This window comes from Prosopis cineraria, unplaced genomic scaffold (genome assembly GCF_029017545.1).
Source record: "Prosopis cineraria cultivar Desert tree isolate PC_DT_omini unplaced genomic scaffold, ASM2901754v1 PC1, whole genome shotgun sequence".
NCBI lineage: Eukaryota > Viridiplantae > Streptophyta > Magnoliopsida > Fabales > Fabaceae > Prosopis > Prosopis cineraria.
Genome location: NW_026555332.1, coordinates 2,783,165 through 2,855,253, shown reverse-complemented (window position 1 = coordinate 2,855,253; position 72,089 = coordinate 2,783,165). Strand labels below are relative to the sequence as shown.

The 72,089-nt window shown below is 30.8% G+C and overlaps 3 protein-coding genes across 5 annotated transcripts; 2 read left to right on the top strand and 1 right to left on the bottom strand.

The window, feature by feature from the left end:
• Positions 1–21,644: 21,644 nt before the first annotated feature.
• LOC129320663 (protein RNA-directed DNA methylation 3) lies at positions 21,645–30,667 on the top strand. The gene is made up of 21 exons (XM_054966213.1): positions 21,645–21,926; positions 22,555–22,811; positions 22,928–23,083; positions 23,187–23,345; positions 23,430–23,513; positions 24,147–24,214; positions 24,297–24,632; positions 24,774–24,825; positions 24,924–25,079; positions 25,172–25,315; positions 25,411–25,513; positions 25,599–25,748; positions 25,829–25,883; positions 25,972–26,030; positions 26,189–26,258; positions 26,715–26,751; positions 26,980–27,025; positions 27,114–27,739; positions 27,838–28,159; positions 28,228–29,412; positions 30,275–30,667. The coding sequence occupies exons 1-21, from the start codon at positions 21,740–21,742 to the stop codon at positions 30,328–30,330; spliced, it is 4,308 nt and encodes a 1,435-aa protein (XP_054822188.1). The 5' UTR covers positions 21,645–21,739; the 3' UTR covers positions 30,331–30,667.
• A 4,051-nt stretch (positions 30,668–34,718) lies between these two features.
• Positions 34,719–41,263, top strand: LOC129320579 (serine/threonine protein phosphatase 2A 57 kDa regulatory subunit B' beta isoform-like). Its single transcript, XM_054966106.1, has 3 exons — positions 34,719–34,754; positions 38,711–39,841; positions 40,767–41,263. Exons 1-3 carry the CDS (start codon positions 34,719–34,721, stop codon positions 41,103–41,105), a joined length of 1,506 nt encoding a protein of 501 aa, XP_054822081.1. The 3' UTR covers positions 41,106–41,263.
• A 2,312-nt stretch (positions 41,264–43,575) lies between these two features.
• Positions 43,576–49,492, bottom strand: LOC129311551 (probable pectate lyase 12). Of its 3 annotated transcripts, none has more exons than XM_054953895.1 (4): positions 49,147–49,486; positions 47,827–48,733; positions 47,422–47,627; positions 43,576–43,895 (listed from the first exon to the last, which is right to left on the bottom strand). In XM_054953895.1, exons 1-4 carry the CDS (start codon positions 49,278–49,280, stop codon positions 43,652–43,654), a joined length of 1,491 nt encoding a protein of 496 aa, XP_054809870.1. In that variant the 5' UTR covers positions 49,281–49,486; the 3' UTR covers positions 43,576–43,651. The 3 variants fall into 3 exon arrangements, with proteins under 3 accessions (XP_054809870.1, XP_054809877.1, XP_054809883.1); XM_054953902.1 differs by having other exon boundaries at positions 43,752–44,651; positions 49,147–49,492; XM_054953908.1 differs by having other exon boundaries at positions 43,752–44,078; positions 49,147–49,490.
• Between the last annotated feature and the right edge of the window lie 22,597 nt (positions 49,493–72,089).

The window sequence follows — 72,089 nt, the reverse complement described above, 5'->3', positions numbered from 1 at the left end:
TTTGACCTCTTAAAGGTTTGAGATATTCAAGAGAAACGTATCTTAAGTAGTTGTTTGTTAATTGTCTTATGATATGAAATGGGTTTATTTGCATGTATAATTGAAATTGTGAATGTGAAAACATGCTATAAAATATATGATAGTGCATTAACCTTAATTTGACCTGAATGTGGAGTTGAATTCAAGATGATTTTCAAATTATGAATATGTTTTAGGATGAGAAGTGTATAATATGTAACATGATGATTGTGTGTTAGTAAGGAATGGTTGATTGAGTAAAGTAGAGAAGGTGTATGGTAAGTTAACATTCTTTATGCTCACATATGTTAATTAACTAGGTGATTTGAAAACAATAAGTTTGATAATGCGAATCATGAACATGTAAAAATATGTGTGTGAGCATGAGACATTGCATGATTGTTTTAGCGGGAGTTCACTTTGGAAGAGGAGTATAAAATTCATATGATATTTATCGTTGCCTTTCAATGCATGAAGGTTAGCCTTGTCTCATTGTTCATCAAGGAACTAGAACCTAGCTATCTCTATATGTTTGTCGAGGAGATTAGCTTAGGGTATACGACACCCTAGAGATTTGAAAGTGGGGGAAGCCATAGTCCGAGAGTGAGTGCTATGATCTTTGATCGGGTCACGCCTTACAATTGGTGAGCTTAGATAGTCTAATTACATGGATGGAACCCTGATTGATATTACAGCCCATAGTTTTAGTCGGAAGATGTTAGGAGAGTATGAGGAGGAATTAATCATACATATGTGTATATCTGACGTGTTACATAATTGATAAGTTTGTGATAGTTGTGATAGTGAATATGTTGTTGCCCCATGGTTGTCTGGATTGTGGCAATGTACATTCGAGTTGTGGATTTGGTCATTGTCACATGTTTGTGAGTACTGTGACAATATACCATGTGATTTGAAGTGCGAAATATGAAAATGAGTTTAATTATGAAAATACAACTTGTGTTATTTATAATCACATATTTTTAAGTATTCAACTCCTTTTTGTGTGCTTTAATTAATTGATATACAACTGCATAGGATATGTGTACTTTGGTTATTGAGTGGTTGTACTAACCCCTCTATTTTAATATTTTACAAGCTTTAGCTCCAGAGTGAAAAGGAAAAAAGCTTTAGAGGTTTAGAAATTTAGGATTCCTACAATAAAGTCTATTAACTCCATTTATTTTTAATGTAATAGTTGGAATATTGCCAATTATGATGTATTTTGTTTATCCTTGCACTATGTTATTGCTTATAATCTTGAAATGTATTTTAGCCCCTAGGATGTTGTATGTAAGTTGTTAAAGTGTTAATAGGGTCGAAATACTAGCGCAAATGTAGGAATGTTAATTTGATCATAATTATGAATATGGATTGTAAAATACAATGCTAAAACCTCCCCTTTTATTTTTGGCATTAAAAGGGATCAATAAGTGAAAATTTGAAATAATTAGAATTATGTACGTGTGGTGTGTTGTATAAGTAGTCTTAAGTCATTTAAGTGTGTTATGAGTGTTAGGAATAGCTTTTGGCACATGTGTGATGTTTTAGACCCCCTTGAGTGGTGACGTGTGAAAACTTGTAAAAATGAGTTCAAGTATCCATCTTCCTTGTGTGGCTTAATTTGGAAGTAAAATTTATGCCAGGAGCTAGTTTATAAAAAGAGCTTTTTATAGATATCTAAATCACCTTATTTGAACGTCAGATGGAGAAACGGAGCACGTCAAAAGTTTCCTCGAGTTGTTGTCAAATGACAACAAAATTGATGTTTGATATATGTAACACATTGCGACACGTGACATAAAGAGGGGCAACCATAGTGCATGTGCACATGCCATAGTGCGTTGTCTTATTTTTCATTCCTTGATATTTTTTTAATTGATTTTAAGTTTTTCCACTCCTGTGAGGTATCCCATAGCTTCAAAATATTATTTTACTCTAATTTAAAGTTGGATAAACAATGTTTAAGTAAACTTGAATCATGAAAACTTTGAATCCTTTTTTTACAAATTACAAACTTGGTGATCAAAAAGGGACTTAGCCCATGATTATCTTGAATTTTATATTTAAATGTAATTAAGTAAGGAAGATTTTACAAAAGCCATCTTGGGCTTCTCTTCATAAGCTACTATAACATGCCTAGGAGAGAGAAATTTCATGAGACACCCCTTATGCCTTTAGCATCAGTGTGAGGACTAAAAGCCATTTGATGGGCCTGTCAATTTAATAAATAATTTTGCTTTAGAGAATAAATTAACTAACAAGTATAGATTCCATACTACTTGTCCGAGATAAATAACAAAAGAAACGAAATATATGTTTCCAGTGACAAAAAAAAAAGAGAGACAATTTCAAATGTTAAAATGACAAAGAAGAATTTACTCTATATAAGGGAATAAGAAGGTTTAGTAAGTTTGGGGTTGAAATAAGGAATAATTTTTTATAGGTTGTAAGTATTGGGGATTTTGTTCGGATCTTTCAGACATCTTATCCCAAGTTGGATTAACATTATATTTCTTATTTTAGTGCAATATATGGCTAACTAGTTTGCATATTAGGATATATCATTCACAATAGCATTCATATATTACTTCTCATTTTAAAATAGGAGTTCTTTAGTCTTTAAGTTGAAATTGCTTGTCCTAGACTCCTAGTTGACCTAAAGTTGTTTGAGACTTTGAGTGTGTTGCCCCTAATAGGTCCACTCATGCAAATGGATTCCCTGTAGATTTTTACTGGTTTTGTTTCATGGGTAAACAACTGACTGCTAAAACTAAAGATGTATTTAACACATAAATTAATGTTATTTTTATAAATGTTAGTTTTCTCAAATATTTAAATTGTTTTAATATCTTTTTTTATTTAAATTCTATTAAAGTTCACTAAAAATACACCAAATAATGGAAGGAAGCCGTCACCTACCAAAAAAATAAAAAAAATGGCCTACTGACTTAAATATTTCCAAAGGTGAGTAATTTTTATTCAATATTTTTTTCCATAATCATTTCATATATGTTTTTGTTTACACTTATCATTTAATTTTGATTTTTCTAGTGCCATCGATGGATAGGAAGCACAGAGTACATATATTTTATTATCGTTATATGTATGATAGTATGAGATTGTTCAATTACCAATGAGAATTTACACATGGTATGTAGTTCAATCTCAATGAAAATTTAGAGAGGGAGTATAGAGACTTTAGAATTTTGTCAGATCTAATGAAAAGATTATAAAAATTTGCAACTTTTGACAATGAGTACCCCTATATCAGGGAAGAAATAAATGATATTCAAAATAATTTGGCTGGTCAACTTTTTCAAGAGCTATTTACATAGTTCAAATTTTATAGTTTGTTCATTATAATTAGAATTTTAGCTACACTTATTACATAAGTTACATGGCTAATTAGAAATTCTACTTAGTATATTATTGTAGTTTGTTAGACTTTGATTGTAAATATTTAGCACTTGAATAGATTATGGTTTTGTTGTTTTACTGGTTTATATGCTTATGCTGCTGCTGTTGTTATTTGTTAGACACTCTAATTGTATACTTTAAGTTGTTGCTGTTGTAAAAATTTACAAGTTCAATTAGCTATAAAGAAAAATACTGATTAGCTATTTAAAAATAAATAAATAAAGAATGTCACTTTTATGAATAAAAGTGACTTTGTTTCTTTAGAAATCACGTGTCTTTATTAAAAGTGACATGGTTTTTATTATCCACGTCTCTCATAAAAGTAATGTATATGAATCAACTTTTTAAGTTACCTTGATCTATGTCTCCTATGATAGGTATGTGAAATGCCATAAAAAAATGACACGAAAAGCTTTGTTTGTAGTAGTGCTAGAAGAAGAATGATGAAGAAGTATGAGGGAGAGAAGATTGAAGACTCCTGTAACAATGAGGAAAAAAAATCTCATACCTAGCATCAATATAGCACTCCAGCAAGGTAAATGACAGTCAACCACAGTCAAACATCTAGAGTTGTTAGTCCAAGGCAAAATTATACTATTTTTTAAAATGTTGGGCAACATTGGACCTTTTTGAAAAGATTAGGAACAGATTTATACTTTAGCTCTTTAGAATTTAAATGTGTTATTTCTTAACTAGAAAATATGAATTTGCAATTATTTAAATAAATATTTACAATTTATTTTTCAAAAAAAAATATTGAGAATATAACTGTTATTAATTTCTTCTTCTAGAAGTCCTAAAAGAAGCCCTATAATTATATTGATTGAAGAATTCTTTGTTTTTCAAGGTAAAAATTAAAATTGGGTTAAAAAAATCAAACAATTTGAGTATTCAAGAGATTTGAATATACCTGACTTGAATAGCTACATTTAGTTATGCCAGTTTTTTTTTTGGGCATGTGTTCAAATATTTTTGGGTCTGACTTGAATGAATAAATCCTCCCTGCCCAAATTATCCACAGTACACAAAATACGTGTTCCATTGTTTCACTAATCCTTTCACCTCTTGGGCACCTGCAAGCATTATCCGACATTGATTTGTCGGACGCTCTATGTTCTTTCCTGCTCTATGCTTCTTACACTAAGTGCGCACTTGGTTTTCAATTAGTTAAAAATTAATTTATCAAAAATTTATTTAATAAAAATTAATTTAATGAAATTTTATTGTTGTGATGAAATTTGTATTTGGGTACTTTTTTAAAAAAATTAATTTAGTAAATTAAAAGTTGTTTGGATTATATATAATGAAAAATACTTTTGAATGTACAATTACAAAAAGAAAACACACATTAATTTATAACAATGTAATTTTTAAATAATATAAATTTAATATGTTAAATAATAATAATAATAATAAATATGAAGTTAGATATGTTGAAAAAAGATTATTATTATTTTACAACCTATTCTAAATTCACCACAAAAATTTGCCAATTAATTTTTATATCCAAAAGTAATTTTTTTCAACATTTCTTAGTCAGATTCATTAAAAAATTTGGTAATTCAAAGCATCTCTTCTTCATCCAAAATTATTTTTCTTTAACATATCAATCCACGAATGCATTCAAAAGCTACGTGAACCACCCATCATATGCCACGTGTGTTACATTGTTAATATTTCAAAAAATGCATTTCAAAAGCTTCCTCTTAGCAAGTTTCTAAGTTCGGGTTGTTAAATATACATTTAAAAAGTCAATTTGGTTAACCATAAAATTTTCAAACAACAATCAATATTTCAAAAGTGAAAATGTGCTTTCCAAAAGTCAAAAGTAGTGTATCCAAATAGGCTCTAAATCTGAATCTTACATTTTACCTTAACCATACATTTGGGCTACTCTTACATGGGCTAAATATCAACTAAATGCCAATCAAAATATTTATTGAGTACCATGTATTTAGTCGATGCCGGGACGAATCTTTTTTGTTATAGATACGAAAAAGTTATCATTAAAATTAATATATATAACAAATATTATACAGAGATATTTATAAATCATTTATGGATGAAATTTAGTGCTCAAATTCTCATAGAATGTGGACTAGTATTCCTAAGCTGTCCAGTCTTCTAGTTTGTTGGTGATAATTAACTGCCCCCATCTTTCAATTTCAACAAATACTTGGTGCATATAACTTTTCCAATCTGAACACTGAACTATGTTTCACAAAGGTGGGGTCAAGCCACCATATTAATCTTCCCAGTAATTTTCAATATATTAATTATTATTTATTCACATCTCAATCAAATCAAATTTCTTCCCCAGTTTGCACGACTCGTGCTTTTGAGTCCATTTCTATCCATTTGCAAATTCCGCCTCAGAGCAGGTAAGGGTTGGGATTTTTTAGGGCTGAACTCCCATACTATATGAATAAGAAAAATTACAAACCAAAATGTTCCACCTAAGCACCTAGCTAACTTTTGTAAATATCTGATTTGAAATGTGTTCCAACTAAACTTAGCCAAACTCTAAAATATCATGCCTACGTAAATTCCATCAAATGAGATAAAGATTATTATTATTACTGTACCATATAATTAAATTTAAAAGTTTCAATGTTTGATGATCTTTTGCAATTTTACCTTTAAATTATATAATTGAGAGCATCTAAAATTCTAAACTTTATTTATTTATTTATTTATATATTTTTTTACAAATGTACCTCTCAACATCTCAAAATGTTGCATGCCTCTAATCTCCTTAATCACAAGAACATTGACCATCAAATCATATAAGAAAAGATGGGGCCCATAACATGAAGGGTAACAAATATTACCTCATAATTAAAAGGGCGTATTGCAACTTTTTTAAATGTCAAGAGTAAAATTACATAAACATTTAGGATTATAATTTAAGGATAAAGTTGTCCTTGTCAACCTTTTTCAATTTTTGTGTGCGCTGTGTGTGTGTATTTTCCAATTTAATACCCGTCCTTTCTAGAACATTAAGTTTAACTTATTTGAAGAACATGTTTGAAATAGTTAGAATGCAATTGATTAGACCAACATTTAAGATAACAGTGGAGTAAACAAAAAAAAAACCAAATCAACTAGCTTTAGAAAAAGGGCAATCACAAAAAGTGTGATTTAGAGTTTCATCCCTATCACATCCAAAAACACAAGAATTGGTTACAGCATATGATGAGCTTTTAGAATATCATCTGTAGGAATAGCCTTATGAACTAACTTCCATATGAAGAGAAGGGTTTTGAATGGAAGATGTAGTTTCCACAAGAATGACCAAATGTAAGCATTTCAAAGAGGATTTGTAAACACAAGTGGTTGCTGGAGTAGGTTGTAACCAGCTTTGACAATGTAGGTTCCTTTCATCCAAACCATCTTATCTTTCAAATCACAGTAAGAGATGGGGGGGTTTTGAGAATGTCATCAACCATAATAGGATTATACAAATCTTTGAGTAACTTAGAGTTCCACTTAGCCTTTTGCCAAGGCTTAGATAAGCTGATGATAAGATTAGAAATGGTTTTTAACTATGAGTCTTTGATTAGTTAAGCATTAGAGGATGGCCACCATTTACAATGATTAAGAGGGATTTGATCTCCATTACCTACCTACCTTATTAAGTGAGACGTTATAAGATTAGCAGATTCCAAAATGCCTTTCCAATACCAACTGGCATTATAAGGCTTCTTTAAAGAACAACCATTTGTAAAATCAACATATTTGAGTTTTAGTGTATTATCTAGTAATAAATGAGGTTTAGATTGAGAGATTCATCAAATTTGTTTAGTTATTAATGCCAAATTTATTTTCATTGTGTTTTTCAAACTATGTCCACCTAAAGAAGTCAGCCTAAATAAGATCTCTTTTTCAGTGAGATAGATACTTTTCCTTCCTTCATTAATCCCCCAAAAGAAATCCACAAGCTTAGAATCTGTAAGATCATAAAAAGCTTTTTTGGAAGCTTGAGGCAAGAGAGGATGTAGATATTGGAAGCAGATAAGACTAATTTTATAAATGTAAGTCTTGAGGCTTGTGAGAGAAACTTAGTCTTTCAGGATGCAATTCTTTTGTCAATAGCTTTCAAAACTTGGCTATAGATTATATGTTTATCTTTGGCATCATCAATCCATATGCCTAAGTATCTCTTAAATGAAGGAGATAATTGAGCCCTTGTAAATTCAAAATTTCTTCTTGAGTCTCAAGAGGTATGTTTGGGCTAAGCAAAAGAGAAGACTTTTGGTAAATCACTTGCAATCCATACTAGGAATAAAAGGTATTGACAATACTTTTTATAGATTGAATGCCAGATCAAGTGTATTCAAAGAAAAAGGTAAGGCCATCTACATAAAGAAAGTAAGAGATTGGATAAGAAGACTTCCATACCCTAATTTCATGAAATGAGCCACTTTGTTCAGATTGAATAGGGAGATAGGAGAGAATATTGGTGGCTAGGATAAAGATGTAAGGAGATAGGGGATCTCCCTGTCTAATGCCATCATGGGAAAAAATAGGTTGAGTAAGCTGCCCATTAAAGATGATATCGTACTCCTTTGAAAAGATGTATTGAAGTAAGGGATTTATCTATTTATTAGGAAAATTCATTCTTTTTAGGATAGCATGGATAAAGTCCAAAGAAGGGTGATCAAAAGATTTAGAAAAATCTTGTTTAAGTGCACCTATATTCCTTCTTTTGCTTTTTGCCAAATGGATCTGATTAATTAAATCAGTTGCAACTAGAACATTATTAGATATCAACTTTCTTTTTGAATAGGCACTTTAAAAAGGAAAGATCAATCTTGAAAGAATAAGCTTGAGTCTGTTACTTAAGACTTTAGGGATAATATTATAGGAGACATTACACAAACTAATTGGCCTGAGATCCTTGAGGGTTGTAGGATTTTGCCCTTTTAGAATAAGAGTTATGTAAGACTTGTTTAAAATAGTAAGGATATGCTTAGAATGCCAAAAAGAGGAAACTATGGAAAACACCATCATCAATAATGTCCTAGAAAGTTTGGAAGAAGTTGGCATTGAAGCCATCCAAGCTGGGGGAGCTGTCTTTAGGAAGATTGAAGGTTACTACTTTGACCTTTGAAATTGTGAGGAGTGCCATTCGGATCTATTATTTCAAGGAGTTGATTCAAGAATGTCTAGATTGGTCATCGCCTATAATATCTCCATACTATTTGGTATAGAAGAACCAAAAATGAGGTTAATGAAATAATTCTAGGAAGAAGAGATGAGTTCTTTTTTATCTTCAACCCAAGAATCTGGAGCTAGATTTAGGCCCCTAATAAAGTTCTTGTTTTTCCTTTTATTCACTGTCATGTAAAAAAATTTATGTTCCATTCTCTTTTTGTTTTCCACTTAGCTCGCCGTTCCTAGAAGCTATTTGGGCAGTCATAAAGAAACTTTAGTGAGTGTTGTAAATGATGTAGCCCTTCATCTGCAACATCTTGACAATCACAAGTGGTATTAAAGTTTTGAATGTTCTTTTCAAGTTAATGGATTTGTGCTTCAAGATTTCTAATACTTGAATTACACCAAGAAATTAAGCTTGAAATAGTGATAGAGTTTAGTATGAAGCTTAAAGTTAGAAGATCCATGAAAAGGTTGATGCCAGCAACTTTGCACAATGTCTTTACATTCCTTGAAACATAACAAAAAATTCTCAAATCTCTAGAATTTTTTCTGAGGTGAGTGAAGAAGAGAATTGGAAAGCAAGATCGGGTTGTGATTAGAAGCCACTCTTGTTAGGTTAAGAATGTGGATGTAAGGGAAAATATCCAACCAATACTTAATTACAAAAAGATTTGTCAAGGTTTTTTAGAGTAAGATTTATTCCTTTGCAATTGTTAGACCAAGTGACCTTAGATCCAAATTGCTTGATATCAGTTAGGCGAGTAAGTGAGATATAATCTTTGAAGAGATTCATGGAGCTAGATTTGCTGTGCGAGCTTCTTTTGTCTTAATCATGTGAAATTTAATTTAAGTCTCCAATTAGAAAACACTGATCATTTATTGTAATAGATGTATTCACAATCCAGTTCATAAAAATTAAACTTTAGAATTTCATGTTATTTCATCACATTTTCCTTATATTCTAATCTGTTTTGGCTCAATGGCATATGTTTTTATTGCCTAAATTAGGAAAATATGTATTTTATTTTGGGTTTATATTCTTGACTTTGATTTAATATTTTTGGCCTAATTGTATGTTATTTTGGTTGAAATTTTAATTAGAAGTATTTCTAAGCTTTGTGGATGTTTTTGGAAGGCTTTTGGATGAAAAAATCAAGAACAAAATGAATAATTTTTGTTTGCTGCAAAAACAGTACAAAATTGCCAAAGTCGTGACTTTCGTTCGTAACTTTTGCCGCTGTCAGAAAAATGCTACATTTCATTTATCAGAAATTGGTTGGCTAAGACATATATATGCTGAGAGTTCGACTCAGAAAGCATTCTTCAGACTTTTAGACACATTTGGAGCTTAGGTGTGTTAGGGTTTGAGCATTAGAAGTGCTTGAAGCAAGGGAATGGAGTTTTGAAGATATTTGGAACTCCTTTTCTTTGGTTTTTCTATTCCTCTTCCCTTTCCTATCTTGTATTTTGAAATGAGTCCAATTATTTTGTATATTTATAGCCTGTGGATGATTATGAGTATCTAAACTCTTTGTTCTAGAATTATTTGGAACCCTTATATAGATTAACTTTAATACTTCTAAGTGATTGGCCACCATTTAGATGTTGGGTTCATTTAATTGATTCTTAAGAGGGTTAGGTTGAGTGTAGAACTTAGGTAATATTTTGCAAGAACTTAATATTTACATGTTGAATGGATGCTTTTGCTAGTAAGATAGAAATATACTTGCTAGCCTTACATAGTCACATTAAGGTTGGTGTTTAAAATTAAGTTTTATTAATTGTAACAAGAGATTAAGCAATTAATTTAACTAAACACTTGTTCATAACTTGAGAGAGCCTGTCCAAGTATTTTTAGAACCCAAGGTTAGCACTTATTTTCATTAAAAGCATTTATAAGAGGAGGTAATTTTGATGTCATAAAATGAAAGGGGGATAAATAATCCTAGGTCTTAATTTATGTTTGAAGTTTTTGAATCAATTACTTTTCTTTATTTTTTAATGTTAATTTCATTTGCAAAATCATTTTCACCTAACTATGTATCGCTTAACTTGATTGAATTTACTTAGTCTTTTATTTGATCATTATCTTTGAACAAATCCTCAAGGGAATGATACTTTACTTTTATTATGTTATTTGCTACAACCTGTGCACTTGCGGTAAGCAACAATAGACCTTAGGTTTACTTTTTCGGCTTTTTGCGCCATGAAAAATTTATATTAGTTTTTAAAACTCTGCATTTTAATGCCTGGCATTAGAACGTAACTCAATATTGAAGAATACAAAATGCTACTTGATGTGGATGAACTAGTTAGTAAATGCATTGAGATGAATGAGGTTCTCAAAAAGCCTACAATAATTCTTCACAAAGTAAAATGTTTACGCTCTATTTGATTATATAGGTGTAAAGCTAATATTCTATTAATTATATAAAATATATATTTTTGTAAAAATTGTTTCAAAATGTTTTTTAATCATTTTAATGAAAATCATTACAATTTTTACCTTTTGAATTATTTTTAACTTATAAAAATAATTTTTTTAATTTAGATATTAACTAAGTAGAATCATCATACATTTTAGAAGAATATAATTTTTGAAGGAAAAATGATAATTAGAGACTTTTTAATAAGATGATGCTAGTTAGGAATCCCATAATTTTAAAATACTAATAAATGGCCAAGGACCTTTACAACATTAAAAATACTATGACACTCTAAGCCCAATTTATTATGGATGGCCGATATGCATACGATGGAGCTCGCTTATGGTTAAAAACTGAAAAAAAGGAGAAAGGACACTCATATCTCTCTTGGTTGTGTTTTGTAATTATGGTAGGAAAATTGCTAAGTCCCATGCTTTGTTAAGTTGTTTTTAATGTTTTCACGACTGTTTTAAACTAATTTTCTTAAAGGAATGCTCATTGCTAATGTCTAACGATATCAATATCAATATATATTAACAAATCTTGTAGAACATTGTTGATTGGTTAATATATATTGATGTTCATTGGTTTTTAATTCTTCTATTTAATTTTTTTTATTTTCATTCATATATTTCTAAATTCTAAATCTAAATTTGCCATCACGCGAGCATTAAACTTTTCTAAAATCGCAAGTCTTCCTCTTCCAAGCAACGAGTCTTCCTCTTCCCATCTCCCAATCTTAGACGTCGATTCTCCCAATCTCATTCCTCAACTCTCCCAATCTCGATAAGTTTGTGATATGAAAATGTGATGTAAAGTAGTGAAAATTATGAAAGAGCATAATCATAAGGGATGAGAGTTCACCTGAAATATGTGGAGGATGTATGTGTGTGGAAATATGTGACTAAAAAATCCATATGGTCAGGATGGTATCATGGGACATCCAGTGCAGCATTATATGGGATTATTATCATGAAACATCCGAGCAGTCTAACAACTCCTAGTACCTTTAAGGTGCGGTTAGGAGTCAACGACGTCTCTATCACAAATGTGTGAAGAGGGAAAAATCATAGTTCGTAAGTGGGCTAGATTACCTTTAGTTGGGTATTTCTACTATCAAAAGTATGCTTGAGTCAACAAGTGGTTGATCCAGGAGAGCCTATAGTTTCATGTCGGGAAGTATTAGAGGTTTAGTAGTTAGATGATCATGCTAGTGTGAAATTGTTGTGAAAAGATACACTGATCTCAAAAATACGATGTACTTAATATTACTATAGTTTTAATACTTTATCATGGTTATTTATGGTAATAAGCATTTGATGAACTATATTGGTTACTCACCTCATTGTTATATTTTACAGGTGAGAGTTTTAGTAAGGGCAAGGGGAAAGAAGGAGCGTCTGGAGAGTGAAGAGCATATTTGTATAGCTTTTCCTTTCTTCTTTTTGGGTATTGTAACGAATATTGTCAATATATATATATATATATAATGCTAACCTAGGAACATAACACTGTTGTAATTATCCTTTGATATGAATTTGTGATAAGGGTGTATGTATCTTGGTCCAAGGTTGATATTGGGGATTAAGTGTGTGCGCTTGGCCAAGTTACACTTACATGTGATATATTTCAAGTAATTTGTGTGCCAAATTAACCAATTGATTTATGCGTTAGATTTTATCTGCCCCATTGTGATATTATCAAATGAGGGTTTGGTGGTCATTTTGAGTGTGATTGCTTAATTGTGTGATATGAATGAATTGTTATGTTGTGTGTGGTCCATTTGAGGTGTTTAAAGTGTCTCTAGGGCTAATGGCATTTAGTATTGTGAGTTGGACACCTTTGTGTATGTTTTGAGGTGAAAACGAATCATTCTAGGTTCAAGTGTCCATCTTTTAAATGGATAATTATTTGGGTGTGAGACCAGTGCCATTAGCTAGAGGGCTTAAAGAGCTTCGTGTGAACATTTGAACTGCTCAAATCGAATATCGGATAACAAAACAATACGCTTTCGAAAGTTCAGAGGGCTGTCATGACAGCAATTTGCTGTCACGTCGCATTAGGCCTTCAAGGGACTCGTCCCTCTGTGCCATCCGCTACGGCGGGCGTGACTTACGCCGCGGTGGACAGACCAAAATTTGCAGAAGGATGGCGTTTTAACCTAATTTTGACATGGTTTGTTTCCCATGCTTCCGTATTTGTTCTAAATTAATTTTTAACCATGGTTTGAGCTCAAACAATATTTTAAAAAGGGTTTTCTTGAGATCCTAATGTTTTAAACTAATTATCTTTAAACCCTTAGGTTGTGATGACTTCTTTATGAGATTTTATTTAATCCTAGTTATCACAACGGTGTGTGAGTATTGTCCTAGTAATGTCAAGGTGGATATTACATTTTAAAACTATGTGTGGGCACTTGAATCATTCAAATCAAACATTAGATGGCGAAATGGCACTCTCACGATAGTGGTCGTGTGTTTGCAGCGCATTGTCTATCACACGGCAATGCAAGGCACAAAGAAGAATATTTCCCTTTATGCAGTTTACCGTAGTAGATGATGGATTGCATTGCAGCACACTGTGTCTCTCTAGTTAAAGAACTTTGTTTTGCTTATTATTTTCAAGTATGATGAATTTCCTATACTTTCATTATCTTATTTATTTTATTTTAAACTATAGTTTGAGTTTAAATGATCTGGAAAAAAAAAGGTTTTCTTGGAATCCCATTTTCTTAAATATTTTTAACCCTTGTATTATAATGACCTTTTATCTTGAGATTAGACTAATTCTCAATTATCATAACAGTATTCTGTGTTTGGTGTCCTGTGTGTTTGATAATGTTAGGGATGACATTATATGCTGTGCGTTGAATATATCTAAATAGAGAAGATCCACATAAGTATGTACATTAATATTTAACCATCTAATCATATGTTGAAGTGACTCTCCAATAGAAAATCCTATTAAGTATTAATGGTTGAAATAAGTGGCCCTAGAGAGAAAACAAGCCCATTAAACCATCTAACTATACCAAAAGACCATGAAGGCCAAAGAAGAAGAGAAGAAGAGCATTGGATGAGTCTCCTAGGCTTCACAAACTTCGTAGGACAAACACGAGCCTTTAATGTACGTCTCGTGGCAAGTATGGCCACAACAAAAGAACTTACCCATAACCATCATCTCAAAGGGTCCAATAATAATAATCATCATCTCAAAGAGGCAATCTATCATCTTCTCAAAGGTCCTACCAAATACTCAAGAGTTTATTAATGCCTACCTAATCACCAACTGCAACTCAATAATGTAGACTGTGTCTTGTATTTTGGGAACTATGAACTTTAAATTATTTTGATTATTAAATTAAGTGTTTTGGGAGCCATGAACTTTTAATGTATTAACTCTTTAGTTTATAATTTCAAGGGTTGAAGGCAAAATGCCCAGGAAGTTTTCTTAGAAGAGCATTGTTGTTAGGTGTCAAACATTACCACAAGTATACGGGTCCTCACAAGTATAAAAAGTTTTCCAAAGTTATCATTCTCATAAGGATTTAGGCATAAGAGAATTAAAAATTCACTATTGTGCTTTTGGTTAGATTAAGCAAAATCAAGTATAGTATTTGTGCGAAAAGATAAAAATCAAATTAAAAAGGTACTTTCTAACAAATTTAGTTGATACTATGAATTTAAGAGTTAAAACCTTAGGATTATCTCTCCCCTTTGTATTTCATAAGATTTTAGTTATTTCCCCTCAAAATGATTTATAATAAAAAAAGTGCTAGTCTAAAATTCTAATTTATTTGAAAAAGCTTTCTTAAGTCAGAATCAAATATATTTGCTAACACTACAATTTTCACAATCTCTTGCAAAAGATTAGTGAAAACAAATTTTAAGCACCAACCTTAATGTGATTATAAAAGGTTTATAAAATATCTCTATTTTAATAACAAACTATCCATTTATCCTTGTAAACTTCAAATCTAATACTATTTTATTCAAATTTTGCACTTAAATTAGCTTTCTCAAAAACAACACAAGTGAACAAAAAACTAAATAGTGATCAAGCACTTAGAAGCATTAAAATTGGATAAAATTTAAAAAAAAAAACACACACACACACACACATATCATTAACTATCAAAAGAGAGGAATAAACAAGTATTAATCCATACAAAGGTTTCAAATAATCTTAGAATAAGAAAACTAGCTACTCTGTTCAGAAAAAAAACCAATAAACAATGACTTGTTCAACACCCATATCAAAAACACAAAGAGAAAAGGAAAGGGAAGTAGAAAAACCAAAGGAAATTTACTTGAATCCCTTTAAATCTTTAATCCTTAGCCAAATCTCCCTCAAGAACCCTAAACCCTACAGAGCTAGCTTCAAAGAATCTCTAAAATTCATGTGTGTTCAACTGGAGGCATCACTATGGGCTTATGAAACCCTAACTTCAGTTCTATAATTCAAAACGTACTGCAGAATCTAAACCATGTGACACAATGGATGTGCAAAAATATGGTAATGTACCGTGACATGTTGACTATGCACCATAGCACTTGTGCAATTTCTTCAAAGCCCATCTCTATGCCACATGCTGTGGTGCACTATGCATGCGCCATGACATATGACACAAAGCCCTCATTCTTTATTTGTGGCTCAATTTTTATTACTTTTATGTTTCCAAATGCATCTTCATGCATCATCTAGCTCTCTATCATTATATTACTCATTGGAAGTCACATGAAACAATAGATACAACTATAAGGTCTTTCAAAACTTAAATCAAGGCAAGATTTTTACAAAAATTGCTAATAAATCCTATTATTAAGATAAACTTCAACTAAAGTCCATTTTTCTAAATTCAAAGCCAAAATATTCACAATTGAACCAATTAGTGAAAGAAAGTACAGGAAAATGTGCTGAATTGGCATCAATTTTATTAGGTTGACAATTAGGTATCCTTACCTTTTAGTTAGAGCAATATCACCTTGGAAGTTCCAAAAAGGGAGCAATTTTACCCTACCATTAGTAAGACTATTTCTTGACTGTTGCTTTGACTTTTTTGTTGCCAAGTGGCAGCTACCTAGTATTTTTTAAAAAATTAAAAAAAAATCCATTGCACGTAGCATATGCGATCCTTCCTCCCATGACTATTATCCTCTCCAATCTAATACTTGGTGTTGTTACTCAATTACCTCCTACAAGAAGGTCAAGATTCTTTCATTCCATTGGCTTAGCCATTTCCCATTCCTCTATAGATATTATTATTGATGACATGATTTCTCCTTACGTAGGAGGGAGATTCTAGTGCATGAATTACAACCTTTTTAGTGTTTTATGCCATGATATTTCCAATCCCCTACATCAAAGTTTGACCTCCATGTACATATCAATATCAAATAAATAAGCTGACCCTTTACCCTATTCAAATTTCATAGACCCATCCGCCTCCTAAGCCACAACCTTGTGTGGCAACCACAGGGTTCGTCAATGTTCTGATGAAAGGAATAAAATATAAAAAATAAGAATAAAAATTAAAAAAAATTGCCATTAAAGAAGGAAACACCTCCTAAAGTCCAGAACTTGAACTTAACTCACTTTATAACTCCCAAGCTCTTGTCCGCTAGCTTTCCCAAAATTTTGACAAGAATAAATCACTAGCCCCCTTACCTTTAATGATATTATCACCACCACTGATTTGGATATTGAAACCGAGTCAGTAACTTGACTATCTGATAACAAAAAAAATGCTAGAAATGTATCGTTGGGGAAGCAAACATGGATTTGAGAGATTTTTTTGTGTGAAAATATGGGAGATTGTGCCTAAAGGAATCGTAAAGGCAGAGCTTTCAATAGTAGTGGCGAAATCAAGTAACCACAATAAGCAGTGGGTAATGAGGATGAAGATGCCTGATTTTAGATTAGGAAAGGAACTGGAAGAAATAAGATGGCAAGAAAAACAACCCAAAGACCCCTCTCTTTCTACTAGTGAGCCCGAAAATCAACATAGAAGAGGAAGGATTTGGGTAAGGAAGGGATTAAAGAGGAAGGATTTGACTCATTAATTATTGAGAAAGAGAAGGGGGTCTTTTTAGTTAAAAGTAATATTTAATGATCAAAAGTTAATAAATATTAATGAAGGGGGTAACATTGTACCCTTTTTGAAACTTGCAATGTGATATTACTCCAACTAGAAGGTAAGGGTACCCAGTGCTCTTTTCTAACTAAAATTAGCTTGAACTCTATAGATGCTTCCTCATTCTCTTTGGTCTCAACACCCTTAAAATTAGCTTCAAACTCATCCTCTTTAGTGTTAACTAAGTTTACCACACTAATGGCCACATTATGAGACTCATACTCGGGTGGCAGCTTAATAGATAATGGCTCTATGTCCGTGATTTGGTCTTTATCAATTTCACCCTCACTTTCTCTATTATATGGTTCCCTACCTTCATCACCTAGGCCCCTTCCAATTTCATTCTTGGAACGATGTAGATCATACGCTCTAATTTCTTCAGTGATTGACACTATTGTCGAATAGCATCAAAATTAATAAAACTAAATTTTGGAGCAAAGCGCAACCTAGATTGTCTTCCTTAGAGTCAATAAAGTAATTATTTGAATTATGATTATAAGAAGGTAAATAGTGGGGGATCTTTTTATAATGAAATTAATTTAAAAAATCTAAATTAAAATTAAATATATAAAGAAAATTCAACTAAAAAAGTTATCAAGAACAAGCAGTACAATCAATCACAACCCAATTACCTAAACTTAATCTTCCTTGTCCACAAATTAAATTAATTTTATTTAACTTTATTGTTCTGATTTCATTATATATTTCTCAAATTATATTAGCATTCAAGAATTAAACAAGAAATTAAGTTATAGATTAATTGAAATCTCCATTAACCCACAACCTAATAATTGTTTTATGTTAGCCACACTAAAAATAAAGCATGAGTAATCACTCAAGCCAAGTCAAATTACTCTTAAGTTACTATATCAATCGAGTATAGCAAGTAAAATCTCAAATAAAATTTATAACCCAAAAATTATGCAGTAAAGCTATTATAATCAACAATAGCAATTAAAGCATAAAATTTAGAGGTAGAGAGAAGAAGAGCAAATTGAAATAAAGCTAGAATAAAATCTTTCCTGAATATTAAAGACTTTGATCAAAGTTTAAGATTATAGTTTGTGATTAATCACACCAAAAAAATTAGCTCTTCATAGAGCTAAAAATTGAACAATGACAAGTGAAAATTGAGAGTACAAGCATTGCCATGAGAAATTGAAGAAAAGTTTGGAGGAAGCGCAATAGCCTTTACTCCTCCTTCTCTTAATTCACAGTGTTGCGCCGCTTGCTTGTTTCTTTTCTTCTCATAAAAGTCATCTGGCCTCTGCCATTCCTTCCTTTATATATAGAATGGATGTTGCATTCCTGTGCGTAAGGCTAATACAAGACTAATAATAAAATAATAAAACTACCCTAAATAATGCTAATTAAAAACTACACTAAATAACTCAAAATAAATTTAAACAAAATTTTAAAGATTTAATTCTTGATTTGATCTTCAAGCATGCTCATATTCTTCTTATCCAAAATAATATTCATTAATATCCTTCAAATTCGATCTAGAATATTTGTACAAATAACATAAAATTAAATAGCAACTGTGCAAAAATATCAAAGATATTATTTATATTTTAAAAACATAAATTTAGATAGTTAGAATCCCAAAACTAAATAATGGTTAATAAAATTAAATAATATCTAATTAAACTTAATTAGTATCAAATAAATATTTAAAAGTTTAAATTGAAAGGATAAAAATATATAAAGTTTGTCATTTATCAGTGATTATCTTTTACCCCCTCTCATTTGAACCTTTTCTTCTTCAAAGCCCTTTAATAAATCATCGATATACGACTAATATACCTTATTTGGGTTTGACATTGACACTAATTATACTACATTAAGACAAAATTGAGCACTAACTCATTATGCAAGTGCCTAAAAAAATTTAGGACCTCAAATGTGTTTATTTGGCAAGCCTCAATTCCATACCTAAAAAGTCAAGGACAAATCTTTGATTCAGCCTTTCTTTTACAACCCTATAGGAATTTGAGTTCGCCTGTCCACAATTGTTCTTGCCTTACTGCATCTCAACCTTTCACCTTCATTCAACAATGCCATGCAAGAATTGAAGACCTCATCCACACCCTCAGCTTGTTTGCCTTCATTTGCGACCCTTATTCTTCATTTTAAAGTTTGAAATAAAAATATATTCATTTTTAAAAAGCTTCTTGCCACGTTGCCTTCCAAATATTGAGTCCAAGTGCCATTTCATCAATTCATTAGTCAACATTGGTCTGTTAATAGATTAGGGGGACATGGCTCCATTTTCCATGCTTCCGGGGCAATAGTGCTCTTTAAGAAAGGTAAGGATACTCGTTGCTTCTTCGTGAAAACTTCTAGGGCATTTTTGCCCCTTAGCCCTTAAAAGAACATATAATAAAATGCCCAACCCAAAATAACATTCTCTTCATAAAATAAATTAATTAAAAAGAAAAAGAAAACCTAAATACTAATATCTTGAACTACGTGAACTTTGATTTCCATCGCAAAATATGTAGGTTATAAGCTTTGATCCAAGGTCAAGTCCTCCCATATAAATAAATAATTTTTTTATTAATTTCTTCATTTTTTATTTTTGCATGTGATTGTAAAGGGTAATTAATATATTATTAAAAGGCTAATTAATTCTATACAATCAACTTAAGGTAATCATTCTTATAAATGGGTATTGTGGGGTATCTAATATCTTTCTTATATACAATCAACTCCCGAACTTTTTTCGCAAACAATCCTTTTTTGTTATACAATTTTTCAAAGTTTTTCTAAAAACTTTAGTGACGACACTCATTTTTCTATATTCATTGACCTTCCCTCTTTGGGAAAGTCTCCATCTAGGCGCAACACTGCGTTTACTCTTAAGTGATTAAATGTGATTTATTATGGGGTTAATGTCAAGGGATGTTATAAATCGTGTAAGATGAAAGAAAAATGGTTATGCGAGATTGAGAGATCCTTTATGACCACATTCCCAAGGAAGTGTGTTGATTAGCTTGCACTAAATGCGTATTTTCTTGACTACCAAACGTGTTTTCTCATATAACTTTCATTATAAAATATGATCTTACTAATAAACACATGATATGGGCTGACATTGCTATCTCTCTCTAGGCCTTCTGCTTTCTATCTTCTTTTGAAAAAAGACTCCAATCCTTTGAAGCAAGTAACTTCACAGTAAAAAAATGTATACTATTTATTGATCTTTACAGTAATATCTTCTCCAGAGTGTATTGTTAATTTTCTAATAAATAGGGATTAATTACTAAAAAATAGTGGCGACAATACAGGAACAAATGTTTCTTCCTATATATTATAGAAAGGAAAATTACAATTCCAATGATATGCAATTGTCATTATAATTACAAAGGGTTAAGTTAAAGAATGAAATGCAATTGTCAATTCTAATGATAGCCTATGATCATTGATAATGCATGAGCATTGTAACCATTTCTATTAATTTTTGTATGGATTTGGTATTCCATGTCATCCACATGTTATTCAATAAAATCAGATCAGTTCAATCAAGTACAATCTTATGTGTTATTATATTTGATAGCTTTATGTTTGTAATAAAATGTTTATTTAATTTCTTACATTTTCTCTCTAATATCATTAATGAAGGAATTAATTTATATTTATATCATCTAAATGTCATATTTTTATTGGATGAAATGATATGATATATCAAGTTTATGCAAGAATTTCTTGTGTTGGTTTTGTTGTGATTACTGATTAGTGGATGTCGTCGTTGTATTAATTTCTCTTTTAGAAAAAATTGTTAATTAATTAATAATTAATAATAATTAAATTTATTACTTTTTTAATTTTTTTATAATACTTTTCTTATTGGGGGGATGATAGATAAATCTCTTTAAAATAATAAAATGATAATTTGATTCTACAAAATGTGATGATAACAATGAAGTCCCAAGGGACCTCTTTAAGATTAAATTTTTATATGAAATTATTTTAATGCATTTTATGATTTAAAAAATTGTGATTTCTTAAATTATTTTACTTATTGGCAAAACTAACCTTAGGAATACTTATACTAAATTTGTAAATGATATAAAATTAATTAAACTATACTAATAGGAAATTGTAATTTTTTAAATTATTTTAGTCATTGATAGAACCAAACTTATGAATACTTATATTAAATTTATAAATCATATAAAATTAATTAGACTTTGATAGATGAAAAAAATTACTAATAAAAAATTAAAATTTAATCATTGATAGAGTCAAACTTATAAATATTTATATTAAATTTATAAATTATATAAAATTGATTGCACATAAGTATTAAAGTGATTTAACAAAGAAATTTAATTTTAATTTTTTTTAAAATCTTACTGTTGTTATCATATTTTGTGAGAATAAATTATTATTATTTTTATTTTATTTATCATTTTTCCTTTCTTATTTCTAGTTTCATAAAAATATTTCTTTTAAGCAAACGGGATGTCATTCTCTCAATCTCTCCTAATTTTTTCACTGGCCATATTTTTTTCACTTCTCTTCAGAGTTCAGTCCCTGACAATCCGCATGCGGTTGGCGTTCTGCATTCTCGCCGGAAATGACAATCAAGGGCAAGGGCAAGGAAGTCGCCGGCAAAGATTCCTCCGGAAAGAGGAAGCGGAGCGATGGGGACGACAAGACTGGTGGTGGTCGCAAGACGAGGAACCGGGGAGTTCTGCAGTTCTTCGAAGACGCTGCTGAGACTGGAGACACTGACGACAGCTTCGACAGTGACTTTGACGATGGTATAGAAATGCTTGTGGCTCTTATGGTCGTACATTCTGTTTATTACGCCCGCTTTCGCCGGAACTCCTAGGGTTTGACCTATTTTTTGGTTTCATTGGCTGTCGAGCCTTTCTCAATCCGGGTGTTCTTGCTCTGTACAGAGGCCATTAATGAATGGGTGGTCTGGGTTGTTTGAATTTCGATCCTTTTTTATGGATTTCTGGGCTTGGAGGACTAGTATTTGTCAAGGTTGCGGCCATCGAAGCTTGTCTGATCTCTATTTTTCGCGTACTTCTTCTTTTGTTTTAATGTTTATAACACTGTAGGAAAGAGTGGCATTTCATAGTGAAATGGGGAAAATTTTTGTGTTTCTTATTAAGCATGGTATTCTTATTTATTTCCGCATTTGCTGTTTGCATTCATTACCATTGTTATGGATTTTTTCTCAAGCCGGCCAGTTTGCCACCATTTTTTTCTAGTTGTTTGTTTGCTTTAATTGCATCTTTTTCTTAGGTCATTGGCCTGTCCGTGGCTGATATCTTGATTTGGGCTTCTTTGATATGGAATTGTTAATGTTTTTGCTAGTTCAAGTTTATTTTTCTTTTATTTATGCTTCTTTGGGTAGTTTTTCTGAAAAGTTTTTAACAGATTTTCTAGATGAGGATTTTGATACTGTGCAACCAACAAAGAATGAACCAGCCAAGGCCCATAGCCTTCCAGTTTTTCCCAAAGAGGAAGGGATGGATGAGGAAGAATTTGATAAAATGATGGAAGAACGTTATGGCAATGGTTCTACGTTTGCTACTTATAACGCTGGAGAAGAGTATGATGACAAAACATTTGAGTTGAATTCTTTAACAACTGCCATTGAATCAATGCCCACTATTTGGAAAGTCAAATGCACAGTATGACATCTGTATCCTGTTTTTACTAATTTTTCCTAATAAAAGTTGCAGTCGTCAAAACAATTTTGGATGCTTCAGTAGTTTGTTTCCTCCCTTCTAATCTCTGGCTGCTGCAGGTTGGGCGTGAAAGGCATTCAGCTTTCTGTCTGATGCATAAGTTTGTTGAGTTGAAATCCCTGGGCAATAAACTGCAGATAATATCTGCATTTGCTGTTGACCATATGAAGGGATATATCTACATTGAAGCTGAAAAGCAATGTGATATTTATGAGGTAACTCATGTACTGGAGATGTTGATCAAATAATTGATACCAGTCAGTTTTGAAATGTTTCTACTTGCAGCTAAATCTTTTGATCTGTTATATTAAATTTCAGGCGTGCAATGGGATCTCTAGTATTTATGTTACTCGAGTGCATCCTCTTCCAAAGAATGAAATTCTTCATCTGTTCTCAGTACGAAGTAGATGCAATGAAGTTTCTGTGGGCATGTGGGCCCGGGTGAAAAATGGTAAATACAAGGGTGACCTAGCACAGGTACTGCACAAATAAAATATTCTAGTTATATCTTCCTAGCTGACATGAAAAGCTTATTGCTGTGTATCAATTCTATTTCTGTAGGTTGTGGCTGTGAACAATATACGGAAAAAAGTAACAGTGAAGCTTATTCCGAGAATTGATTTACAAGCAATGGCTGCCAAATTTGTAACAAGATCTTCGTAACTTAATTATTTTTAGATTTTGCTTTTCTTTTTTTTTTCTGCCCTTCATATATTAGCTGCGGTGGTTGTTAATTATTTTAATTGGAGTACCATATAGGTATCGATTCCTAATATTTATGTATTGCAGTAAGCTGCAGGCCCGAGTACATTAGCAAATAATTGATCTAAATGAAATCAGAAGGGATTCATCCATTCTCCACCATTAAGTGTTTTCTACGCATTTATTTCATGCACTTGCTAACAAGCACCGACATGGTTGAAATATTTCTGTTGTATTTGTGCCTGTGTGTGTAAACGTAATATTTTGGGGAGTGGTAATCTTTATCTTGAATTAATGTCAGGAATGTATTATTCTTGTCATGTGCATGCTAGAAACATGCATTTATTTGTTATTGATTGAACATTGGCTCATTTCACATCAGATGCTCCTTTGATTTCTGTTGATTTTAAGTTGTGGATGTTGTATTATATCATTTACAGAGTACTTCTAATTCAACTTCAATTGATGGTGGTAATTTTTAAACAAACTGCTGTTATCCTTTTATAATCGTAAGCTTGCCTTCAAAAATATATGAATAGGGCAATCTCAGTGGATTTATTTTTCTCATATTTACAGGGTGGAGGACATAGGATTCAAAACAATGACACACCAGCTGCAAGATTAATCAGCGCTAGTGAACTTGAGTAAAATTTTGTATCCTTATATGCTGTTAATTCTTTGTCTGATGGATTTTCTGAAACAACTGTCTCAATTTTAACTCTGCAGGGAATTTCGACCTCTCATGCATTATAGACGTGATCGTGAGATAGGCAAGGTCTTTGAGGTTCTTGATGGTCTAATGCTCAAGGATGGATATCTATACAAGAAAGTATCTATGGATTCATTAAATTTTTGGGGTGTTGTTCCAAAAGATGAGGAGCTCTTAAAGTTTGCACCATCTGAAAACAATGAATCAAATGATTTGGAGTGGCTGACTCAGATTTACGGTGAGCCTAAGAAAAAGCGGACTGTAAGAGGAGATAAAGGAGGTGAGAAAGGAGAGGGCTCATCTAGCTCAGGTGTGGGGAATGGTTTTGAAATGTATGATCTTGTATGTTTTGGGTAAGTCCTTGTGAACTTTCAGAGTTCATGGTACTGCACGAACCTGTGCTCTCTCTCTCTCTCATGTGCATATAGGAATTTGCACAAATTTATACAATTAAATGCATACGACCTTCATTTCATACGTATTTACTATTGCAGCAAGAAAGACTTTGGTGTTATCATAGGCATGGATAAAGATGATACCTACAAGGTATGGTATTGAGCCTATGCAACACTTGCAACAAGCGTCTGATCTAGACTACCTCCTGTTTTCAGAAAGCTCAATTTCATTTACCTTATCTGTTCTAGATACTGAAAGAGAGTCCAGATGGACCTGTTGCTACTACTGTTGAACGCCGTCAGATAAAGAGCGGGCTATTTGATATAAAACTTAGTGCTCAAGATCAGCAGAAAAAGATCATCACTGTTAATGATACTGTCAGGATTATTGGGGGCCCATCTGAGGTCTGATGCTTTGGATGTTTATATTTGTAGTTGTCATCTTCTGTTTTGGAATCTGTCTTGAATTTAGAATGCTACTTCATGTCATTTTGCAGGGTAAACAAGGTATTGTTAGGTACATCTATAGAGGGGTTGTCTTTATATATGATGGCAATGAGGAAGAGAATGGTGGTTATATTACTGCCAAACCTCATATGTGTGAGAAACTCAAGCTTAGTGCTGGTGATTGTAGTGAAAAGGTTGGAATTCTTTTTGTTATTCTTTAAGAATATGAACTTTATGGCTGCGTAAAATGGGTTTTGATGCCCCCCTCCCCCCAATTATATACACACAGGGTCATGAACCAGATTCTTCAGCTTTCGAAGATTTGCCAACATCTCCTAAATCCCCTTTGTCACCTGAAAGGCAGTGGCAAGCAAGAGAACAGACCCGTGAATGTAAAGAAGCCTGACTCTTGTAGAAGTCTTTGCTCTAGACCTGCCCATTAATGATAATTGCATGATGTAGTTTTTTTTGGCGCAGTCAGCAAAGGAAACGATGATGGATTATATACTATTGGTCAAACCTTGAGAATTAGAGTGGGCCCTTTGAAGGGATATATCTGTCGGGTTATAGCTATACGTCGCTCTGATGTTACTGTGAAACTTGATTCTCAGCAAAAGGTTCTTACAGGTTTGTTTATGATGTGCTAACTATAGTTTTTCATGTGTTAAGTGATGGCCTAATTTCCCCATATATTGATTTTCATTCAGTTAAATGTGAGCATCTTTCTGAGGTACAAGGGAAGAGAATTGCCATGTCATCAAGGTACATTTTATAATAATTGTTGCGATTCTTTCTGATTGCAAACTTTGACTGAAAATTGTCGTGATTTGTTTTATCTTTTATATATCAGCGTTGACCCTGATTCAAGCAAGCCTTTTGATCTACTGGGTACTGGGGACAGCTCAGGAGGTAGGAATCCTATTATTTGTTACTATTTTCTTCTTTGACATTATGCGGCAATTTTGACAATGAGATAATTATTAATTTGGGTGCTAGTTCTGTATCTATTTCCTGTTCGCCATTGATTGTCTGCATCTCGCATTTTGACAATGAGTTTATATGTAAAGGTTGGATGGACGGAATTGGAGCATCAGCTGGTGGTGATGGATGGAATACTGGAGGGGTGCAACCTGAAAGGTACAGACAATGATGACATTAGTTTATCTACTTGATTGTTTCATCTCAAGCATTTAGTTTACCTGATTGAGTTGCTTCACTTCATTATTTGCTCTCTATGCCAGAAGATTTGATGTTCACTTTGGATGTCATCTGTATTGCAACAATAGATTGAGAATAAACCATCTGGGCTGTAGAGATGATTGCTTTGCTTTGCCTATTATAGAAATATTTATGATTATGATTTATTTGTTTGTTGGTATAGCCTGTTTATCTATGTTCTGCGTTGACGTCCTTCCATTGATCAATTTGCTTAGGGAAAACATATGCTATATATTTTTGGCAAATCTATGTAAAATATATTGAACCTTACAATTTAGAAAAATTTCTGTGATCCAGTATCTTCTCTCGTTCATGATTTGTTTCTTTTGTTATATTGACTGTTCTCTTGTCTTATGATAATGTAATCTTGTGCAGGAGTGCCTGGTCTAACCTTTCCACATCAAACTTCCCGGTATGTCTTGAATTTTCAATGCGGGATGAGAGTAATGTGTGAATTCTATTTTGCTTCTCATACTGTATATATCATCAGCACCAATAATTCGTGTATTCCTACCTTCACTGTCCTCATGTAGTCATGTATGAGCACAAACTCCATAGATTCATGTTTGTTAATAAAGAAACTGATGTGACCAATTTTCTGCTTTTATTTATTTTTTGTTTGTTCATCTTGCTGTTGCAGCAGTCTGAATCTCTTTCAAATCCTGAGGGTGATGCTTCTGGTAAAGGTATGTTTACTGTGTCATATCTCCATATTACCAGCTTGTATTATAATTATGTATTGTGTGGATGTCTCATTGTCCTTCTGATGGATAGGTGTAGAAGATAATGCTTGGGCCGTCAAAAGTACTTCAGTTAAGAAATCCTCCTGGGGTGCAGCTGCTGACAATGCTGGAACTGCTGCTGACCCTGGTCAATCTGGTGGCTTGGGGAAAGGGGAAGACGGCTGGAGCCTGGCAAAACCTGCTGACAAAGTTGATGGAGACCAGCCCTCTGGATGGAGCAGCAAAAGTAACTGGAATGCTTCCAAAGCTTCAGGGGAGCCCTCTAGTTGGGCTCAGAAATGTGACAAGAATATTGGAGAGCAAAGTGGTCAATCTTCTTGGAATAGGGAGAAGACATCAGATAAAAGTCCAGCGGCAGGATGGGGTCAGGTTAATGGTGAAAACAGTGGATTGGCTGATGGAGGAAACTCAAACACTAATTGGGGTGCTTGGAAGTCTGGAAGCAGTGATGCCAAAAAAGTCGAAAACCCTTCTGTTGATGATGGTGGTTGGAAAACTAAGTCAAACAATAAAGATAACTCTGGAGGAAATTCAGGTTCTGTCTGGGCCTCTCAGAAACAAAGTTCCAGTGATGTGAATGGAGACCAGCCCTCTGGATGGAACAGCAAAAGTAATCAAATACTCCCAAAGCTTCAGGAGGAGAGCCCTCTTGTTGGGGTCTGAAATGTGATGAGAATGTTGGAGAGAAAATTGGTCAATCTTCTTGGAATAGCGAAAAAACATCAAATAAGAGTCTAGCAGTGAGATGGGGTCAGGGTAATGGTGCAAAAAGTGGATTGGCTGATGGAGGAAACTCAAACACTAATTGGGGTGCTTGGGAGTCTGGAAGCAGTGATGCTAAAGAAGTCGAAAACTCTTCTGTTCAGGATGGTGGCTGGAAGACTAAGTCTACCAATAAAGATGACTCTGGAGGAAATTCAGATTCTGTCTGGGGCTCTCGTAAACCAAGTTCAAGTGATGTGGATGGAGGCCAACCCTCTGGATGGAAGAGCAAAAGTAACTGGAATACTCCCAAAGCAGGAGGAGAGCCCTCTGGTTGGGGTCAGAAATCTGATGAGAATATTGGAGAGCAAAGTGGTCTATCTTCTTGGGATAAGGGGAAAACATCAGATAAAAGTCCTGCTGTAGGATGGGGCCAAGGTAATGGTCAGAAAGTTCAAGTGATGTTTCGACTGGATGGGGTAATAGTCCTGGCTGGAAAAGTGGATCAAGTGCTGGCAACAAACAAAGTTCTGATTGGAACACCTCTAAAGAGGGTCTGGCTAATGATCAAAGTGGTTGGAACAGAATAGAAACTGCTGAAAGTGAAAAGATGCCTAATAGAGATTCATCAACTAGTTGGGGTCAAGGGAGTAGTTCAAACTGGAATTCTGGTCGTGCTGATGCTGGAAATCAAGATTCCAATTGGGGAATGAAAAGCAACTGGAGTTCTGGATCTGGTGATCAAGACGCCAACTGGGGAAGGAACAGTAATTGGAATGACTTAAATGGCAAAAAGTTTAGTGGTGGTAATGAAGCTTCTGGTGATGGCGGGGCTGGGGGGAATTGGAGTGGTGGTAATGGAGGTAGGGGTGGCTCTGACAGAGGTGGTTTTCGGGGTAGAGGAGGTTTTCGAGGTAGAGGAGAACGCGGGAGCTTTGGTGGCAGAGGTGATCGTGGGGGATTTGGTGGTGGCAGGGGAGGTGATCGGGGTGGATTCCGTGGTAGAGGCAGATCAAACAGGGAAGACTCTGGTGGTAGATGGGGATCAGAAAGTGGATTTGGAGGCCGAGGCCGAGGCCGTGGAAGGAGGGACCAATCTGGGGGTTGGAGCAATAAAAGGGATTTTGGTGATGATTCCTCTGACTGGAAGAAGGAGACGGATAATAAAACTGAGGGTTGGAAGAATAGCACTGGGTCTGGGGCCTGGAACCAGGGGAATTCTGACAAGGACTCAAGCTGGAACCAAGGGGGTGGAAGCCAAAAGCAATGGCAGAGTTGGGGTTCAGCAGGTGAACCTAGGGGTAATTGGAACAGCAAGAGCTTAAACCAGCCGGCAGATGCTAAAGAAAATTCTGGCTGGAACAAAGTAACAGAGTCTACACATGAAAATGCTACGGACAAGGGAAATGGTTGGAATTCCCATGGGGACCAGGGTTGTGGCTGGAACAAGTGTAGTGCAACAAAGGAGGCTGATGAAATTAAGCTCCAAGAGGATGGATGGAATAAGAATCCTAGTTCTAAGACTCTGTCTGGGAGTTGGGGCAAGCCTGAGATGAATCAGAAAGATGGTTGGAGCCAATCAACTGCTACTGATAAGGGTCAATCATCAAGTTGGAATGCGTCAAATGGTATGTCAGTAATGAGCCAGATAGATTGGAATAATAGTAGATAATTGACCTTTTAGCCTACTCAACTTCCTTGGATTCCTACTTAATAAAAGAAGTACATTATTGATTTTCTTTGAGGCTTGTTGAAATCATGAAGACATCTCATCTTTTTTTCAGAATAACAAATTTCTTCTGAGCTCTACAAAATTACACAGCATTCTTTTGTATTGTACTTTATTCTTTTATCCTCTGAGAGATTGGGTTTGGAGCCAAAAGAATTCCCTTATGTAGCCCTGGTCCTAGCATTCCAAAGCTCAAAAGCTACTGAAAGAAAAGCTTGTACCAATTCTTCCTTTCGTCTTTTTCTTCCAAAGATTGAATTGATACACTTGCAAACCATATTCATTTGGCCATTTGACATTCTAGTGAAACATGATCCTTAGATTCATTCATAGCACAAATATAAACACGTTGGGCTTGATTTAAATGTGGTGATGCTTGAGTATATTCTCCCTGTAAAAATAGCCTTGTGTAGGAGCCTCGGAGCTAACGTTTTCGGTTTACAAGAAATCTCCAGCTTCCAAAGCTCAGGCCAAACATCCACATATCAATCTATCTCCCATGGTATTGCTTCCCACAGAAAGTTAGGTCCGAGCTTAATTGAATAGGCACCATCCTGTCTCATCTTCCATATCAATCGATCCTTTTCATCAGAAATAGAGATAAGAGTTTGCAGGATAGATTGACTTCACCTTCTTTGGAGTAAAGGGAAGCTAGCTTCTGTTTATTCCATTTAAGATCTGTCACCTTAAAAAATGCAATCATTTATACAAACTGAACAATTCAAATTGCAAATATCATTATGACTATTAATGTGATGCAGGAGGAGCAGGTTCTTGGGGAAAGAAAAATGACGGGACTGGCAACAGTGGATGGTGAACAACTCCCCAAAACGTGCTATATGGCCCAAAGAAGGAAACTGACCTCAGTTGCTTGGTCGTCTAGTTAATAATAACTACTAACTCTTTTGTTGCAATCTAAAAGTCAGCACAGATCCCCGAATCATTTTGTCGGAACTTAATGTCTAGTGTTATGGTCTATTGATCTGAACTGCTGCTACTAGTTTATGAATCTTAGGTACATAGAAGTAGTTGCTTTATTTTTCACTAGTTCAATGTTCAGCGGGTAACTGTTCTGTGCTGATGTGCTGCAGCCGAGTTGTTATCTTGTTTATAGAATTTTATTTCTTGATGTATGCATATTATCCTATTGCCTATGCTTGTGTTTCCAATTTAGGGGGTGTTTGGTGATGAATTTTGTAAGAAAAGTCCATTTGGGAAACCTAGCTCACGGGAGAGCTGTTTGAGTAATGGTGTTTTTTTTTTTTTTTTTGGGGGGGGGGGGTGGGGAAGGTTCATTGGCAATGTTTTCGATATTGACAAAACCCAACCGGTATTACTATTTAAAGTTATTTTTTATTTAGATAACTTTTCAATTATTTTCTAATGGAAAAATGTATAAATCATCTTTTAGAAGATATAGTTGTTTTTATAAGAGACTTTTTTTATATAAAAAGTTAAGTTGGATTATTAGTTACTTTATTGTAATTTTACCTTTTTAATAATTTGAAAATTGTTTGAGCTGGTAGAAAATTATTTAAGATGGTTTATTTAAGATGGTTTAGATAGGTGTTAAAATTGTGGAGAGATTAGTAATGAAAGTGAAATGAATAATTTTAATCTTTGTTAAAAAAGGTAGAGTAAAGTTAAATTGAAACATTTTTGAAAGTTATTGATCAATATTTATTAATTAATATTTTTAAAAATTTGTTATATGTTGTAAAATTCAGGTAGTCGACATTATCTAGAAAGATAACGTTTTTAGTTGTTTATAATTTTCAATAATTACTCTCCATTTTCAAATGTGGGAGAAGCTACCATGTTTTTTTTTTTTTTGAAAGTAAAATTATAAAATTTAAATAGTATTTATTACATTTTTTTTAAATTGTCTCTCATGAAGTCAATATTTATTTTTTAAATAAATTTGTTCCATTAATTATGGACATAATTTAGTTCAAATTTTTTAAATTTAAGACATAATTATTATATTTAATCAACTTTCTTAAACTATGTGAATTTGTTATTTTCTTTTATATTTGATAATGGAGTCGATAGCAAAAAATTATATTAGAAGTGTTTTTTTTTTTTTAGAGACGATGTATTTAATAAGGTGCATTGAGAATTTTTTAGGAGTAAGGGTTATTTTTGTTCTTCAACTGTACACAAAAGATCACAAATGTCCTTAAATGTAATTATGAGTTAATTTTGTTTCTTAAATTTAAAGATTTTCTTTATCACCCTGTCTTTTTCTCACTATTAGTAGAGCCCACATTATTTTTTTAATATTTTATTATTATAAAATATTTGAGTTGATGGATAAAAATGAGCCTTTTAATAGAAGTTGAGGAAAAAATGACCCTTAACCTGATAAAAATATTAAAAAAATGATGAAACTCATTGATGATTAACAAATGTTAAATATTTTTAACGTCAGGTTTTTAATATCAAGGTGATAATGGAGGAAATTTTTAAAGTTGAGAAACAAATTGACTTATAATTGAGTTTAGAGAGATTTATAACCTTTCTTGTACAATTTAGTAACAAAAATGACCCTTAATCCAATTTTTTATAATATTAAAAATTGGGATGGTGAAACTTTCAGATATTTAAGTTTGTCTTAATTATCAGTTTAGTTCTTTAAGTTTAATTATTATCAATTTGGTCCTCTATATTTCTTTAAATTGCCATGTTAGTCATTTAAGTTTTAAAACACAAATTGACTCTCAAATTAATATATTTTGTCCGAATCTCAAATTAATAAATGTGCAAAGTATATTGATTTGACATGTATATATAGTTGAATGAGAATAAATTAATCCTTAAATTAATTTCATCAATATAACTTTCGTCAATCTTCTGTTATCCATATAAGAAAATTTTAACAGCGTTGCCTATTATTTAATTAATAATGACCAAATTGATAATTGAATGTAAATTTAAGGGATTAAATTAATAAAAATTAAATTTAAAAGACTGAATTGGTAATTGAAACAAATTTAAGGAGCTAAAAGTTCTATTATCCCTTAATAATTTAACCACTTCTCTAGAGCTGCACAAAAGACAGGACAGTACTGGACTTCACCCTAACTCGAAGTCTAGTCTCTTTCATGAAAAAGACTGGATTAGACAACCCATAGTTCGGTCTTGTCCAGTGATAATTTGAAGATTAACAAGACCGAACTTAGTCCATAGGACTGAAAAACTGGTCCTGTCAGTCCAATACTCATTTAGCTTTTTTTTTTAATTTTATGAGAGGCAATAATCCATTTCAATATAATAAACTCAATTAAGATAGTAAAAACACTTATAATAATAATAAATTTATAATAATTTCCAACAATAAGAAAAAAATATTTATGTTACAGTCTAAATGATTTAAATTTATAACTTTAAACAAAAACAACACTCAATAAAATTTAACAACACTAGATTACAACAACAATTTAGAAACAAACTCAACAAATCTTCATACAATCATCTCCTTACCATCAATTACACTTCAAACATTTGTCAAAAATAAATTAATTATAATTATAATAAAAAAATTAATAGGACTGGACTAGACCAAGTGATCCGGATGCCTAGTCTCTTGTCCAGTCCAACCCGAAGAAATAGTCTGGTCTTTTCAGTCTTTTTGATCCTGAAGGGCCGGTGTCTATATGAACCGAACATGACTGAAATCATCTCGGGTTGGACTTGACCAAACAGGAATGGAAGACTTTTGCACAGTCCTACAATTCTCATTAATTTTGATAATAATTACAAGTGACTTATAAAAATGATAGAAAGAAACATTTTTAAAACAATTTTCAATTTAGTAAATTGATTTTTTAAAATACATTTAAACATAAATTTTGTTACAATAACTTATTTTTATCAAATTGATTTTTAATAAACTAAAAATCAAGCATATACTTAGCATGCCAGAAGCAAGCAACACTATAGTATTTTAGGTGCATTGTTTTATTTAGCTCCATCAATTTTATTTTTCAGGTTAAGCAATAGGGTATTACTTTTTTTTTTTTTGACAAGTTTTTATTTGATAATGTAGATAAACTACTTAGGTGTGCATGAATTATTCACGTTATCTCTAAGGAAGGATAGTTAACGCTTCATAACTCAAATGAATGGTGAAAGGGATCTCTTGTGATGTTAAGTTCAGTTTATTTGTTTTATTTGTTTAATCTCTTTTAAGTTTTAACCCCTTCTCCTCCAGAAACCCAGGATAACATTAAGATTCTGTAGAGTTCTGTTATCCATAATAAAATCTCTGTTATCAATTTGGAGGTTAGTGACACATCTCTTCAAGTGAAGAAAATGTTTGACAATTGGGCCTCTATTCTGGTGATTGATCCAAGCCGTTTGAAATGTAACAAAACAAAAATTATTGTCAATTGATGAAATTAAAGAGAAAAAAATAAAAAGAAAAAGAGGTATTTTGAAATACCTCGTCCTTTTCTTTACCCTTCTCTCCTCTCAATGTCCATTCGAACGCGTGACATGTGGGAGGACACAAACCTCAACACCAACATGACACCCGAATGTTGACAGTCAAGGTTCCCACCTTTAATTAACTAAATCTACAACCTTGAGAACTGGGTCTACGAAAAGAGCATGCCATGTACTATCACCAAACTATAATATAAAATATTTTTAAAAAATTTTACTTGCCTTAAAATATAAGTCTTGTGTTATTTTATAATTATTTTTTTAGCACATTAAAATTTTAATTGTTATTTTTAAGGTATTTATATAATATATTTAATAAGGGTATAATGTAAGAGAAGTATATCTTTTTAAGAGATTAATGTTTCTTAAAGAATCGTAAAGTTATTATCAGTGGTCTAGATGGATTATTTTAAGGGAAAAAAATTATTTTTGGGAACCCGTAAGTTAATTTGATTGCATGTCATACTGATTTAGCGTCGTTCATTTCATTTTTACTGTTACCATGTTTACGTACTGTTGTAGGAATTACATCCCTTTACTTTAAAAAATGACAAAGGAATGTGGAAAAGTTGATTAGTTACGTCCCATTACTTTAAAAGTTGATTAATAACGCTCGCAATTTCAGGTGTGTGAAAAAGTCATTTTTGTTATTATTTTTGGTTAAAAGTGAGTTTTAATTGATACAGAAATACACTCATCAGGTCATTTCTTTCCAAATGTCAGTTCTTTTTTTTTTTGTGTTAAAAAATGTAATCAAGAATGGCGAAAGGGGTCTCTCTTGATGCAAGGTTCAGTGTAGTTGTCTTCTTACTTTAATGACTTTTAAACCTCTGTTATCCAACATTAAATATCTGGTTTGACATTTGGGCCTTTGTTCTGGTGATTCGTCCAATCCATTTGGAAGGTGACAAAAAAAATTAACAACGAACGAACAAAGACAGACAAAAAGAGGTATTTTAAAATACCTCATTCTCTTTCTTACTCTTCTTCCCTCTCGTTGTCTGATGGTTCGAACGCTCAACATGTGGGAGGATCATTATCCTCAACACCAACATGACAGTCAACCATTGACAGTCAAAGTACATTTCTTATATTAAGTAATGACTACACCATTGAGATTTGAATTGGTCTGGGCTCGAAGCCCACACAACAGTTTTTGAAGGCAAAGAAGAACTCTTTTTGGCAACGCTCAACGGAATAAAGAAAGAAGGCCATAAGCCTTTACCAAAAGAAACAGAGAAAGGTAATGGTTAATGTAACACTCTCATTTAAATAATAATATAATTATATTAAATACCTTTACATTAATTAAGAAAGGGTAAAATTTAAAAAATAATTTAATTATTAAAGTATCCTATATTTTAGATCAAAAAATACTTTTAGAAGGTATCCTATAAATGAGACTATATTGAGTAAATTCAACCCATAGCCAAGCATGTTAGACAATTTCAATATATATATATATATATTTATTTAGTTCAAGATAAATCAAACAAGTCTCTCAATGGGCACAGTATTCCCTAAACACTTATATATATATATATAATATAACAAAAAAATTTAACATAAAAAGAATAATCATTGTTACCTATTTTTCAAACTAAAATCATGTATTTTGGAATGTTCACAAAACCACCAACATAAACGCTAGTTTATAAAAATTAATAATAATAAATATAATTATTCAATAAGTCTTTATAATTTATTTTATTCAAAATTAACTCTAATAGTTTCCAACATTTTCCATTTAATCTCTAGATTATTCTATCCTTTAACTTGGATTAATTCCAATAAATTTAGCCCATTAGACAATAAATAAATCATTTAATCTCTAAACAAATATGATCTAAAATTTAAATTCAAATCCATCAATTCAAATGCTACCTTAAATAATTTAAATTTTGAAATAGTCCTAGAAATGTTTGGGATGATGAAGAATTGGAATTAAATGGAGCTTGGTGGATGGTAAACACATCCACTCCTTGAAGGATAATTGGATTGGCGAGTTCGGTGGACTGTATAGATTTAATATTTTTTATTTTTATATTTTTAATAGATGAAGGATTAAAAATAAAAATAATTTTCTAACTGTTGTTATTGGAAAAATGATTTTTTATATCTTTCTAATTATACCTTTATTATATTAAATATTCTAGATAAGTGTTTGAATAATTATAATTAAAAATCTAATAGATCTTTTTTAAGGAATAAAAAAATAACGTAGGGGTATGCCCTCTTTGAATTATAATACAAATTATTGTGAACTAATTTACATTTTTAAAAAATTTGGTTAAAATCTTTATTTTTTTAAATTTTTTTATATCTTTCAATCATATCTTTGACTGAAATGAATATAATATTTAATTTATTTAGACGAGTGGAATATAATAAAGGGTATAACTAAATATATATATATATATATATAATTTATTTAATATCATATATTTTAAATTAAATAAATTTTTTAAAAATGTCATATACCATAGTTCGAAGGAAGTGGATAGAAAAAAAATTATAAAGACTATTTTATATTTTATATTTTAAATCAAATAAGATTCTTAAACAAAATATCTTATATTATAAAACATAGGAAGTTGTGTAGGACTGGTCTGGTGATGAGGAAGTTGGGGTGTCCCTGTGGCTAGCTTTCAAAGACAAGCTTCTCACAAACTCTTGAAAGATTGAGAAGGCATTTTGACTTGGAGTGAGACTTGTGGGTGATGTCATGATTGCCCTCTTCAACAATTGGCAACGAACCCGAGCTCTCTTTTTTCTGGTTTACTGTGCGATGGAAACTTCAGGAAGCTAGGACTACGAACAAGAGCCTACTATTTGACAATATGCTTCTTCATTGGACAAACACTTGTGAACGCGCCATCAGCGCAAGAAAAGCTTGTTTCTTTTTTTCTTTTTTTTTGAATATAAGTCAAATTTATATAAAGATAAGACAATTAATACATTAAAAACCTAACCATTGTCATTATAAAATAGACATAACAACCAAATGAAGACCCGCAAACATTGGTCTAAAAGTAAACATAGTAACTTGACCAACCAAAACAAGCTTGCCTCGTAGGAATTTTTTGTAGTCACCTACGATTCTAAACAGCGAGAAGATGTGTCATTAAGGACATTGATGCTTTTATGACCATTCATTTGTGAGTGAGAAGATGTGTCATCAAGGACACTGATACCTCTATGAGCATTGATTTGTGAGCAATAATAATGTGCAGCAATGTTGTAATGTTGCTTGGAAGATCATCACCTACTAAATACAGCAATACTTATAATACCAATGGGATGATAATTTTTAAGACATGCAAAAACCAAAAAATAATAACATAGGAATAGAACACTCTGGTTGATCACTCCATCTTTGGGACTACCACAGCAGCACCCCAACTATTGTGGTCCCTCTTCAATGTCATTGGACTGTTTGGTGAGTTTTCTCGCAGGATAACCCACCAAAACCTAAAGCCTTCTATAAGAGCTAGGAAAGCTGTTAGCATTAACTACTCTCTTTGCCAGAAATAAATAATTATAATTTACCTAAAAAAATTTATAAAAAAATAATAATAAAATCTCTTTAAAATATATAAATAAAAAGTTGATCCTTTGAAATGTCATAATTTTTTTAAAATTTTTAAAAAAATTTCTGTTATTAATGTATTTATCTAAATTATCAAATTACCCTTATTAAAAATAAATAATTCATAAATTTTATTTAAATATCTACAACTTTCCTTCTCATATTCACAAATTTTGTGTTAGATTTTTTATTTGTTGTTACATTGTTGTGAATATAAAAAGAAAAGTTGTGAATATTTTAAATAAAACTTATGAATTATTTATTTTCAACAAGGGTAATTTGATAATTAATATAAATTCATTAACGATAAAAAAGTTCTTAAAGATTTTAGAAAAATTATGACATTTTGAGAGATTAACTTGTCATTTATATATTTCAAAAAAAAATTATTGTCATTTTTTCAACTTTATATGAATAAGGTAACAAGATTATTTAGAATTCAAGGAACACTTATAAAGATAATTACAGACTACTCACCAATTAAATTGTCACATCAATAATGAGATTTAATCCCATAACAATCTTGTGAGTTAGCAAAGCGGATCAATATTATTTCCTGGAGTCTATTATTTTGTTAAACTTTGTCCATAAGAAAAGAGAGAGAGCTCTTATATTCTAAACAATTTACTGTACAGTTAATAATGAATAAATTACAGTTTCTTATAATTTTATAATATATATTGATTGAAAAAATAAATAGGAGTGAAGTCATAAATTCATAAAATTTATAATCCTTTTATGTAATTTTTTTTTAAAATAACGATTAGAGTCGAAGTTAAAAATATAATTTTCAGATTGAAACAAATTCAGACAAGTTGGGTCTGAATGTTTACGAGTCGTACTTTTTAGTTTTTGGACTAAAAAAATTATAAAAGTACTCACAAATCATTTCTTCCAATTCTTAATTTAGGTACTTGAATGGAAAAGGCAATCCTAATCACCTCTATTTCTCCCACCTTGCCAACTACTCCAACGTGATTTTCTCGGCTCTCAATCACCTTTTCTGCCCTTTGCAACGTTCGAATTCTCCTGATTTTCATACCCAACAGGCTCCCTCTCTTTCTCTTGCTTTCTTTCTGTCATTCATTTTCCTATCTTTTCCTACATTGTAGGGTTTCTTGATTGGTTAAAGATTTGTTTGTAAAATGTTCGCTAAGTTCAGAAAGCGTGGTACCAAGAAATCATCCAAATCAAATTCAAGGGACACTCTGTTGACGGTTATAGATCGTTGGAAGTCTCTTTCAACCATGCGTCTCGGACCACCACCGTTACGGCTACCGCCAAGTCGGGCCCAAACAAGTTGGCTCCGGCTGTGGCGCTGCCCCTGTCCGCCGCTGTAGAATTACTGCCTCCAGTGCGAGAAGTTGCCATTTCAGAACGATCGAGTGTGTTACTTCGAAAAATTCAGCTCTGTTGCTTTGTATATGACTATTCGGACAGTTCGAAGTCGGTTCGTGAAAAGGAAATAAAACGCCAAACCCTTGATGAGCTACTGGATATTATACAATATGGATCATTCAAATTCGACGAACTTATGCAAGAACAGCTTATTGAGATGGTTTCGGTTAATATTTTCCGCTGTTTGCCACCAGCATCCCATGAAATTACTGGGACCGAAGCTTTTAATCCTGAAGAGGACGAAAGATATCTAAATTTATCGTGGCCCCATTTGCAGCTTGTGTATGAAATTCTACTGAGGTACATTGTGTCATTTGAGATTGATACAAAGACTGCCAAGCGCTACATTGATCATACATTTGTTTTAAAATTGCTGGATCTGTTCGATTCGGAGGACCCACGAGAGCGTGAGTATTTGAAAGCCATTCTTCACCGAATATATGGGAAGTTCATGGTGCACAGGCCTTTCATAAGGAAAGTAATAAATAATATACTTTGTAGGTTTATATTTGAAACAGAGAGGTATAATGGTATAAACGAGCTTTTGGAGTTTCTGGGTAGTGTCATAAACGGATTTTCATTGCCAATGAAAGAAGATAATAGATTGTTTCTATTCCGAGCGCTAATACCACTTCACAAGCCAAAATGTTACGCCACATATCATCAACAACTGTCTTATTGCATCACTCAGTTTGTTGAGAAGGACTACAGATTGGCAGAACATGTGATCAGAGGGTTACTGAAGTACTGGCCAGTCACAAATTGCCAGAAGGAGGTCCTTTTCCTTGCAGAACTAGAAGAGATTCTGGAGGCAACTCAGTCTGCAGAATTTGAACGGTGCATGGTCCTTCTTTTCAGGCAGATTGGTCGCTGCCTTAACAGCCCTCACTTCCAGGTTTTGTGTACATTATATATAAATTCATGGGATATTTCTTGGTACAGAATTCATGTCATACTTTGATAGCACTGATCTTACTTAGTAATTTGTATTGTGAATGCAGCTTGTCATATCCTGCAGTAATGATTGATATATATATATATATATATATATAGTTATATTTCTTCTGCATAACCACGTGCATGTGATATGAGCACACTACCATATCGGTCACTGAAAATATTATTTCCCATAATAGAATTCTTGGAAGTTTGCTGTCAACCAAGTATCTTTTAGGACCATCAAAATATTTTCGGGACCATTTTTTTCTCTTCTGAGATCACCTAGCTAGGAGTAGCTAGTAGCTAGTAGCTAGTACTCTTCCCTTATTGGATCTTGTACTTAAGTGGATTAGGTTTACTATGTACCGGCGATGATGAAATTATTGTCATTGCATGCTCTGCCTTCTTTTTCTTTGGCTGGGGAAATCATGATACTCTCTCTCACTGGTTTCCATTGAAATCTAGCAAAGGAAAAGTAAAATACAAATAAGTGCGGAAATGTTTAGAATTTATAATATAATTCGTTTGTTCAAGTTTTTTTCTTTGTTTAGTGGTGTTCATGGGCTTAAAGCTGTTGGATTTAGGTTGTGAATTCTGAAGCAGAACTCATCCTTTAATTTTACTGATTAAATTTTGTGCGTGACAATTGGAATGTTTCCAATTGGCTTCAGTTGACCACACTTGTTGCTTCAGTTTGACTGAGCTCTGAAACCTCCTCTCTAAATCTAGTACCTAGATGATGCCATCGAAGAAAGATAAATGCCATATGTGATCACCAAAGCTTAAAGAAAGAGAAAAGTAATTTACATGATTCATTCTGTAGTTGGAAATCCTTGAATTGGTTATTCCTTGTGATAATCAGTTTTGGATGGATGAATCAGGTTGCTGAAAAAACGCTGGGCCTGTGGAACAATGAGCACATAGTAAGCTTAATAGCTGAGAATAGAGATGTAATATTTCCAATAATCTTGGAGGCAGTGGAGAAGAACATGAAAGGGCATTGGAACCAAGCAGTTCTTGAGCTCACAGGCAACGTGCGTGGCATGTTACTGGAAATGGATTCTAAGCTCTATGAAGACTGCCAGAGCCTGTACTTAGAGAAGGAATCAATGGCTGCAGACTTGGAAACTCAGCGTGAGTTGACATGGAAGAAGTTGGAAGCAGTGGCTGCACAATCTGAGAGTGTGAGTGATCATATTCATATGGTTTTGGTTAATTAGGCTTGAAATTCTTTCCACCATTTGGTTGTCTTGAGCTGGAATTTCTTGTTTTCGTTTATTTTGCTTTCTTCTTTCTATCTACATAAGCAGGAAAAGAAGGAATTGAAACGAATTGTTTCTTAACCGACACTTGTAAATAGCAAAACCTGCTTTTCTCTCCTCTTGACTGTTATATTATGATGGTAGTTTGAACCCTAACACCCCACTAAAATGGGCAGAATATTTGCTTTTCATCCCAAGTTTTTGTGGTTAAACTCAACAGTTATAATAAGTTTATGGGCAAAACTTATCATTGGCAGTTAGTAATATATATAAATATGGCATTTGGCCTAAAGATGTTAAATTTATCATTAATAGTTACATAAATGTATCAAAAGTTAGTAGTCTTGTTGAAAAGTTACGCGCTTGTATGCCTTTCATTAGTTTAGATTATTTTTCTTTTTTTCAAGTCTTGCTAAATCACCAGTTTCATCCTTTATAAGTAACAAGTGAAAAAACTAAAAATTAAGTTTAAGAGAACTTATACGACCAGAGAATTATTAGTAAATAGGAAATGTTATGTAAGACTCAAACCACAATCTGTTGACTTGTCAATCTAGGGATTATAATGCAGAAGTTATGCATGATGAATTAATGGGATTAATTTAATAAGTTGAAGTAATTCAAAAGATTTTTTTTTTTGGGTGTTCAAACGGCATACATATGAAATAAAATCACAATATAGATATTATTTTGAAAAAACACTACTTTTGGTTTCTGTAATTTGCTCAAATTTTATTATAAATTTCTGTATTTTTTATATTGTAAATCCTTATATTTTTCTATATCAGCAACGTTGGTCTTTATATTCTTAGAAGGACATTAACATAACAAAACCAGTGTGAAGATTGCTAATGTGTCCACTAATATTGTTAAATTTATTTTTATTTTGCTTATTAAGAAGTTCGATTCAACACTCATTTAACACATTAGCACAAAATCAATAATATTAAGGGACATGTTAGCGATTTTAACAATGTTTATGTCATATCAACATTCTTCTAAAGCTATAGGAATCAGTATTGTTTACAGAGAAAAGTATCAAAACTTAAAATTAAAAAAATAAAAATTTATATCAAAATTCAAGCAAAAAATAAAAATTAAAAATAATATTTTTCGTATTATTTTTTATTCTAAGTCTTCAATTGGAGGGCGAGGACTGGCCATGTTGAGGCAATTAACATCATCATCATCATCATTTAGACAAAGAGAGAAAGGAGAAATTGACATGGCATCATAATTTCACTTTCTCTGCTACCCATCCATATCGTATCTTCTCCTTTCTTTATCCTTAGATTCTTCTCCTTCATTTTCAGACCTATTTTGTTAAAGTTGAAAAGCATGTCCCCATTTCTTTTGCTGACCCAAAAGCCGAACACTAACACTCGCATGTGAAATAAAGCTCCATCTCTACTGCAAGCATGTTGGAGGAAAAAAAATAAGATCTTGTATTAATTAGGGAAAAAATAATTATCAATTTTTATAATTTCATCAAATTTTACTTTTAATCCTTATAATTATTTTAATATATTTGCAATTTTTATAATTTCAATAAAATTTAATGACGTTTGTCATTTAAGTTTCTTTTCAGTGCTTTTAATCTTAATAAAATCCAAACACGGAAAAAATCACAAAGATTAAAAATAAAATTTGATAAAATTTTAATGATCAATGATTATATTTTCCCTGTTAATTATCTCATTCTCCTCTGGTTCAGAATATTGGTCACAGTCTAGAAGCTAAATTTGATCCCAATATCAGTCACTCACATATGTATAATTTTTATTTCAAACTAAAATTATCAAAATACCTTTTTTTTTACTTTACCTTTTTGACACATTCTCCCTTTTTACTGTTTGTAAAGAAAAACACAAAAAATAATATTATATTAATTGATAGCACTTTTTGTTTGTAAAGATTAATTTTAAAATTTCATTTACAATTATTTTGTATATTAATATTGATGAAGTCAATATAAATTACTTATAAATAGAATCGACAAGCATACTTTCTAAATCTAATCACAAACCCATGCCCCAACCAACCATTTGATGCCTTTTAAAGGCTTAATATAATTATACAAGTCTTTTGGAATTACTTCACTTAATTTTTTTTGGAAAAAAGGAATAAGTTCTTTTCAAAAGTTAAGTGAAGTGAAGTTTATAGGGAAAATGACAATCAAAATTTCAAAATAAAAAATTAATAATAATTAATTGTTCAATAATTTTTTTGAAAAAAATTAATTACAAATATCAATTTACATAATTATAAATTCAAAAATTTCAATTATAAATAAAACATTTAAAAGCTCAGTTTGTATGTGAAATTCGTATTAACAAAACAATATTTACAATTTATTTTTCAAAAAATTGTCAACTATCATGAATTCGCTATTTTTCAAAAGACATGATTGGTTGATTAAATCTAAGAGTGACTACCACAAAGAAATTTGTGCAAGTTTTGATTTATGAATTTTCTTTATGCCTAAAATTGTATGATGAATCATATCATAGTATAGATGACAATATGAGGCCATGGCTGGCGAATGTGTACAAAATGGAAATAATGAGAAGAGACAAAAAGATTGAAACAAAGGAGAGCGAGGGTGGTGCTGCTTCGCTGCTACTACCCTTGAATATCATTCCAAAGAAGTCCCCTTCGTCGCCGCCGCTGGACCCCACGCTGCCGGTGCCGGTGGCGCCGGTGACGGTCCCACCGCCGCCGAACCCGGGAAACAGATCTCCGTTATCCCTTCACAACAATAATTATACACATCCACCTCATTATTATACATCCAAATAAATGCACCCCAAAAACATCAACCTCTCGTGACCATGGCTATTAAATAAAAATCCTTCAAATCTCTCCCTTTTCCTTTCAAGGCCTCTTTTTTAGACCTGGATTCAAGGCCTCTTTCAGACTCCCTTTTCTTCCCTAAATGATGTGGTCGGGTGCATTCACGAGTTCATATATACAAATTAAAGGGAATAAAGTATAAAGACCTTAAAATAAAAGTATAGAGACTTAAAATATTAAAAAAAAGTAAAAAAATCAAAAGCAAACTATGAATGAAGTATAAAGATTAAAAGTTATTTTTATTTTAAATTAAATCATCCTTTATATGCTCTCTCTCTCTCTCTTCACTGTAAAATGTATGTATTGTGAATCATGTCATTGGATCTGAACCGGGAAGCGAAAAGACAATCAAGAAACAGTATAAAATTGAACAGTGCTGGGATCTTAAAGCATTTAAGGTGTCCGTTGTCCATCGAATGCTCAGTCTCAACTCTTCATTTCAACCACTAGTCAAAGGAATCCATCTAATTCTCTCAAATGAAGGGCTAAGATTTTAGACATTTAGACAACAACGGACGCTCCAAATCCGGTCTTCATTGGGCATGCATGAATGAAAAAGTAATAACATTAAAGAGGCAGAGTGAATGGTCCCACACGTCAAGAAAGAGAGAACTCTATAGGGCACTCCACCCCAAAACGGAACTGCAAACTCTAAAGAATGAGACAAATCATTTATCGAAAAGAACATGGCATGCCTAACATAATTGGTGTTCAAGTCCAAGGCAATATCAACATGCCAGTAAAGTAACTGTCCAAAACACGAATGAACAAAATTACTCATGCAGACCTCCATTACCCTTAAAAGTATAGCCATAAAGCAAGTTAATTTAACTCGAGTGTCCCAACGTTTTGTAAAGTGGTAGTTATTTTGGGAGTTAGATTTCCACCTCCACAAAAGAGGAGAATACATTGTAAATCTGAACTGTTAAATTATATTTCATAATTTAAATTTGATAACAACTTTAATTTAAATAATTCAGATTTACAATGAGGAAAACATGAGCCCGTTATTTTGAAGGTGAGTGTTTGGGATGAAAAGGAGTTTTGGGGAATAAAGTATAGAAAGGAAGGGTAAAAGTGGGATAAGGCAAAGGTGAAGAATGGGAGACAGCAGGCAATGCAAGTGGTAGTTGAAAGAGTGGGATTTCCAATGCTGACACAGAAAGTAGCTTAGCTGTTTGTGAATTGGGGTGAGGGTCTAGCATGTGTCAAATCAGATATTGCCCCACAAAGAGCCTTGTAATTTTAAGTAAAAGGTTTGGATAAGTTAGATTCCCCTCTTTGTAAATATTATTCCATTTTGATTCCATCTCTTTGAATTCTGAGTAATAATTTCAGTTTTTTTATATTTTGTAGTTATTAAAACAAAAAACATGAAATTAAATCTGAAGTATCTAAATTAATGAAATACGGCACTTTATGAATAAGGTAAAATAACCAACTCTTTCACTTAAATAAATGTAAGCAACTTGAAGATCTCATTTATAATTAAAATATTTAAAATGGTAATTTATTTTTCAAAAAAAATTATCGAGAGCTTATTTTTTTTTTTTTGAGACTTTTTCCATCATCCTCCCTGAAATAAAAGTAAGGGTTCACGGTAGGCATCTTCTCTTGTCATTCCTATTCTCCCATGTGCTCCCATTTTCTTCCAAGACATTTTCATTATGTAAAATGTATTTATTCTATAAATATACATGTAAGAGATGATATCAAATGCTAAATGTGTATACAGGGATATGTAAAATGTTTGGTGAGGATGGAAAAAGTGAGTGGGCTAAAAGATTCGTGACTAACATCTGTCTGTGATCACAGACAAATTCACATGTACAGTACGATAATACTAATTATTTGTGTTGGATTTGATGAATATGTTGAAAGAAAATAAGGAATTGGTCGGAGAGAGAAGCAAAAAGTGCTTGTATCTCTGCAAAAAGAGAGGCTTTGGGGGATAACAAGACAGCTCAAGTGAGTGTGAGTGTGGAATGAGGCTTTTTCTTTTTGGCTGTTGGTCCACACCCCTTTTCCCAATAATCTGTCCCCTCCTCTACTTTCATGTTTATTTTTTTTTACAAAAAAAAAAAGCACTTAACATTAAAAATTTGGAAAAATTATTGATAAAGATATGGAGAAAATAATATTTATTAGAAATGGTTTTAAAAAATAATAATTACTAAGAAGGATCAACTACCAAAATATATATTTTAAAATATAAAATTGCCCTATATCAAATCTCCTATATTTTTCTTTAACCACATCCCAAATTGAATATGATAGTTAAGTTGCTAACAGTGATAAATAAACAAATAATACCAGGAATTAAGGCAAGGAAAAAAAAAAATTGTATCTTGAAGATTCACAAGTTTGAATATAAAAGGAGTTTCAATTCAAGTTTAAATATACAAGTTCTGCAACTTTCGATGCATCAGCTCCAATTTGTAGGTTGGTTTGTTATATATGATGAACAATGAATTAGACAATGATTGTAATAATTTTTTATTAATTTAATTTTATAAAAGTAATGATTTTAAAATTATATTCGATTATTTATTTAAAAGTAATTTATTTTTTTAAAATATATTGATTTAATTAAATTTAAGACTATAATTTTGTTTTTATTTGTGTGATTGAATTCCGCACAACTTTATTTTTAAAAAAATTTTGTTTTTATAACTTCTATAGTGTGTTAATTTTAAGATATTATTAAAAGGTTTTATATTAAGGTTATGATGGTCTATTACAAGTCGCTTAGTCCACCACTCTAATTTTAATTGTTATGGTCATTTATAATAAATATTACTTATCTGATTTTATTTATAAAGTACTTTTAATATGTTTTATCAGAATTAAAAAATATTTAAAAATCATTAATTATATTTAAAAATTTAATAATTACTCTACTTTATCCTTATTATATATATATATTAATAATATATTTTTTTAATATTTAATGGATAGATCAAAGAAAAAAATTTGTTACAAAAATTTATTGAGGTAACTTAGAAATAAGGCCAAAAAAAAAAGAAATCCTCTTTCTATCATGTAAAGATGACTAGAAAGAACATTTTCTTCATATTCTTAGCAATAATTTTTCCTAAAAATTTTAACAAAAGTTCAGTTTTCCTATTTCTTTCTTGTGCCCCCAATTTTAGGCTACGAGTTATGCGTACCTTGGGAAGTGAGTCTTAGCATAATCCTAGGTCTGGGAAAGATAAAGTGAACGGTGGTGAGACTTATATTAAAAATATATAAATTTTGTTAACTGATTTATGCCCAATTTTCACTTCGTAACGCTATTAAAATGTGGTGCTAGTGTTTTCACGAGAAAACGGAAAAGGAACAGAGTGACGGCCATGCTGGACAAAGCAGGGCCCGATTAAATTTCCAGAAAGACGAGAATGACCTTGGGGAGGGGCAGTACCTGGGATCGCCGAACACGCCGGCGTTGAGGGTGAGCTGGTCGATATGGACGGCCGACTTGGGGTCGACGCTGGTGGCTTTCGCGTACTGAGGGCTGAGTTCGCCGCCCGACGGCACGAAGAAGGCGCCGTTCACCATAATGTCGCCCTCCGTCCGCCAGTTCCAATCCGCCCACTCCCCATCCGGCGTGTCCACGCGCTTTGTCACCTGCCCCACCACAATTACATCATCAAAACTATACCATAATGTCACTTTTAACCTACAAATTTCTCTTCTTTCTCATTCAGTCCTTTAATTATACTAAGTCAAAAAAAAAATTATAATTACAAAGTTATTTAGGAGCTGGTTTAAATGTTAGGGACTAAAACAAATAATTAAAAAGCCTCAAGGAATTACGAAAATTGACCTCTTTAGCATCAGGACTGGGCGGCGCAGTATAACGATTACCCTGGCTGTTGATGGTGGGGTTAGCACTGCCGCCGATAGCATACATCTCCCACTGCGTGAAATCGTTGTTCACCACATGGATATATCCCAATCTACATCTCGGCATCCTCTGAACCAATCCTTCTCCGAAATGGTTGAACGCTATAGTCACCTGCATCCCCGTGTCCGGCAAGTACTTGTCGTTGTGACCCAGCAGCATCACCTCGTCGTGGTGCGCGAAATGGCTGTTCGATATCGTTATTCCCGTCGACCCCATTATCGCGTCCACCAGACCGTCCGTGCAGTACGACAGCGAGCAGTGGTCGATCCAGATCTTCCGGGAGGAGAATATTGAGATTCCGTCGCCGTCCGATATCCCTCTGTGCCCGACGTGGGTTGGGCTTGAGCGTATGTTGGTGTTGCCTGAGGGTTTGCAGTGGTGGATGTGGACGTTGTGGATGATGATGTTGGACACGTACTGGAGCGTCAGGCAGCCGTGGCCGGTTATGTGGACGTTGGCGCCGCGGCCGTCCACCGTCTTGAAGCTGTTGAAGATCAGCTCGTGCTTTAGAGTGATGGTCATGCTGCCGGAGAAGATTATCCAGAGCGGCTCGTCTTGGATCACTCCGAAACGGAGAGTCCCTGGAGTTGGGTTCGCCGGGTCGGAGTCGGAAGAGTCAGTGACGACATAGAACCGGCCTCCTTTCCCGCCCATGGCGTCACGGCCGAACCCAATGCCACAGTCCGCGAGCTTCTGCCGGTTTGCCGCCCAGTTAGGGTCGCATCGCCAGCAGTCGTCCACTGGATTGCCCGTGAGACAGCTACTACTGAGGTCCTTACCGGGGCTGGCGAGTAGTTGTTGCCGGGAAAGAGATACATTGACTCTCCTGCAAGTGAAAAGGTTAAAAAAAAAAAAGGTTAAGAAATTTTGGGTGGGGATAAGAAAAGCTTCGTTTATTTCAGTTTGGATGCCGAGAAAGGGCTTTAGTTTAGAAAGATCAAATTTTACAAAGATTCCCAGAAAATGACGATGAATACCCAGATGGGATTTTTCCGTTTAAGAGGAAAATGCCAACGAATACAAGACAAGGACGAAGCAAGGTTCAGATTGCAGGTCGGAAAAAACAGAGATGCTCTGTTTCTGACTTCCTGTTTCGAAGCGGACTATAAAAAGATGAGATTTTTAATATTACCCGCATCAGATCTCATTGTTTGAACAAAATGCAGAGGAATGATACAAACCCAGATGAGAATCAAAGCAATGCAAGTGATTAGAGAGAGAAAGAGAGGGATGGGTTACCTGTGAACTTCATGAACCACAGCTTCAGGGTAAGGATGCTGGTGGGGCAAGGTGAGGTTGAAGGAAGCTTTAATGGAAGAAGAGAAAGAAGTCAAGATACATAAGAAGAGAATGCAGGTAATAGGAGGAAGCATCCTTGAAGGAACAATAACAATAATGAGGAAGGAGTGTGCGGTTTAATATTGATGTCCCTTCAGTAAAATGCTTCCTTCCGTATCTTCCTATTCAATGCCGAAAAACTACTCTGACACTTAAGGAGCTGCAGGTTGATGGAGAAAGGGATGGGTTTATTTCTTTTTAATAATTCAGAGATTATTAATGAGATTAAACGACGGTCACGGAAATTACATTGGGACAAAGGAAACAAGTTACTTTATTGGTAGGGTTTTGGTTTCCGAGGGTTTTAATAATCCAGAGATTATTAATGAGGTTAATCATTCCTTGCCTTACTTGCAGGTATTGCTACCATAAAACCACTATGAAAGACAGGGAAACTATGGCCTTGTCCTAATTGTGAAGCAGTCTCGTTTTGCATTATAAAGTTTTTTGCCCTTTATTTTCTGAATCAAAATGAAGATTCCTCGCCGGAACAGGGTAAGTAGGTAGAGACATTCGTAAATGAACGAGTGTCCAAGAAGGCGTTATGAGTGAGTAAATTAACTTTTTGTGAAGATTGAGGATAGATACTGGTGAAAAGTTTGCATCTTTCAGGTAATTTTTCTTGCTTGAGGGATCAGAAATGGAGGCGCAGTTCGTCGGAGAAAAAGGCTTTTTGGAAATGTACCCTCCTAGTCCTTCGTAGGAAGAACTTCAGTTAAAAATTAAAAATTTAATTTAATTATTGAGGAGTCTCCAAAAATTTTAAAATTTTAATTCAATTTAAAAAAAAATTAAAATAATTTTAATAATAAAAAAATTAAAATATCTTCACTTATTATATAAAATCACTAATTATTAATTTTTTTATTTTATTTATTAATTTACTAATATCATTTGAAAATTTTATTAGTTTGTTAGACAATTAGTAGCATTAGTCGTTAAGTTATTAATTTTACTTGTTAATTTACTAACATTAATTGTAAATAATATATCAATAATTTACAACTGATATTAGTAAATTAATAAATAAAGTTACTAATTTAGTAATTGATATTATTACTTATGATTGAATAATTGATATCAAGTCTTATATAAATATTGATATACCTACTCATATAATTTACAATTCATATTAGTAAATTAATAAATGAAGTAAGCAAATTAACGAATAATTTTATATAACAAGTTAAAGGTATTTTGTTAGTTTCATCATTAAAATTATTTTAACTTTTCTTCTCTAGATTGAAGTAAAGCTTCAAAAGTTTTTAAGACCCACCAATAATTAAGTCACTCTTTTGACCAAGGAATTGTAACCTTAAGGAGGTCTCTGGTTGATAGGGAGGGGAGGAATTTTGCTCTCTCCCCTTATTTGGCTTAAAAAATTTTCCTTTCCCTCCACTCTAAATTTGAAGGATTGAGAGGAAGAAGATAAAATTTGTTACATCCTAACTATATGTAATAAGTTTAGAAAGTATAGATATATTTTTTAAGTATTTCAATATTAATAAAATGAGCGTAAAATTATTTATATATAATTTTTTTTTTCCTCCCTTTCATTAAAACCCATCCCTTCACACTTGAACATTGGAGTTTTAACTATGGGTGGTTGTCCTGGTAGAAGAGAAGTGGCTATAGGTGTAAAGGGAAAATAATTTTAAAGGAATTATATCTCTAGAACTGATAATATATAAATAAAATTTAATTAAATGATTATATGAAAAATAATAAAATTTTTAAATTACTATGTGCAAGTGTGTTTTTTATTGCAATTTCTAAAATTTCAATAATATTTCTTAAGATTATTATCCTGAAATTTCATAATATTGTTTAAAAAATAATTATAATTTTATGATTATTTAGTTAATTTTTGAATTTTAAATATTTTTAAAAAATAATTTACAAAAAGGCTATCTTTGTTTTTTTAAAAAAATAAAACAAAACAAAACAAAGGCAGAAAATAAAAGAAAATTTGGCAAAGTTTAAAAAGGCGGAAATAAAGGGAAAAAGTGAGGGCGAATGGGATTATCTGACATGAATCAGATTCATCCTCGTGAATTTTGTACGGGAAGACTCTTCAGAACATGGTCACCAGCTAATCAGCATGCAAAATTTTCCGGCTTTGGCCTGAAAACTTTTCCCATTGGATCGTTTGATCTACCATAAATGAATAATTATTTTATGTTTGAAAGTTAAATGAAAAATATATATTTTATTAGAAGAATCACATTTAGTCTCACACAAAAAAATTAATTAATAATTAAATTAGGGTCATTAATAATAAATTTTATAATAATTAATTTTTTTATACATAATTTTAATGTAATTCTTTCTATTTTATTCTATATATTATAATTTGATTGTAAAATAAATAGTATATATATAAAAAAAAAGAACAGCCGTTTCTTAAAAAGGAGCATTATATTAAAGTCTCAAGTAAGTGAATTTATAACAATTAAGTTCTCTATAAAAAAATTTAAAAAATAAATTATAAATATTGATTTACATAATTATAATTTGATGAATTTTAATTGTAAATAAGACATTGAAATTTTAAATATAATGCTTAGTTTATATAATTTAAATATTTATTTATAATTATTTAAATTAATATTTATAATTTATTTTTTAAAAGAATTTGTTAGAGCTTAACTGTTGTAAATTTTAAATTTTGAAACTTTATTATTATTCTCTCTTTTTAAAACGAATGGAATGAGAGATGTCGCCGTCAATGTTGAAAGGTAAAAATATTGAGTAGCATTTATTTTTCAGGTCCTTTAATTTTAATTTTTTAATATTTTTAATTTTTATAAGAATGAAAAATATTTAAAAAAACTATAAGAATTAAAAGTAAAATTTGATGAATCCATGATTTCAAAATCGGTCCGATCCAGTTGATTAGACTGTCGGCTAGTCCTTTTTTGGCTTGATCTGAACACAAACTGTTTTAGCTTTTAAACTGAGTTGGGTTGTTTTAAACAAGTGGTTAGATTAGGAACTATCAAAAAAATTGCATATCGAAGCGGTTTTGTAAAGACTGCGTAGATCAATTTTTTTTTTACTTTGTTCCAATTTTAACCCTAAAAAAAACCTCCCTTACTTTATATTTGAGAAGGTGAAACTGAATTTGATTTATATAATTTGTTTCAATTTTAACCCCGTATCAAAATAATACGTTCATTTTCTCTTTTTTTTAATACCTTTTTGACAAATTATTTTCATTCTTTTTATATGTCTTAATCTGAATAAATATTCACGTCAAAAAAAATCTAAATCAATATAGGGATATTTATTGTGAGAGTTGATATTAAACCATTTGATGTTAAATCATTTCATGAAACTTATTAACTCATAATTAACTTGAAATATTTAACTTCATTTTTAAGTAATGTAGCAATTTTATATTTATTTCTTATATTTATATTATTATATATAATGTTTTTGAATTTAATTATTATATCATTAGTTAGATTGTGGGTCCAATCGATTGGACTATGCAAACCATGAATCATTAGCATTTTCAATTCAACATCTAATTCAACTCTAAAAACATTAAGATGAAATAATAAGGATCAACAAATGTGTTTTTGGTGTTTGAAGTAATAGGTGTAAATATAGGGTGGAGCAGACATAGACACTCCTTTATTTATACTCACTCTATTAAAAAATGTATAAGTATTTTTTAAAGGATTATATTTTTAAAAATAGAAGGTATTTTTAGTATTTTAAAGTATAATTATTGTGTTTTTTAAAAGTAATTATAATAAATAAATCACTTTATATTTATTTAAAAGTGAAACATCCTATTATATAAGAATAAATATAGAAAAATGGTATTAGTTTGAAAACAATTAACTACTTCATTGAAAGTAAAATTCAGTTAAAAAATTTTTATATTTAACACAATCAAGTAAATATATCAAAGTGTAATTTTTATTTCCATAGATCCATGTACCATTTGAGGCCAAGTTGAGCTAAAGTGTAGCCTTAGGTTCTATTGTACCGGTAAGTAAAATCATAGTTTAAGTCATGCTTGAGGATATTATTCTTAAGAGCTATTTTGTCATATTGAGTTGATTGTACAATAACTTTTCAATATTAAACAAACTCTTCCTGTAAAATGAATAGGGACATAGAACAATAAAATTTTTTAAAATAACTCAAGCAATACCAACACTAATGCACCAATAAGAGAAGAGGAGAAAAAGCCCATCTTTTTAGGCTTTTCAAAAGCATGTGGCAAGCATTACCCTTTATAGACAAATATATTAAAAATTGGGTAGTAAAAACACAATTTAAAAACATTTTCATGTAATAATATGATTTAATATATATGTTACAACATAAATTTTTTAAATAATATTTAATATTATTAATTTATAATAATTTCTTTTAAATAACTCATAAATATTTTATAATATCTAACAGGTTTGACATGTAATACAGTATTTTCCTGAAAAAAATTGTTTCTTCATAATTTTAACACATACTCCCTTTATTAAGTATTATAATTTATAAGATATTTTTAACAAAATCATACATTTCAATAAATTAGTTAATTATTTTTAAAAATTATATGCCCTTTTTATGTTTAATTTTATTTAAGGGAATATTTCAATTAGAAAAGTTTATTGATTAAAACCCTTAATAAATATATTTATTAAAAAAGTATATTAATTACATATTAAGAGATTCAAAATGTTTTACTCCCTCAATTAAAAAATGTAAAGCATTTTTTTAAAGAGTTAGATGTTCAAAAATATAAGGTATTTTTAGTCTTTTAAGGTGTAATCATTGTCTTTTTTTAAAAGTATCCCTATTGATAATAACTTTATATTTATTGTAGGATATTTAATAGGGGTAAATATAAAAAAATAAGATTAGTTTAAAAATAGATAACTATTTTATTATGCGGTAAAATTTAATTAAAAATGTCTTATATTTTTTAATAGAGAGAGTATATTTTTTAACATGGTGCTTTGAAAAAATGTCTTATAATATTAAAAAAAAGTAGCAGACATATTTATAAAATAATTTTTTCATAAAGCATTGGGACGGGATTAAAAAATGAGAAAAAACTATATATCAGATTAAATCAAAAAATATATAATATCATGAACAGGGGGGGTAGACCACCTTGCATCATTACTGAAAGCCCAACCGCAATTCATAGTGTCTTCTTGTTATTGAGTATGTCACTTAATTATATCAAGATTCTTTTTTGTGTCGTTATTGTATAGCACAATTAATTAACATAATTAAAAAAAAAAAACAAAACAAAACTTTACAGTCCAAAAGAACTATTTTGAGAAATGGAAGAAGCGATTGGTTGCATACCCACTAATTAGATACTGTGCCCCTTACTTTTATTTTGAAAAAATTATTATTCATAACTTGTGAATAAAATATTTTATATTATATTTTGATATGATTTTGGAAACTATTGACTTGAAAATCCTGGGACAACAATCACAATTTCAATTACCCAAAAAAAAAGTAATTATGTATTCAAAATAATTAGGACCGACAACTATGCTAAGTGATAACCTGTTCAACCTCACTGAACAAGATTTTGATTTCAAGTCTCATTGTTTTTTTTTATAAAGTGATTTCAAGTCTCATTATTTGAAATATATATATATATATATATATAATAAACAAGAAAAAATTAAAGAAAAACTTAATTACCGAGTGTAGGTATATGATTATGATACATACAAACATACATACATACATACATATATATATATATATATATATCCAATATGTGAGTATATGTCCACAATTCCACGTTATATATGCGTGCGATCGGACATATTGGTTTGAGCAAAGTACTAAAAATTGGACTGATCAATAAACTAATTAAATACTAGTTTAAAAGTTAATAATTAAAATTATAATTAAATAATATTTAGACTGGTAATAACAAAATATTTTATTAAATTAAATAGAATGCTAATCTAATAATTTATTGGTTCAATTGATGGGATGAGACATGGCGTATGGAGTGTTGAACTGCCGTGAAAATATTATAATAAAACGTATATTAATATAATCAATCATACTAAATGCCAAGGTACCGACATGCCTACCTATCTGCTTCAAACGTTTTATACAATAAAATGTCGGCTTCTATTAAAATGGATGGATGTGGATGTTTAAAAAAAAAAATGCCAACACAATTTTTTTTCGTAGAATTGTTTAAGTGTTATTTAAAATTGTAAACCAGTTAATTATTGAATATGATAATATCATTGTTCACATAAGTTAAAATTAGTTGATAAATCTTCTAAAGTGCTAATAGCATTTATATGAAAAAATGATAGAGAGATTTAAAAGAATTAATTAATTTAAATTAGATTTCAAGTATTAAATTTTATTAATTTATAAATTTATTTCTTAATTTTTTAATTAATTTTATTATAATAAATTTACAACTTGTATTTTAATTTTAATATGATTAAAAAATAAATTAATTAATTAGTTTGACACATATGATTTAATTTAAATTAATTAATACTTTTAAAACTTATTTATTATAGTCATTGCTATTGTAAAGTGCCAAAACACTAGATTACAAGGCTCATTATTATATTCTATTCATCATTATAGGCCTGCAATTTGCAGTAGGGTTGCAAAACAGAACGATTAGGGCTGTCAAGTAGATCCAAAAATTAGAAAAAAAACCATGAAAATTTGTTGTTAATGAATTGTATAGCATTGACGACGATTAGAAAGTTTTAAAATTATTTTTAAAATAAAAACAAATAATCACCATCACCTAGATAAATTACTTAAAAGTTACTCACTCTCTCATATCTATACTTTACGGTTCTAAAAAAAGTTTATTGAAGCTTTAATCTTCTAAAAATTATACATTTTTTAATGCATCATCAAGTAAGATAAATATAATACTTCACTTGTTTAAAACATTATCATTAAATATCTTATATAAACATCTTAATAATGATAATTAAAATTATAGTTGATAATTTTTAAAGAAAAAATAATAAATAAAGAAAGAATATAGTTGAAAAAATTATAAAAACTACCAAATGCCTTCTCAAGAATAAAGTTATTATTAAAGCATAAAGACTAATAATGTTTTAAATGATTGAAACTATAGAAAATAAGATGCATTAAGTTAAAATTAGAAAAATGGATTACAATTGAGTCAGATTATATAAACTAAATATCAAGTTAAAATTTAAGGATTGATATACAATTAAATCACTATTAAAAAAAATTTTAAACTTGGTAAGAATAACTTTTTAAACTGATTGAAGAACCAACCATATTTTCTAACCATGAAGTATCCTATATAACTAATTTAGAAAGAGTGCTTCAATCGTTAGTAATGTTAAACCTGCAGAGCGCGGAGGATTTGGATTAATCTAAATGTGACCATGCCCCTAAATTTTTAGGATACCAAGGAATGGAGTTAAAAAAAAGAAAAAAAGAAAACTAAAGGGCGGTTTAAATGACTATGTTTTATAAGTAAATCAAAAGTATAAGCATTAATGATTTTTGTTTTCCTATTGTTAAACATCGTATAAGAGGTTGTATCACTCAATTGTTTGAAATGTTACATGGGAAAGGACTTTGCTTTTGCTTTGAATTTTACCTTAAAAAGTCAATGAAAAATATTTAATGGGTTAAACACTTTATCTATTGATAGTGAAGTGTTAAAATTATTTAATCTTAAAACTCTGATAAATGATCACATGATTCAAAAAACTGGAAGAATGATACAAAGACAACTGACTATTGAATTACATTAAACCAGGTTCCTCTAATAATTTTATCTGAGGCGTTGAAATTTTTAGGCACAAGCCTGTAATGTCCGAAACGCATTTGGCACCGCACGATCATCACCCGGTGGGGTGATCTGGACTCTTCATTTCTCTTTATATGATCCCGGTCGTTGATTTAAAATTATTTTTTTACACATTTTAATATTATATTTATAAAAATAAAATATATAAAAATTATAATATTAAATATGGACTGTTTTTTATGTTATTAGAGGATAAATATGACAATACTCATCACTCTTGATTAGATAGTCTAAATTCAAACTTTTTACTTTTATTTTATATTTATTAAAATAATAAATATGTAAAAAAAATATTGAAATTTTTAATAAATTTATTTATCACTAATCTAGCCAGTACAGATTTAATCTAGAACATCTAGTTTAATATTATTTTTTAATAACTTTTATAAATTAACTATCCAAATGTACTCTGTATAGTACAAATATAATTTAAAAAGTTTATTTTAATATTAAAAATTTTATAATTTTAATTAATTAATCATCTAGATATACTCTAAAAAATTCATATTTAATATTATAATATAATTTTTTATAATTTTTGTTTTGATAATTTAACATAAAAATATCTTAAAAATAATTTTAAATCAACCGTAGATATCATTTGAAAAAAATGAAGGGCTAAAATCACCCCATAGGAATGATAAGCACCAAATGCGGTCTCCTATAATTTTTTTAATATTATACAACAGGTTCAAAAAAACTATCACTATTGTTATTATTTATAAACAAATCATTATTAAAAAAAGACTTTACCAAATTTCATTTTACTGGGAAGGATTTGGGAGAGATTCAACCAATGACCATATTGCCCCTAATAAAATCTCACTTCCCTAAAAAGTCTCTCTTCTAGTGAGAGTAGTGCTTGCCTTGACGATGCCTCCCCAGCAATCACCAAGGAGAGTAAGCTTGTGTTCGTGATGTTGTTATGGTGTGTGAATTATGCCACAGTTGCTGCTATTGTGTTTTCATTGTTGTTCATGAAAGGCGAGAAAACTATTAAATAGCGAAAGAGCAATAGAATGATCGAACTCCATCATGATCACTGACCTTGCAATTGCATATTTACCAAAGAAAGATACTTGTGATCAAACTCCATCATTGCCCAGACCATCCTTCTTCGGGGTTGCTTCCATAATCTTCTTATGTTACCCATACTTTCTTAAGCCCCAAGATTTGTGACTTTTGTCTGAGTCTGTAGCTGAAAGTATGGTTTTTAGGAAGCTTGTGAAGGATCACAAACATCTTGGTAATTAGTTTTCATTTTGTGATTATATTGATTTTTATCAAGTACATGACTTAATTGAGTCGAGTTCAGGTTTGATATGATATTTGAATGCATACTTTTTGCTTATTTAGTTAAATTATGTAAAAAAAAAATTAAGTCCATTGAAGAAAGTTACAATGGATGATTCAACTTGTGATTTCACTTTCAATTGATTAAAACATGATGGTCTTTGTGTTTAATTTGGGAGCTTATACATATCCAAAGTTATTTTATAGTTTAAGTGAAAGACTTTTTATAAATAAGAACTTTTGATATAACTACATCATGTGCTTACTTGGTCCTTACATATAAGAAATTTGCTTGGTTATTTTAAAAGCTTCTTGTTCAAGTAGGGAATTTGTTTGATTATGATGTCAATATAGGATTTTTCATCTTAGAGTATATGTTTTTGCTAAACAACCATTCATTAAGAATTGTTTTTATGAACATGTTTGATATTCATTTTTCTTATCCTGTATTTTGATCTTGAAGAAACCTCTAGTTTATATTGATATTTGTTATAAAAGATGTCTAGGAATGAGATTGGTATCATGTAAACTATTTGCTCATGCAAGTTTGCAAATGTATCAATGTAGAATTCTAGTAGACTTGTTCCTGCCTACATTAAGGTCCTTGCTAAACATGTTTTTGACATACAATATAGTATATGGCCTATTTTCTAATAGCACTTACTCTATCTATAAGGATATAATGGAGGGTGAGATTAATGGATTTAGCTAGAACTTATACCATCAATGATTATATGTTTTATTAAATTTTTCACTTTATCTAGTATAAAGAAGATAGACCAATATGTGAATTATATTTGATGAAACTTTTTTGTTCAAACTTTAATTCTTTCATTTTGTGACATAGTTTTCAGCTCTCGTCTTCTATTTTCATAGGTTCAAATGCAGTAAATAGATTTCTACAAGTTAAAACAAAAGTTCAAATTTTGTGCATGGGGATAGATCTTGAGTAGTCATTTGGAGAATGTCATCAGGAAGCTAATAGGAATCTTGTAATTGTTGATAAAGTCAATGTTGTATCTCACTCACTACTACATCTTTATTTGACAATTATGACTAGAATGGGGAAGCATGCTCATCAAATTCCAAGATGTTCAATCATTTTTTTGGAATAAGATTTTCTAAAAAATTGGTTTCAAAAGTAATTTAGGACAATGGTGAAGAAAATGATATTAGACCTCCTTATTTTTACTATGAGAATGTTATACTTGCACGTAAAAATGTTTGGCAAACAATATCTTTATTCTTGTATTATCTTGTTGTAATGTAATATAATTTATATTGTCAAGGGATTAAAAACACATTATTGTTTAATGATAAATGGATTTGCCGATATTTAATTATTGTTCTTTATGCTTTAAGTTGGTGTGATCAAGCTTTATGTCACACCTCAAAAATAGAGGGTGACCGGCACAAGCGCAAACTACATCGCGCATTCCCATAAGCTTTAACATGAAAAATTCAATTCATTTTTTTAAAAATAATTAGATTATATAAAATTTATAACACTTTTAATATTACTTATCATAAGAAGACTTCAACGTTTTTGTAAAAATTTTGGTAGAACCCCCCTTGTAATTAGGATCTCTTAAAAATTCTACAACACAATTTTTTTATAAATAATAGTATAAATCAAAAACGTAGCTCCTTCCAACCAGCAACCAATATACAAACCAAAAATAAAATTTATCAACAATCTATGTGGAGCATCTAATATTTTTTTTTAAATCAAAAAAACATATGAATTATATATTTACATTAAAAGTAGCAGTAACAATAAAAAAATTCCACCCATTGTAGCTATTTTATCCTTTAGAGGTCGATGGTGGGATCAGCATTAGCTAACAAATCTAAGACCAAAATAATTTTTTTAGTGAATGGCATTCCCATGGTAAAATTCTTAAAATTTAAATCAATAAACTCTAATAATGGATGTCAACTAATTAAAAATAATTCCATAAAAAAGTTTATAAGCCTGTAAGTCATAACTATAATTATAAAATAAAAGTAAATTGAAAATAATTTATGTTATCATGTTTAAAGAAAATAATTTACTCACATATAATTCAAAGTGGTGTAATTGCTAGCCAAAATTGTGTAAATTTCAAAAACATATATTAATCAACATTTAAAATTTTGAGAACTCAACAGAACATGTTACAAATGTAGACACACAGTCCACGAGGATAAATAACTAAACGCGGCTTATGCCACAAAAACAAACATGGACACACCAGTCCATGAAGGTAAGTAACCAAACGCAGTCAAAGTTATGAAATAAACATGGATACACAGTCCATGAGGATAAGTAACCAAACACGGCTTAGGTCACGAAATCAAACGCGAGTACAAAGCCCACGAATACCAAATGTGAAAATAAAGCTCACAAAACAAACTAGCTAGTATTTAACCACAACGCGCTATGGGCTAATAGAACTGACATTAGCAGTAGTGTTTTGTTTAGAGTTCTCTTAAAACCACATTTTAAACATGTGAGAAAAATAATTATTGCTATAATAAAATTTTCATTCTCAATGCCAAACTCGCATGAGTTGTTTCAAATTTTAAAATTTGTGAAAACTATATTTTATAGCTATTACGCCAAACTTACAGTACTTAAGTAGTCAATACATTTCAAAACTTAACAACCATACAAGAGTGCTTTCATCAACCTTGGGAATGCACTTTTGAGAATAAATAAATGCACATATCATAATTCATTTGTCCTTTATTAATAATCCATAATTTTCAAAATTAATATAATTCATAAAAATAAAATGTTTCAATAAAAGTCTATGACAATAAAATAAATTAAAGGGAATGCTATTCACTTACTCGTCAAAGCTTCAAATTCTCAAAAATATCCTTTCCTTTAATTTTGGTCAAGGTTCCATTCTTTCTCATACCCTATTAGGATATAAATAAATAAAATTTTTAACATAACTCCAAATCAAGCATCATCATTTAAAATTCTAAAACCAACATCATATTTAAAGTTGATCTAAGTGTTATCATTAATATTACTAACTCCCACCAATTTTTTTTAGTCAAAACCATCCATTCATAATTCCATAGCTCCCACACTAACATATTTCTCCCACCAAACATTACCCTTCATACGTATAACCTTCCCCATTCTTGAGGTAAAAATTTTCTCATAGATTTTGCACCAATTACTTTAGGTGTATAAATTCTAATTATTTGAGTTATATATTCAAGCTATTCTCTTCCCATCTTTCCTTAATAGTTTCTCTAACCATATTCAATCTACATTAGATTTATTTAACTCCAAAATTTATGACCCACACACACACACACACACACACACACATATTTTATCTCACTTTAGAATGGACTTCCAACTTAAATTTAAGTCCTTTCCCTCCTATAACAGCACGGCTCAATAGCAACAGAGAGCATGCATAAATAATTTTTTTAACTCAAAAGTTGACCCATATGTATATTATTATCAAGCTTTAAAATAAATTTCAGGTTTAAATTTGAATCTTCTCCTTCCTATAACAGTACGGACAGCAACGTAACACACACAAAAATTCTATAATTTCAGTCATAAATCAACTCTCTCTCTCTCTCTCTCTCTCACAGGTTCACCAAGAAAGAATCCTTAAGATTCTCACCTCAATCACTAATAATAGCAGAGGCAACGAAGGAGATAGAACCTACAGCAAAACAGGGGAGAGATTCAAACGTAACCCACGCAAGAGGAAGAAGAACTGAACAAATTGAACCAGACCAAGAAGCAACAGACCCACAAGAAATACCTTAGATCAATAATTTAGCTCTCACTCAACCCACTACTCAAACCCACACGTGAATGGCAAGCCAGCATAAGGAACGACGAAGCCTACTAAAGATAGAAACGATGAAGAACCTATTGGCAAAGTGGCAACGACCACCACTAACGCCGACGAGAACGAGGAATGAATGAGAAAGGAAAGTCGGTGATGGCAGAGAAGGGTCGGTGATGGCACTCTGAATTTCTCTCACTCTCTCAGTATAAAATTGTGACTGAATAAGGAGAAGGGAAAGAGAAAAATATAAATCTAATGAAGGGAAGGGTATATTAGTAATTTTGTAAAGCTGAAATCACAAAATGAACCTTTTTTTTAATTCTTGGTTATTACACTTTACATATAAAATAGTAATCTTTAAGAATATTCTTTAGTGTTTCATAAAAAATGAGCAAATTTTTAAGAGAACCATTTGCATTTTCAGCATATCCATAGGCGTTTTCATGAAAAATAAATAAATTTTTAGAATAACTGTTTGTATTTTTAGAATATCCTTTAATGTTTTCATGAAAAATTCATAAATTATATGCTATTATACATATATCAAATATCCTTTATGTGTATCATGAAAACATGTGTTACATGGGCCCCAAAGCATGAGGATATCATTAGTGAATATAAGGAAAGTGAATATCTTTTTCCACTTCATTGTCTTTAGGGTTTCATTTTATTTAAATATCCCCTATTGATATCTTAAAAATTGAGTTGAAGACCCTCATTTTTCATGATATCTCCAACAATTTTCATGAAAAATGATGTCACATAAGCTTATTAACACTATCAACCGTTAAAATTTCATGATATCCCGAATGGCTTTTATGAAAAACTAATATAAGAAGGTTTAGCATTCTCTAATGTCAACATTTATTCAAATATATGTTTTAGTTATCATAAAAAAATGAGGTCATATTGAAGATATCTACATATATAGGAAAACCGGTTGTATATCATAAAAGGTATATGCACCCATGAGAACATGTATCTTCAAGGAAAATTAATTGCATATAAGGATATATTACATGCATATATGAAAGAATAGTGCATATAATGGAAGCCAATTGCATTTGAGAAAGGCATTTTGCATATGTAGGTAACTCTCTTCATCATAGGAAGAGTATTGCATCTCATTGAAGATACCTACATATGTTGAAAGATTTGTTGCATATCATTAAAAACATCTACACCCATGAGAAAATGCATCTTCAGGGTAAATCAATTGCATATAAGGATAGATTATATGCATATATGGCAGAATAATGCACATGATGAAAGCCAATTGCATATAAGGGAGGCCTTTTTCATATGCTAGGTAACTATCTCTATTATAGGAAGAGTATTGCATCCCATTAAAGATATTTGCATATATTAGAGGACTTATTGCATCTCATTGAAGGCATCTGCATTTGTGAGAAAATACATCTTTAAGGCAAATCAATTGCATATAAGGATAGATCACATGTATATATGGAAGAATAATGCACATGATGGGAGCCAATTATATTTGAGGGAGGCCTTTTGCATATAGGAGGTAACTCTCTTTGTCATAGGAAGAGTATTATACCTTATTGAAGATATCTGCATATATTAGAAGACTTGTTGCATTTTATTGAAGGCATTTGCATCTGTGATAAAATACACCTTCAAGACATATTAATTGCATATAAGGACAAATTACATGCATATATGAAAGAATAGTGCATATGATAGGAGCAAATTCCATGTGAGGGAGGCCTTTTGCATATGTAGGGTAACTCTTTCTATCATAGAAAGAGTATTGCATCTCATTGAAGATATATGCATATATTACAAGACTTGTTGCATTAAAGACATTTGCACTCGTTAGAAAATACACCTTCAAGGAAAATCAATTGCATATAATGATAGATTGCATGCATATAATAGGAGAATAGTGCACATGATGGGATCCTATTGCATATCAAGGACTCATTTTGCATATGTGTGGATATTTGTACATATCATTGAAAATGATAGCATATAAGGGGAAGAATGTTGCATTTTTGTGAAGAATGTTGTATATAGTGGAAGACACGTTGCATCCCAAATATGGCTTATGTGACATCGTTTTTCATGACATCATGATTATATATTCGAATAAAGCAAGGACATGGAGCTTGAAAAAGTCTCTAACACTTATTTTTTCATGAAAATTGGAAGGGATATCATGAAAAAGTAGCATAGAATTGCAGCAATATGAACAAAAATCCCATCATCAATTAAAGAGAGTGGGATTAGGTGATGATGGTATATGGAGAGAGAGGCTAGGGAGCGGTTTTAAAGAGGCCGGCACAAGAGGTGGTCCTGCAAGCTCAAATTCACAAAGAAGGAGGAAGGACAAAGAAGCAAGGAGAGGAAGAGGTATTGTCAGTAGCTTAGAAATTGACCAATATCATGATGGGCATTAGAGTCATGAGATGAGAGGGGAGAGGATTTAGTGAGGGCATTTTAGACAATTTAAAGCTTTAAATATATGCCACCGAAGGACCTCATTAAAGAAAACTCCCCAAAGTCTTTTATGCAATTAAATTAGTGATCAAGTCTTTTTTTAATGATTTTCCCTTATTTTTATATGAAAACATCTATATGACATTTTGAAGATCATGCTATAATTACAATGAATATAAGTGAAAACTTTAAATGCTACTCATGATGATGATGCACAGTAGTGGATCTATATACACTTGAGGGTGCAAAATGGCCCCCTCAATTTTGTAACATCTCCTGTAAATATAATTTTTTTTTTAATTTGCCTATACTAAAAGGTTAATTTGAAGCCACTAATCTAGGGAGAAACATGGGAAATGAAGAAAGAGGGAGAGAGAAATGACCGTTACCTAAATCTAAGTGAGAAGTTGAGGCACAAAATTTTCCTTAAGGAAGAGAAAGTATAATTGGAGAAGATTGAACTTTGAAAATAATTTAAATATTATGAATGATTTTTTTAATTGAGACTTTTATTTGAAACCATTTAATTCTTATATTTTTTGCAGAATCATTTATTCTGTTTTTATTCTTTTCAGGATGTTTACTAAAATCATTTATATAGTTTAAAATAATTTTGATCTTTATATATTCAATTTGTTATTTAATATTTTTAGAGAATCAAGTTGTTACATGCATGGTATAGGTTTCATTATTATTTAAACAAATAGTTGGAATTCGAATTTCAACTCCAACACATGTGATAAAACCTAATTTGTATGATTCTATACATTAGAAAATTAAATTTTATTAGCAGTGAAGCATATATCATTCATGTGTCACAAAAAATAATTCTGTTCCCGCTAGACAAGTGTCCAAGATTTGCCATTGATGATGTAGGTTGCTTATTTGTATTGTTTTTAATCCTTAATTTTATGGTATGCAAGCTGAAAAATGCAAAAAGGATAGATGAAGTTCTAAGAGAACATTTTTAAAAATTATTAAACACAATCTCTTAATTAATAATATTTTTAAAAACTTAATAAATAATAAAATATAATAATATTTATAATTTCTATAATCTATTTTATTTAATGGAATAAAGGTTTGATGATGTTGTTGTTGTATAGATGATTAATTTATTGGGGCATAAAAAAAAGTACTTTTGATTGAGAAAGTCAAAGCCATGATGATAGCAACTTTGGCAGGTTGGGTTCGTGAAAGTTATTAATTATATTTCCACCGCAACTAATTTCATTTGAGACTCAATTGACTTCAAAGCCTATAATTGTGTCCGCCATGGTCTATCTGGATGCTTTTATATATATATATATATATATATATGTGGAGTAGTAGCTCATACCCTTCACACAAATTTTATATATATATATATATATATATATATATATATATATATGTGGAGTAGTAGCTCATACCCTTCACACAAATTAAAATTTGCTACATTTATTATTCAAAATAATTAATGCAATTATACTACTCCTATATGCTATGTAGCATCAATTATTTTGCTGCATTTATTATTCAAAATGAGAAGATGGAATGTGGTATTATTATTATTATTATTATTTCTGGCCATCATTATTACTAAATTTTAAAGATAAATGTTAACTTAAATCATATGTAGCATCAATTATTTTGCTACAGTTATTATTCAAAATGAGAAGATGGAATGTGGTATTATTATTATTATTATTATTTCTGGCCATCATTATTATTAAATTTTAAAGATAAATGTTAACTTAAATCAAAACAAATATATAGAATAATGAAATTATAATGACGTTGGTTTGATCATGACCCACATCGGCAAAAGTCGCACCTCCCAAGTCTGATTGGCTGGATGGTTTCAAATTTTCTATGATTAAGAATTGTTACGATTATCACTGAAATTTAGGTGGATACGTAATAATATTGCCAATTTAAAAGGGTCTTGTCTTGCCTTTTGCATGATGGGATTTTGAATTAGAGTCATGATTGCTTTACAAATTACTTCTCATTATTGACCTTTAAATTATTCAACTTTCGCATTATCCACACTTCAATTCTGCTTCTTGGCTCAAACAACACTATTCAATCCTAGGAAGAATTTTAACTAAGGATAAGGAATTTTATATAATTATTAGTCAGTTTTAAAAATTTTTAAAATTAATCCAATCTAAAAGGATAAAAGTAAAAGTAATTTTAAATGCAAAAAGATTAAATTATTATTCATTTATCATACTAAATTATTAGTTAATTTTTTTACTTCACTTATTAATATATTAATATGATCTGTAAATTATATGAGTTGATATGTCAATAATTATATAAGACTTGACATCAATTACTAAATTATTAACTTTACTTATTACTTTATTAACATGAGTTGTAAATTATTAACAGATCTTATAATTTACAACTAATGTAAGTAAGTTAATAAGTAAATTTACTAAATTAATAGCTAATGTTATTACTTGTCTTAAAAATAGATATAATTTATAAATAATATTGGTAAATTAATAAATGAAGTAAGAAAATTAGCAACTAATAATTTCACTTAATAAGTAAAGGTTATTTTAATTTTTTTACAGTTAAAATTATTTTGATTTTTATCCCCTAAATTAAATTAAAATTTTAGAATTTTTTGAGACAAATTAATAATTATGTTACATCCCTAATCCTCATTTGAAATTCTCCCTTAATTTTTTTCAATTTTATAATTATAAATATTCTTTTTAGCACATTAGGATTTGCTTGTATAAGAGTATATATTTCATGGTGATTAATCATGTCTTAATATATTCAGTTACTTTTGTCTTGGAGATTTACTTACTTGAATGAGAAAGAAGGAAACTAATAGGAGCTACAAGCAACCAACCACCATTTCGAAAATGAGATGAAGTTTTGGATGAAACTGCACGAAATAACCCTATAGAAGAGAAATATGGAATCATGAGAAAAATCACTTCCATTGCCTATAAAATGGAAGCAAAATGCATATCAGACTCGTTCAACGCATCAATCAACACAATGACACAGGCAACAAACGCTTCCTTCTACAAATCTAATAAGAGCAAGGACTTTATTATAACTTTTTTTGTTTTTATATTATAGGACTTTATTAATCGTCAAATGAAAGGATCCACCATAATTAAAAAGTAAAAATACAAAGAAAATAAGAGCAAGGGAACATGCAAAGCCCTCTGATTTGATGGATGCATCAATGCTTGCTCCTCAAATTTGATCCTTTTCAACAAATTCGGTGCGTGCTTAATTGGCTTATTCCTTTAATTAATTATTCATAAGCACTATTATTTCCTGGCACGTCTTGTTCAACCTGTGACTAGAGCTATAGTGTACTTTATAAAAATCATGCCTACGTCACTCCACGAGACGATGATAGGGACATTTTATTTTAAAAAAGTTAAGAAATTTTATTTCATATTGTTATAGTTTGTTCTTTAATTTTATTTAACTTCAATTTATATTTTAATCTCTTTATTAGATTTCACCCTTATCATTTGATATTATTGTGAATTCTACTTTCGTTCTTTATTTTTACTTTCTTTAAATTTATTTTTTGTTTCACTATGTCTCTTTAGTATTTATTTTGTCATAACTCAACATTAATTTTTTTAAAATTACTCTAACAATTTTCGTCGACAATGGTGAATTAATATTCTTAGCATTAAATTTCTACCTGACTTAACAATGAAAAATGTGCTAGTTAGACTAAAACAAATAATATTATAACTAATAAAAATCAATTCAATTTTTGAATGAATAACAGAAACTAAACAATTTTCCTACGTGAGATGTAATTTTCTACTTATGACAAGTGAACAGCTGGACTCATTGGATATTTAATATTTTTCTCTAATATTAAATATAGTGTCATGGTATTGCACAAGGTTTGGCAATGAACAGCATTATTGGATTATAAATAACATGGCTTGTCCTTAATGTTTAATATTTTATATCGAAATTCTGGCAAAAATATTTTATATTGAAATAGTGAAATTTGTGGAGCCTCCAGAGCAATAATTTAGAAGTTGGAAAAAGGAAGAATAGGACAGAATTGTTGATGTCGTTTCGTATTGAGAATAAAGGGCTTTTCTCGTGTCCCATTGACAATTTTCTGTGTAGTTCTAGCAACATATAAAAATGCGGCATAAAAATGGTTCAGTTAATAAAAATTTGACATCTAATTTATAAAAATATGAGTTTAAATGTCACACTCCATACAAACACCTTGTTAGATAGTCGCTGATTTATAAATGTTTCTATTGGCATTTTATTATTTGAATCCAATGAATGCATGTTTTGACCATGACGAACTTAAAATTCAACTTACTTAAAATTTTATATATATAAAAAAATTGTACCCCTTCTAATTAATAAGTTCCTGCATGTTATTGTTTTAGATTAAAAAAATTAAAAAAATGAAATTTACTTTTAGCATCTAACTTTAATTATCAAGCGGACTTATCCATGATATTGATCCCCATAGATAAAAGAAATAACAGGCATGTTTGAAATTGTCTTTGTTTTATTGTTTTAAGAATTAATGTTTTGTAAAATATGTTTTTAAAATAAAAAATAATAAAATAAGTATTTTTTATTTTTTATTTTTCAGAATAATAATCCTAAAATACCTATAGGATGTTTCTTTTTTTCTATTCTCTATAATGATATTCTGTTTGTTATTCTCAAAAATACTTTTTAAAAATATGTTATCAAATATATTTTTTTATTCTGAAAAACGTGAAATTGTTTTCAAAATAGGTCACCAAATATGCCCAACATTTTTAATTTAAGCCCAAGAGTTTATTTGTGAATTTCTCTTTCACTCCCAATCCAAACCCACTAATAAAATTTGAGTTTTGAAGATTATATGACTTAGTTATACAATTGTTGTTTATAGTTTTAAATGCCTTTTTTTTTTGTGTCATTCGAGATATTTTCACAATCAACAATTATGAGACTATTCCTTTAAAAAAAATTTGAGCACCATTTAGAGATTATTCTCTTCTCAAGGAGGAATGGTTTAAATGTCTTTTTAATGCAGAAATTTATATTATCCTATTAAATTTAGCCTTCAGCAGACCCGCAATCTGGCATTCGTCATGTTTTCCTCACAGCAACGTGATCACTACCAGCACTAAAGAAAAGATATATTCCCTCTCTCCTTACATATATAACATGACTTTAACGGAGTTACATAAATTAATAAAAATTAGTTACTTATTTAAAAATATAACAATATTTCAACTGCATCTTTAATTATTATAAATAAAAAAATGAATCCTTTTTGAAAGTAAATTAATGAGTACCTAGTTTTTTTGCTTTTTAATATAATAAGGGTCTAATAATCTATTTATTAAAAAATATGTTAATAACATCTCATATTTAGCGACAAAAAAAAAGTCCTAAGAAACATCTTATATATAGAAATAAAGGAAGTATACTTAATTATACCTAGGGTAAATGATTAATTGATGCATAGACTTTAGATACAGTAGTATTATAAATTTCAAGGGCTCAACCTGCCAACCCACAAAAAATGTAGGTTGGGTTAAAAAAATGAGTTTATTTTCTATGTGAGGTGAGCCTTGAACTCATAGCTAGTGTATAATTGCTCTCAATTTTCAAACCTACTAAAATTTTAAATCTAAACAAATGATTCTAGATAGTTAATTTATAAAAATTCTAAAAACTTTTACTATTGAGTTGGGCTATAAGATTAAATTTATATTATCTAGATTAATAATAAAATAGATTTATTAATTTTTATTTTAATAATTATAACATAAAAAATAAAATAAAACTTGTTAAGCTAGACCGTCCAAAATAAAAAATAATTTTTATTGGTCACCAACCCGGTGCAAGTTGGTAGAAATATAACCCACACAAAATGTAGGTAATGTCAACCCGCCCCGCTAGGCTTGTGAGTTGTAGGCTAACCCATATTATCTATTATACTTTTAACTCTTGAAAATGATATAATTTGGGCCTTGCCATTAATAAAAATTAACTTTAATCTTTAGTTGATCAAAAAATGACAAAAAAAAATAATTTTAAAATTACAAAAAAGGACTAAATTTTTTTTAGTTCTTGTTTGTATTTTTTGAGTTATTTACTATAATCTTTTGGTCATTTTCTTTAATTTTTGAGGTCCTTTTCTATCATTTTTTAGTTAACTAATAATTAAAATTAATTATTGCTAACAACAAAGGTCAAATTGCACCATTTTTAAAAATTGAAAGAAAAAATTGTGTAATAAATGAATTTAAAATTTATAGTACCATTGGATCTAAAGTTTCAAGAGTAATTTTTTCATTTACCCTTATATATGTGGGACAACTTTTGAAAATACTTATTAACCTATTTAAAATCAAGATACCGAGTTAATCAAAATTTAAAGTAATGTAAATTAACTTCCAATATATATATATATATATATTTGGTCATTTAATCTATTTAATATTCCTTTTTTTTGTACAAAATAATCTACTTAATATTCATAAATAACATCTTAATATGGAACTAACTTGAGTTTAATTTATGTATTGCACAAATTTTGGAAAACAATCTACTCTATTGATGATTCTTTTTTTTTTGCCAAAAAAGAGTCAATTTTATTAATCTCCAAAAAATTATTACAAATACAAATAGCTAAAGCCAAAAAACACTCAAAAAAAAAACCTAGAATATAACTTAACACACAACTCACAAAAAAAAAACAAAAACAAAAAACAAAAAACAAAAAACAACCAAAAACAATAACATAACTGTTCAATCTAAAAAACCAACATATTAACCAATCCCCTCTTTGTTATGAGAGGAACCAGCAGAAGCAAAAGAAAAATGATGACAATTACAAGCTTTCAAATTAACAAGTAATAACCCAAACAAAGAAGATGTAGCTACAGAAAGTCATCCCATTAAACACATCTTCTTAGAACCCATTACTACTAAGAAGTTAGCAGCTTCATCACTTTGGTGAGCCACCAAAGAGAAACCAACATCATTGCATGATTCTTTAGCTATAATAATATCCTGCACAATATCAGAACATCTCCAATCATAATTAGAATTAAGATTACCTGTTAACATTCGAAATAAAATTTCACAATCCATTTCCACAAAAATCCTCTGATCAAGATAATGCTGAGCCACTCTCAAACCTTTTAAGACAGCCAAACATTCAGCCTTGAGAGCAGATTTGGCAACAATATTCTTCCCACAACCACCAAAAAATTTCCAAATTCATCTCTACAAACAAGACCAACATTAGAAGATTTCAAGATATTATTAAAAGAACTATCAACATTAATCTTAACACCCCCTGGTAAAGGTCTCCTCCAATACAAGCGTCTATCAATTGCCTCCTCCATATGTACGACCTATCTCTTCAATTTACTATGAGATTTCAACATTTTACATTCATTCACAATCCTATTCTA

What these genes read in the sequence shown, in the direction of transcription:
- LOC129311551 (XM_054953895.1), bottom strand. Translation starts at nt 49,280, where the DNA reads ATGCTTCCTCCTATTACCTGCATTCTCTTCTTATGTATCTTGACTTCT. An exon ending in CCAGTCCTGATGCTAAAGAG is followed by an intron (nt 47,628 to 47,826) that starts GTCAATTTTCGT and finishes GTGGTGGGGCAG; the next exon opens with GTGACAAAGCGCGTGGACAC. An exon ending in GGCGTGTTCGGCGATCCCAG is followed by an intron (nt 43,896 to 47,421) that starts GTACTGCCCCTC and finishes ATTGTTGTGAAG; the next exon opens with GGATAACGGAGATCTGTTTC.
- LOC129320663 (XM_054966213.1), top strand. Translation starts at nt 21,740, where the DNA reads ATGACAATCAAGGGCAAGGGCAAGGAAGTCGCCGGCAAAGATTCCTCC. An exon ending in AGGAGAGCCCTCTTGTTGGG is followed by an intron (nt 27,740 to 27,837) that starts GTCTGAAATGTG and finishes AGATGGGGTCAG; the next exon opens with GGTAATGGTGCAAAAAGTGG. An exon ending in GAATATTGGAGAGCAAAGTG is followed by an intron (nt 28,160 to 28,227) that starts GTCTATCTTCTT and finishes GGCCAAGGTAAT; the next exon opens with GGTCAGAAAGTTCAAGTGAT.
- LOC129320579 (XM_054966106.1), top strand. Translation starts at nt 34,719, where the DNA reads ATGGCGAAAGGGGTCTCTCTTGATGCAAGGTTCAGT. An exon ending in CTCTTGATGCAAGGTTCAGT is followed by an intron (nt 34,755 to 38,710) that starts GTAGTTGTCTTC and finishes CGCTAAGTTCAG; the next exon opens with AAAGCGTGGTACCAAGAAAT. An exon ending in TTAACAGCCCTCACTTCCAG is followed by an intron (nt 39,842 to 40,766) that starts GTTTTGTGTACA and finishes TGGATGAATCAG; the next exon opens with GTTGCTGAAAAAACGCTGGG.